The sequence below is a fragment of the Syngnathus typhle genome, linkage group LG14 (genome assembly GCF_033458585.1).
Source record: "Syngnathus typhle isolate RoL2023-S1 ecotype Sweden linkage group LG14, RoL_Styp_1.0, whole genome shotgun sequence".
Taxonomy (NCBI): Eukaryota; Metazoa; Chordata; class Actinopteri; order Syngnathiformes; family Syngnathidae; genus Syngnathus; species Syngnathus typhle.
The window spans coordinates 5050184-5112078 of NC_083751.1; the positions used below are offsets into that span (position 1 = coordinate 5050184).

General features: G+C 44.1%; 6 protein-coding genes across 8 annotated transcripts in view; 1 reads left to right on the forward strand and 5 right to left on the reverse strand.

Moving 5' to 3' along the window:
• rgmd (RGM domain family, member D) overlaps positions 1 to 6700 on the reverse strand; it is an 11268-nt gene extending 4568 nt beyond the window's left edge. The window contains exons 1-3 of the mRNA XM_061296547.1: positions 6517 to 6700; positions 3205 to 3245; positions 1395 to 1543 (exon numbers count right to left, since the gene is read on the reverse strand). Coding sequence (XP_061152531.1) covers positions 1395 to 1543; positions 3205 to 3242 — 187 coding nt within the window. The 5' untranslated portion in view covers positions 3243 to 3245; positions 6517 to 6700. The remainder of the gene's footprint in view (positions 1 to 1394; positions 1544 to 3204; positions 3246 to 6516) is intronic.
• Positions 6701 to 27184: 20484 nt separating this feature from the next.
• On the reverse strand, positions 27185 to 30572 carry hsd11b1la (hydroxysteroid (11-beta) dehydrogenase 1-like a). The gene is made up of 6 exons (XM_061296549.1): positions 30389 to 30572; positions 28373 to 28503; positions 28109 to 28312; positions 27920 to 28013; positions 27681 to 27846; positions 27185 to 27525 (listed from the first exon to the last, which is right to left on the reverse strand). Exons 1-6 carry the CDS (start codon positions 30471 to 30473, stop codon positions 27351 to 27353), a joined length of 855 nt encoding a protein of 284 aa, XP_061152533.1. The 5' UTR covers positions 30474 to 30572; the 3' UTR covers positions 27185 to 27350.
• Positions 30573 to 31322: 750 nt separating this feature from the next.
• On the forward strand, positions 31323 to 32573 carry micos13 (mitochondrial contact site and cristae organizing system subunit 13). Its single transcript, XM_061296552.1, has 4 exons — positions 31323 to 31483; positions 31808 to 31964; positions 32135 to 32192; positions 32335 to 32573. Exons 1-4 carry the CDS (start codon positions 31455 to 31457, stop codon positions 32430 to 32432), a joined length of 342 nt encoding a protein of 113 aa, XP_061152536.1. The 5' UTR covers positions 31323 to 31454; the 3' UTR covers positions 32433 to 32573.
• A 618-nt stretch (positions 32574 to 33191) lies between these two features.
• LOC133166567 (spindlin-1-like) lies at positions 33192 to 36982 on the reverse strand. The gene is made up of 5 exons (XM_061296551.1): positions 36617 to 36982; positions 36020 to 36065; positions 35331 to 35578; positions 35018 to 35251; positions 33192 to 34438 (listed from the first exon to the last, which is right to left on the reverse strand). The coding sequence occupies exons 2-5, from the start codon at positions 36037 to 36039 to the stop codon at positions 34233 to 34235; spliced, it is 708 nt and encodes a 235-aa protein (XP_061152535.1). The 5' UTR covers positions 36040 to 36065; positions 36617 to 36982; the 3' UTR covers positions 33192 to 34232.
• Positions 36983 to 37133: 151 nt separating this feature from the next.
• On the reverse strand, positions 37134 to 38953 carry LOC133166566 (mast cell protease 3-like). Its single transcript, XM_061296550.1, has 5 exons — positions 38794 to 38953; positions 38548 to 38701; positions 38350 to 38479; positions 38000 to 38254; positions 37134 to 37699 (listed from the first exon to the last, which is right to left on the reverse strand). The coding sequence occupies exons 1-5, from the start codon at positions 38885 to 38887 to the stop codon at positions 37499 to 37501; spliced, it is 834 nt and encodes a 277-aa protein (XP_061152534.1). The 5' UTR covers positions 38888 to 38953; the 3' UTR covers positions 37134 to 37498.
• A 4409-nt stretch (positions 38954 to 43362) lies between these two features.
• On the reverse strand, positions 43363 to 60310 carry fgf22 (fibroblast growth factor 22). Of its 3 annotated transcripts, none has more exons than XM_061298308.1 (4): positions 59823 to 60310; positions 59329 to 59750; positions 45409 to 45512; positions 43363 to 44118 (listed from the first exon to the last, which is right to left on the reverse strand). In XM_061298308.1, exons 2-4 carry the CDS (start codon positions 59678 to 59680, stop codon positions 43924 to 43926), a joined length of 651 nt encoding a protein of 216 aa, XP_061154292.1. In that variant the 5' UTR covers positions 59681 to 59750; positions 59823 to 60310; the 3' UTR covers positions 43363 to 43923. The 3 variants fall into 3 exon arrangements, with proteins under 3 accessions (XP_061154292.1, XP_061154291.1, XP_061154290.1); XM_061298307.1 differs by having other exon boundaries at positions 59329 to 59949; positions 60036 to 60309; XM_061298306.1 differs by having other exon boundaries at positions 59329 to 60309.
• Positions 60311 to 61895: the final 1585 nt, after the last annotated feature.

Consider the following 61895-nt stretch of genomic DNA (forward strand, 5'->3'; position numbering starts at 1 on the left):
TGTCATTTCTGCGGTCACAATGTGGCATGGAATAATCACAGAGATGGGAATGATCACCGATTAACCAGTCATTAAAACAAAGTGTCAAAATTGCTGATTAATCACACTTTGAAGCAATGAAGGCAAAATGATGTGCTCCACTTGGCTGCAACCAGCAGACTGTTTATTCAATCTCAGCCTGTTTTTCTTGATTAAGAAAGCAAAGATGATGTTGGGGCTCATCCCCACACCTCAGCTTAGGCAAACCTCTAATCAATATGTCAAAGTATGATATACATATCCTATCCATTTACAACACCACCATACAAATACATATGTACAGTAACAGAAAAAAGCAATTTACCACTAAAAAGAATCATTTGGCCAATTTCTTAAGGAAATTTGGAAGAATGCACGCATCTAAATGATTTGCACAACTTTCCCACAGACTTTCTTTTAATACCATGTTAAACTCTAATACTTGCTGAAGCAAAAATAAAAACATCATTTCTACTTTGACCCATTTCAACCTGTAAGACTTTTTTTTAGGGGGGGGGGGGGGGGGGGTCAAAAAAATTAATATAAACTTTTCAAATTCTCAACAGAAGGCAATGAGTTTTCTTTTTCTAAAAAAACAAAAAAGAAATTTGCATCTTTATCCCAGCGACACACGGCTTTGTGGTTAGGTAGCGGTTTGGTTTCTCGTGTGGTGCCAAATAGCTCCACACTGGACACCGCTTCCCCTCAACGCCCCCCCCCCCCCCCCCCCCCTCTCCTGGCAGCTAATAAAGTTGATAACTCGAGCACAAAACACCGTCCGTGCAACTTGCTTCGACGACCAAGTAAATATAAACATTCAACTGGTGACTTGTGACCAAAAAAAATACACATTTTCTCTTTGAATTCGCCTCCTTTTCTGCCCTCAAAATGTCAACTCCCCCCCCCCCCCTACTGCCGTGAGCGACCCTAAAGCTAGCAGCTAACGACAACAAAAATCCGCTAAATTGGGTTTTAAGTTAAACAACGGCATTAATGATCAGATAAGCACTGTGGGTTGTTAAAAGATGCTGTGCTTTATTTTAGAGGATTTAATGTTGTTTGAAAGGGGGGGGGGGCAAGTTGAGTTCAATCACAGTGCTTGGCTAGCAAAGGGTACTTTGTCCCCACGGTGGGCTCAACAAGTTTTATTACCCCGTCCCCCTTTCGATTGTTTAACGCAACGAATTAAACTAGTTGCACGTCAGCGAAACGTGAGCAAGTTAGAGCACAAGATCGCATGGAAAACATTCCAAAGTTTTTGTTCCACCTCCCGGTGGTCCGACTGAGCGCAGCGCAGCTCCGCACGGGGAGGGGAACAACACGCATTTGTCCGCCGGCTCGCTCGCACGCACGCACGCACGCATGCACCACTTTACCTGGTGGATAGAGCAGCGAAATGACAACCATCGTCAGCGTTACACAGTCCCAAAGCTGCAGCTTAGCCGTGATCTGAGGTCCGCTTCTCCCCATGCCAATCCATTCAGTTAGAATGGAGTTGCTCGGCTGCTTCTCATCGACGCTGCGGCTGCGGGGGGAAATCAGAGCAACATTCGTCTGTCTCCCTCCCCAAGCGCTGTCATTCAAAAGGGGCCCCTGTGTTCGGGGCGGTTCTGCGGGGAGGGGTTTCGAGTGGAGACTGAGGGGCCCGAGATGATGGCTGGCCAATGGAAGACGATGTTTTCTAACTGGCCACTTTATATTTACATGCAGTGGCAATTTAGTTGAGGACGTTTTGCAAAAGTGTTTTGTGGTGTGAGATGATAATTGCTGAATCAATTTGTCGAGCAGAGGTGGGCAGAGAAGCCAAACATTGTACTTTCGAACTCCAGTAAAAGTCCAAATATTTCCTTAAGCGACAGCACTTTTGTTGATATATTTCATACACAAGGCAACTCAATGCATTTTGCTTTACGCTGCAGAGTTTGAAGCATTTTGGGGGGCATCTGTTCTATCTGCCCCACCTCCTGAAGACAACTGTTGGTGTGTTTTCAGGCCAGGAGGCTATCACCTGTTGTTTTCTCACTCATGGTGGTGCTTCTGTGACAGTTGTGGGTGCAAACTAACACATTCTATCGAACTCGGCTTCCATAAAACTTTTTATGGTGTTGGAAGTATGACTTGCTTGTCGGGATTGAAGGACAACTGCCGTTTTTTTTTCTCATGATCAAAATTGATTCGTTATCTTATATAGGATTGTTTTATCTATCCAACATGGGTGCTATCTATTATTGTGGCTCGAGAGAGAAAAAACAGTCAAATGCTCAAGTAGACGATTTTTTCCTCACTGCAGTTTTTTTGAGCACCATTAGTTTTTCCATGACTTTTTCAGCAAGCGACTTGCATGTTACTTTTTCCCTTTTGTGGCCAACTTTCCAACTCTCTCTCTTTCTCTCACTCCTTCACCGACACTTCATCTTTCATTTGCACAGCTGCCATGAGGCCGGACCATCTGCAAAGACACGGCCACTCGAGCCTTCAGCCCTCACCTGGGACGCGCTGTGGGCTATTTGAGCCACGCGAGGCAAGAATCCGAATTACCTTATTAAACGTTAGCGTTATGAAAAGCCCAACAGTTTCATAATTGTTTGTATTTTTTTTCAATTCAAATTGGATTAAAAGTTAATGTGTTGGTTTTGGTGCAGCTGGAACATTTGGGCCTGCTGACTTTATGAGAGAGAGGAGAAGTGAACCCAGACAGTTGCTGGATCACTGCGTCTTCTGTACACATGCCGGCCCCTCCGGCCGCACAATTGTGTGATTCAGGTGGCCTGTCAGCCCTGTGAAAGGTCTTGACGGGCCCATGTTGATGTGGGGCTGATGTATAGAGTGTAGGGGGGGGTGGACGAAGACAGCTCAACCCAAGTGGAACATTTGGATTGTTCTGAGCTACAAGGACCCCTGTCACACAGGACCCAGTGTGCCAAGTTTATTCCCCGGAGAGCTCAGCTTTACTCTGTTTGCTCAGCTAATTTTGGGGCCAGCGCTCTTGATGGGCTGAATTCTGACATTTTAGATCCACCTAAATCACATTGAGTAGCATTGAAATCATTTTTTAAATTTGCCATTTTTAAAAGTAACATTCACTTTTGCCTTATGTGTCACTTTGGATTTTTAGATGAAACTGTTTCTGACTTTTCGGAGCTTGGGTTAATCTCGCGGAGCAGTCTAAAATGCAACCCAACTCACCTGCTACGCTCTTCGTCCTCTTGACCAGCTGACTGCATTTCCTAAAACCATGGTTTGTTTCAGATTAAAAAAGTTGGATATGCAATGTTTCTTTTATTATTCACTTATTATGCATAAGTGTGAGACAAAATCACATACAACATTCAATATAAGGCATATTAGAAGGAAAATTATTCAAGATAATCATCCTTTTAATGTGTGCAAATGTTTCCCTCAGGTCTCGATAGAGCGGCAAAATTAAATTTCCAGAGCAGAACATCCGTAACCTGGAGAGCTACTAATGAATGCGAGACTGATGATCAGTGAAGCAAACAGCTAATTGATCCAGGTGGATGGTAAGGATGACTTCAACACATGAAAGGAAGTCCCGGACTGCCTGTCAGACTTGATGTGAGGAGAAAGACCTCTTTCTTTTGCCATGTTTCCTCATGAGCAGATTGCATTGCGAGACTCGGAAAATAGCAACTCTGAAGAAAACTACTTTTAGTAACAAATTGTAATCACTTCTAGAGACATATAAGCACGGGAGAGAAGTTTCAAAAACTAGTGAGAATGTCGAGTGAAGCGAGAAGGAATAGGGGGATGGGTGGAGGAATGGGTGGGTGGGGTGTAGAAAGGGGGGGGGGGGTTGAAGGATTGGGTTTCCTCTGACTGTGTGTCTGGGCTGCTCCACATGTTCCTCATTACGGTCCTCACACTGTGGGACCAGTTCCGCGCCGGGATGCTTGTTTTTGTTATTAGGCCCAGTGTGCTGCGGTCTGGTGGCCAGACCCCGAAAAGCACCGCCGGCTCGGGACTGTCACAACGTGCAACTGTTAGTTACGTGCAGTATCTCCACCGGTGCCCCTAAATAGTGTTTATACACATAGCGGCTGGTGTGTTTATTTGCTGCACTGTGGATTGGTCAAGCTTTTGCTTGTATACACTTGCAGAGTGATAGTAAGCAATATTGTTAGTATGAAGACAGGACAATACTCAATTCTTGAGCTATCACCAATACCAAGTACCGATACGGACACATACAATTTCCCTAAAAACAATTGACAGATCATTTTAAAGTTACGAGTATACCGATACCTTGAAATAAGGCTGATACCAATACCTGGTATTGGTACTCGCCCATCCCTATTTAAAACTAAATATATAAATCTTTAAAAAAAACAACTACTACATTTCTACACAGTTGAGAGAATGATGACATGCCCCTATAGGTGCTGCTGTTTTTGTTAGCAGCAGTTATAATTTTTTCTTTTTTTATGATGACAACATTTCTGCTCAATTGTACATAACTGACCTGTTTGCTGTACCGTGCGTTTACACGTCCGCTTAAACCTTCAACAATATTGTTTAGCAGGAAATGCAATGTTTACAAAGTGATAAAAATGGAAATTGTCTCAGGAAATTGTTGATCTGTCACGCTTCCGACGCTTTGCTCTATTTCATGCTCATCCAGAGCCGTCAACTCCAAGGCGTGTCACGTCCCTGCCGCCGGGCCGACATCAGAGATCGCAATCGGCGCGCAGCACGCGCGCAGCCTTTGCCGCCTCAGCAATAAGACGACACACTTATTGAATTTCAAACAGGAAGCAAACCAATTGGGCTGTTTTGTTTGTTTCAGAGAACCTCTCTCTGAAATGAAAACAGCTGAGACCAGAAATGAGATAGAAGGTTCAGAAAGTGAGTGTGTGTCAGTCTGGTTCGGGTCTCTCGCCTGTCGAGGAGATCTCTTATCTCGGCAGAGATAAGCGCTACCGCGGTGTGAATGCATACGGGCCGAGGGTGATAGCATCTCCTCTCGAGGATCCCGCTTGCAGGACCCCGAATGATAGCTGACAGCACACTCGAGGGATGGGAGAGGGGGGGGGGTGGGGGGGGTTGAAAGCAGTTTGTTTGCACTCTTAACGTGGGCCTTGTGCAAACAACAATTATCACATGTAAATCTGCTCAAACCCGATACTCTCATTGAATTACTTTTATATTAAAACGTTAGAACCTTTTGCGTGTCTAGCATATAACAACAAGGAGTCGGCAGATAGCACAGAAGCTAACATGTCTGTACTTGGTAAAACAGATTCGCGAGAGTCCTATCAAGCCAACGAGAATTTGAACAAAATTAGGAAGTAGAAATCAATTTGGGGCACTTGACTGTATTTCTTCTGCTTTTCTAGCAATCACATTCAAGTGACTCTTCCTCTCACTCCATTTTCCTTTCCGCAGACAAACTGTTGACACGGCTTCAAGCTCCATGCACGTGAATAGACAGTCAACTGACAAGGTAACCCTAGCTCTGAGGTCATGGGGTCACGTGGCCCTGATGAGGGATGATGGGTCAAATAAATGGCGAGTGGGGACGGGAGGGGATTTTCAGGCCCATTTGAACTTTGACCCCTTTGTGTTTGTGTGCATGTGTTTTGATGGTTACGTTCCCCCTTGATATTGAATCCTTCAATGTCAGTCTAATCCAAAAACTCTCTTTTTAGGCTACCAAATCTACAGAAAACTGTTGAGATAATACAATGGAACCTTCAAAATGAAACCCCATAAAAATAAAAATAAAAAGCGACGCATGAAGTGGGAGATCGCTTCGTGTGCCTGGGAGGTGAGTCTTTCCACACTCGGTTGTTTTTGTCATAGATGTCAACTATTGACATTTTAGACAGAGTGTACTGACCACCCAGGAATGAGAGGCTACGTTGCAATTAGTGTGATTTAAGCAGTGGTTATTTTCTCACTCTTTAGTGTAATGTGCATTTGTTACAATATGAGTAAGGTGAGTAAACCCGATCTGTAGTTAGCGCTCAACACTTGGTATTATTTCTGCCCCGGCCCACCCAGATAACAAGCCCGCACCACAAATAGATGGGCAGACAATAACTCATTGCAGCATACACGTATATTTAGCTGCTTTAATCTCGAAAACTTTTCGCCCGAGAAGGCATTCGGGGAATGTTACCTCGAGCTTGAATTGGTTTTAGGATGTTAAATGCGGAGGAACGTGGCAAGCGTGCGTGGCATTACCTGCCAGCTTGACTCAGTGGGATGCACTCAGACATGTTAGAGGGTGAATGAACCAAGGAAAACTAGGAAATGTATTTTATTACTTTTATTGGAAGAAAAAAACTCAATGTACAGCTCATGTGTGGAAAATTCACTACAGATAAAACATATAGTTTGCTACTCTCTTAAAGGATAGTTTGTTGTTTCCCGTTTTTACATGGGATTTCTTTTTATTGAAAAAGGCCATTCAAAGCTCATCAGCGACTAATCGGTATAGCATTCTCAGATGTAACGCGGAGAAAGAAGACAACTTACCTTCAGAGTCGTATGCGAGTTGAAGCGCCGCTTCCCTTGAATTGGCAGACACCGTTGGCACCTCGTTCCCCGACAACCTCAGTTGGCCGACTAAGTAGTGGGACGGCGACGGGGACAGATAGCCATTGGAATCAAAGCACATGACAGCAGCTGTCTGTTTCAAGAATCGGCACTTTGATTAGAGTAGGGATGCTAGTGAGCGATGAGGGCTAATTCCAACATATCTGGGTTGGGCGCTTTGTTTGCACCCAATGGAAAAAAGATTGAAGCACATTAATCAGATCAGCACATGCTTGCAAACAACAGAGCGTGTGCATGTGCGTTTGTGTGCGCACACACGGCTACATTTGTGCTTCTTGGATTTATAAATGATTGGAAGGCTTGAAAGCATATGTCACTTTTGGAAAGCGTCCTTGTATTCTCTACGAATTCCATCGGACAAACGGAGGAGCGCAATGCATGGCCGGCTCCAGTATAAGCCGAGCATGTGTGCAACGTGAATGAGAGGTCTGTCTGCTGATCCGCAGCCAACCTCCAAGCCCCGCCTCCATTTGTATCTTGGCTTTTATAGCATTTTTTATATATTTGTACCCTTTGGAAACAAACCCAAACATAGCCCCAAACACACAAAAGCTATAAAAAGTGGAAGTGCCAAAGTCAGTGGCCAGAATCCAAATTGTCCCTATGACCAAACTTATTTTACTTGTACAGACAATATGACAGGTATTAAAACAAATATTAGAACATAACATTATTTTTATTTGATAGCACACTTGGCAAAATACTGGCCTAGTTTTCTAAACTTTAGTCTGTTTGAATGTACTTGTATTCCCCGAGAGAAAGTACAGTTTGTACGTCCTCATGTTTGGACGGTCAAAACACAACTCGGAGATGTGAACGCGATTAACTTTGCGACTCGGCGCGCTCGCCGCTTGATACGAGACCGCGTTCCCGGTGATTTATGAATGCAGAGAAGTCAGCCGCGAGGCCTCGGGGGCAAAGCGAGAAGGGGGTCGAGCAAAACAACACTGCTTGATTCAAGTCTGAAAAACGTCGTGCAGGATATCCAAACTTGACTGCAGCGTCGGATCTTTTCAGACCCCATGCTTCTTCCAACAGCGATAAATTCAACTTGTAAACTAGCAAATTCCATTCTGAGCGGGGGGAAAGAAGGAGACATTGTATCATTTCATTTTATGTCGGAATTCATCTTGCCGTATACATAATGTGGCCAGGAAAAATGAACAGATGCGAGCGTCAAACAAAAAGAGATACTTTATTCCTTGAACGCGTTGTAAAAGTGCAAAAGGGGGGAAAAATAATAATAAAACAGCGCCTGCCGATGATTTATGCAGCATTGTTCTTTCCACGCCACTCCAAAAGCGAGTTGGGTCCAAACATTTTCGGCAAGCAGCTGTTCACGCGGACAGCTGCAGGGGCCATTCGTCGCAGGCGAGAGGCAATTAAAACAAATCAAGCCAATGTTGTGTTTCAGTTGATCCATCGCTATTCCTACGTGTAATCCCCTCTCCCATGCCTCGCCTGTCTTTCGCCAACGCACAAACACGTGGAGGAATTTGAAAAGGCACGCGCACACGTCGCATCAACAAGCGGGCGCTGAGATTCGTTTCTTCGCCGGCGATAAAAGGCCCAAATTGCAACGACACGACACAGTCGGATTTGGGGGGCATTACCGAGGCCAGAGCTGAGAGGAGCCATGTAATCTCCATGATTTACTGGGCCGTGGATTTTTTCCATATCTTCCTCTCGGCGGTATGCAGCCACACAAAAGTCTGGCTGGCGTCGCGGCGGCAAGGTTAAATCGAGCGGCGGCCGCCACCGCGCGTGCACCGGCGCATTCTTGTGCGTCGGTGCTCACACGACACAGGCACACACTCGGACAACAGTTGTTGCCTCCTCTCACGGCACAAAGCAGGTGCCAAGCAGGTTTTGGGTAGTGGGTGGGTGGCCTCGGCTACAATGTGGAGTGCAGGTTTTCTTTCGTGCACGATGATGAAAATAGAGCGGGGGGGGGGGGGGGATGTGTCGGGCACGTTCTGGCTTCAAATCTCGGATTAGGTTTTTTTCAACCGGTCCTGACAGCAAATTAATTTTGAGGATGATTTGGTCTTTGTATCGGGAGTCACTTGATTAGATTGCGGGATGACAAGTGTTGCACCAATCTCTATAAAAGGCAAGGTATTTTTCTCTATTAAAGCCTCTAGCCTTGATGAGTCGGATCAGATATCAGGGATCTATTGTCCAATGATTGCGCCACCTTTAATGGGAAAAAAACGGAAACTGTAGAATTGTCCTCTCAAATAATGGCGCCAACCTGGCTTTTAGAACCAGCTGCAGTAAAAGACAGCAATGGCGCCGCCGCTTTTTTTTTTTTTTTTTTAACTTAAAAATCACATGCACCTCTGAGCGAGCATCCATGGCGTAATCAGTGTGATGAGATGACTCATTGTGAGAAGATTATTCCCTACTGAGGACTGGCCAAGTTGCTGTCATGGTTTGAATGCAAGAATTAACATTAATCCATAGCAAATTTGAAAGATATTGCGTGTAATAGCAGACAGTCTTCCTATTACTCTTCAGAGACGTACAAAAAAAAAAAAAAGTTGCGCCAGCTCATCTAATAGCTGAAAGTAATTGCGGATCATTTTTTATTTTCCATCATTTGGAGTAAAATGGGGTGCAGTTATTCTACATTCCAGTTTTGTAGGAGTGCAGTGTGAGTTTCAGAGTTTCTGATACTGTGTGTATGGAATGAAATGACTTACAAAAAATTGGTAGGGTTTTAAATTCAACTTTGAGCAATCACGTATGGCATCTACCAATATAATCAAAATAGCGGAAAAGACTTTCCACACAGCAAAGTTGTTAAACATCGCTGGTCCGAGGCTAGCTTGACTTCAACTTTGTCTCCTTTTTCTTTGTCAGTGCTCTTTATGTAGAATAGAGACTTGCAAGGGTCTTCTACATTTCCATTCCCACTGATAACTCTCAAAGCTCCCCCCCCCCCTCCATCTACTATGTTTAAATATAAAGGTCATACTGCATCGGAATTTCTCCACACATTTCTGTCTGCTTTTTAGCATAATGTAATTTAGTTTTATTAAAATTCATTCGAAAGTCTTATCGTCAATGTATTCTCAGTCTTCGCACCCATAAAATACTCCCAAGCTTCATTTCCTCCAACCTTCACTTCCTCCACCCCCCCTCATTTTCCACCTAATCCCGACAGCAGTATTTTAGAATAATCGCATTCAGCTAGGAGCGCTTTGGTAATTGTTCGGACCCTCATATCGTGGAAAGCTGGGGCAGGGGCCGGCGGCATCAAAGCCTGAGTGATCATTCCTCAGCCTTCCTTTACTGATGGGGGACAGAGAAGAAGGGGGGAGAAGAAACACAAATACAGATGGACAAACAAAGCGGGGGGGAAGTCAAAACTGAAGCAGATGTGGCGATAGGGCTCAATGGACAGAAAGACGGACAGCAACAGAGGAACCGGCTCTTGAGTAAACACCAACTGGTGGCACCGTTTGGGATGACAAGGGAACCGGGGACCACCTTTAAGCATGATGTGGAGGTGATATCATAGATAATTAAGGAGGGGGGGCGGGGCTAATAAGTCCCCGCTTGGTTCAAGGGGGCAGGAAACCCAGGCACAAGCAACTTGAGAAGCCGAGGCCTCATTGTGCAGCTGTGCACCCGATTTTTCCTCTTCCCAACTCTCCAGCGGCAAAAGTATTTTTCCATGGCCACTCCTCTTCTATACATTCTAGCATGTTAATTCTTTGTAGCATTCACACCATACACCGATTCATCTTTAGGCAAGTCTTACAAAGCTGGCTATGTCTTCTGTATTCAGGGGCGCCACTAGGAGGTGGCCAGGGGGGGCCACAGCCACCCTTGTAAATGACACTTATTCATTCATTACATAATGACACAAATTCTTGTGGAACTCAAATGTTAACTGTTATTAGTCTGTGCTCATTAGATTATTAGTAACGTTTAATGTAACACAATAAAGTATCACTAAAGATATTTTTACCAGTTGCTTTCCCAAGACACATTTAAGGAAGCACAGCAGGCTCCCCGATTCATGTCATGTGTTTTTCACTCAAGATGTTATAAAATGGGCAGTGCTGACCTAGAAAGCATGCAGTCATCTGAGCAGATGTTGTCCAGAGAATCCATATTAGTCAAAAATGCCAGTGAAACAATGAGGTGAGGCTTTATAAAAGGCAGAATGATGTCTCCTCGCAACACTGAGTCTCATAGCTACAAAGTATTTATGAAGGGGTCTGAAATTCAAGGACGCAATGTACTTGTAACGCTATCGGCAGCTTTGCGAGGACCAAAAGTGCAGGTGCCCGTAAGTTTAAATTGCTTTTTGAGGGTTAGGACTTGGCTTTAGGGCTGCTGGTGGAATTAGGATATAGTTATAGTTCTCGTTCTCTCCTTTGCCTCCACGGAGTCGAGTTTTTTGTCAGCCTGGTAATTTGATTCTAAAAAGTAAAACTTTCTTAAGGGCTTTATTATGATTATTATTATTATTGCGTTTATCACGACCCCATTCACTACGTTAATGGACACATTTTGGCATTAAACATTTGAAGGAAGCCTCGAGGGAAATTCATGTCCGTGCAAGTGTTGCAAACATCTTTTGGGGCTTGTTTGAAGTGGTCAGGTAGCAAACTCCGCTCCTTGAAAATATTCTGCTCTCAGCGTGAATTCATATTTACAGACACCTCAATTATAAACCACCATTACCCCAAAAGTTAGGAGAGGAGCTCAGGAATTCTATAGTGCAATGACCGCTGAGCATCGCACCCCACAGGGAGACGGAGAGGGTAAACGATGCAAGGGGGGTGAGGCGGGGGGGGAGTCTCAGTGCATTTGCAAACAAAACCAGAAGGTGGAGAAAGAGCGGATAATATGTGGCACCACTCTGAGAGCCGAGCCCTCGGCCACGGCACCTTTGTTGCCAGATCACAACCAGATGTGCCAAGTGTGTCCAAACAGGAATGACTGTTGGAAGGCAATTTTCAGCAATTTGTCAGATTTGGGAGTCAACCTCGCCCTCCCTCCCCCCCTCCACCTATGCACCGCCTCCATTTTCTTGTGAAAGACAAACACTTGTGTTCAGCACGATCATCTCAAAACACAAACGATTCTCTTTGCCTCCAGCGCAGTCAAGTGATGAGTGATAGTACAGTAAAAAAAATAAAAGTACAAAGGCAGATGGCAAGATGAGGCTTGCAGTATCGACAAATAACCACCCGCCTAGCGTTCATGCGTCAGCATTACTAGAATGAATTACTGATCCAAATGCGGAGGGTGCGTTTATTTGCTTTGGGTATTTGCCGTCTTTGCTCATGCTGGACAAGAGAAAACAAAATCTAACAAAGACGTGGATTAAAGTTGAATATCCATCTCGAGACAGCCCATAAAGTCAACATTTCTAAAGGTTACGAAACTATTTAGATTTTTCCACTTCTCACTCAAGCAAACCAGGCAAGCTCTGATTTGATATAGCACAGTAAAGAGTCACATGACACTCTCGGATGGTAATAAGAAAAACATGCAGAGGTGCTCGCTAGTCTCCAACACAGCGTCTTCACTGTTGTGTCTGTAGGAGGGTTTGTGTGACTGTCAGTCATGTGTCATGTTACTCCAAAAGAAATGCCTCTTAGAATTGATTGCCTCATTGCTCTGGAATTTGGGGTCAATTATTGTCATTGTTGATCTTGCAGGGGAAGTGTTTACGATATATTCTGCAGTTTTTTTTTTTTTATGTAAGCCAGAGAAAAAATACTGGAGTGTTCCAGTGTGGAAAAAAAAATAAAAGGGATGAGTCAAGCTTCTAACAGTATTTACTCCGGCGCTCAAATGACATAAAAATCAGACCGAGCAATGTTAATTATACAATAAATACTGTGTACAGAAAAACCGAGTAAAAGTTTTGCTTCCAAAAAAACTTTCCAAATGTAAAAGTTTTCAAACATCAAGAGGCCCCGTTTTTATTTTCCCCGTTTGAGCTCGCGTGCGTTACATGTAGGTGTGATATTTGCTTTTGTGTGCATGTTAAGACCATTGTGCAAAGAAGAGGGGGGGAAAAAGAAAAAAAAAAAAAAATCTGTCTCGCTTTGCTTGTGAGTGACAGGCCCTCTTTGTGCTCACGTGTGCACACCAGATGTGTGTAGAAATGTGGAAAACGCCTCTCGTGTGACTTTTGTGTACAGTTTGTATTTGGAAGGTGATATGCAAGTATGTTTGGGTGTGGCCAAGCTATGTATTTCATCATATGTTTGTATGTGCCGCTTACATTCTTGTGGTTCCTCCGTTGGTACGATTATGTTGGCACGCGCCGCTTGTAGTCGGACGCTACGTGGGCGACAATGTGTACAGGCTGGTACCAGTTGCTGTGCACCACCTGTGTCCAAGCCCTCCCCCCCGGGGGCTTGTTGTGGCTCCATATAGTCCCCTCACGGCCTCACAGGGATTGAAGCTGTCGATGTCAGGGATATTCGGGGACAGGCAGATGGAACGGAAATTCACAAGAGAGTTATTAAAGTGGCTCCTATATACACTAGGTCGCGCTCTCTGTCGGGTTCTCGTGTTTGTTTTATATTTGGCTTATTGACGGATGCCAATCCGCTCTGAAATATGTTGACGGCTAGCCAACCTGGCATGCTAACCCTGCACTGTGGAAAAAAAAACTTCTCTGGATTCTCATTCACTGGAATTGATCGATTTGAAAGTGAAGCAACGGATAGTTGAACACTAATGGTGGAGCAACACATATGGACAGAATACTCACAAGCATATATTCACTATCCTCTGTGAATAACAACCAATATTTTTGCGACTCACTGAGAGATTGTCGCCGTGCATGGAACAAATTAAAGACATTTCAATTCATTTCAATGAGGAAAATGACTTACTAGCATGGTCATAGAACAAACAAGCTTATAGCTCACTGTATTTAAATACAATTTAGACAATAAAAACAGTAGACATTGTTTTCTTTTTGTTGCTCTTTGTCAAAAAAAATGCTTTGTAATTATGAAATTATTCTGACCCATCCTGGGATCCTGAGCACATTTGACTTTTTATTGTTTGAAGAGCGACCTTCAAACATGATCAAGCCCTTTAACATAAGAGAAGAAGCGACACATGAGCAAATGCCGCAGCTGCTTTTCAGAATGTCAACGTGCCTCCCAAACGTTTGCTGCCTCTCCAAGAGAACAATCTGCTTCTGCTCTTTGTTGACTGTGACGATTGCTGTCTCGGGTTTGGCAAACAGATAAGAAGCGATTTCACTTAAGTCAATCTGGGACATTGTTTCCCCCACCACCATCATTTATCGTGGCAGATAAAAGCCCAATTTTAAATCAAAAGTCATTTTGCTATCACGCACTTCTCTGCCAATCGACCATCATTTGTCGTTTTTTTTTTTTTTTCACTTGACCGAAGTGTATGTGTTAGTAATTTGCCAATGCGTTTGCCGGGGTTATTGGTGTCATATCCCACAATGCAGCGCGGAATTCCTTTAACATGTGGTGAGTCAGGAAAGGGGCGGTTGACCTCTGGCTTCCCACGAGCCCCTCGGGAGCAGCTTTGCTCTCTTGCTCCAGAAATTCGGAATCGCCGCGCAAACTGCTGCCGGTTGTGACTGGAATTGTAATCACCTTATTCTACAAACTGAAAGGGCACTCTTCCATTTGCTTTTTCCCTCCAAACCCCCACTTCTTCTTCTTCCTCCAATTTCTTCTTTCTGTCTCTTTTCTTCCTTTCGTGTCCGTTTCAGTCATCCCGCTCGTCGATGCAAACTCAGCACATGCGATCCATTACGCAAGGTAGACTGGAAGAAGCAGGCAGCATTTGTTTTGACTGGATTTGCATTGCCGCTCTTTCACAATTAGCGCCTGTATTTAATTTAAAAGGCACACTGTCAAATTTGGAGAATTGTCTGCGATGATGCCTCTCATGCAGAACATCAAAATTGACAAAAATGTAGGCTTTTACAATCGGCTTTAAAAGTAAAACTTATTGGAGCGTACCAGTTGAGGCAATCTAATTAAACCCTCTTCCAGCCTTGTAAAAATAAAAACGGCCGTTGTTCTTGAACTTATCCAAACCAGTTTGAATCCAGAGCAAATGTAGCCTCATTGTAGTTTAAAAAAAACAAATATTTCAATAAATTTTTTTCTAGATAAGCACCTCACTACAGGTGCTTCAACCGAAGCTAGCGGATGATCCCTAATTGGTGAATGGGCGTATATCAGAGAGAACTTATGAAAGGATTCAAAGGTCTCCAAGATGTCAACGAGGCCTTGGGGGCGTACGGAGGCTCTGGGTCAGGGTCACCACAGGCATGTATCCCAATGTCTTTATTGCGCCAGTGAAAGGCGGCCGTGTGTTTTGGGCAGTGGGAACGTCCCGGCGTTAACTCCGCTGGTGGTGGTTGGGGTGTCGGTGGGGACGGACGGAGCAAGTGGGGTGCAGAGATGGGAAGTAGACAGCTGCACAGGGGTGAATAGGAGAGCCCTTTGTGTCCTGCCAACAAAAATCTGTGACCAATTACTGTATCTGTCTCTCTAGGGGGAATTCTTAAATGCTTTAGGTGGGTGGACAGAGAGGATGCCGTTGTGGGAAAGAAGGAAGGGAAAAGAGAAAGAGATAGTGTGCGGATTGCTGAGTGGTCCGGGAGTGAGGTGTTGTTTGTGTCGGAGCAAATTTTCTAAAACCGCCCTTGGTGGATGCACGTCGTCAGCAGTGCAAGATTTTTCTTTAAATGATATTTGCATTTCATGTGTTTCTATTTTGAGCACAGGAAAATGACAATTTGTCCCTCAATTGCTTAGTTGGACTTTCCTGAGCGTGCTTCCTATTTGTGTGGTTAGATTTCCAGCTATGTGAAAAGTGCGTCTGACTGAGCGAATGGGGGGGGGTCATCGGGAAAAGGGAAGTGGGGCTCACGAACGGGTTGCGAGCCATGTGTTTGACATTAAAGGCCTAATTACACTTTTAAAAGCTGCGTGTTTACCACTGAGAACAATCTTGGTAGGTGTATTTTACTGTCTCTGAAATTTTTCATCCTTGACAAGCACAATTGACATTATCATAATTACGAAAATGGTTACCGCTTAATCGCTATTTCACCATTAAAAGTGTCTGCAACGGAAGTCGCTCATGGTCAACTGCTCCTCTCGGTGCATTCATCAGAAAAGCCGATGTCGGAGGCAGGACACTTGTCCTCTCAAACATTAAAACAGGGAGTTTGCAATAAATGGTCATGTCAATATTCTATTTTGATTGTCAAGAAACCACCAGGCCCGTTGAAAAACAACCAATCCGAGACACAAAGTGTGACTGACAATCATTTTGTGGCGTCCTTGGCTCTTAATATTTAAAAATATGCACAGAGCCCGTTTTGCGATATTACGCAATGCCACATAAATGCAAACACTTTAATTTGCATGTGGAGAAAATGACCATAAAAATAGAATATTTTGATCTCTGGATGTGTCAATGCATTGCCACTGCTGCTGACCCCGCAGCCAACGCTCTTCCAATCCCTCTTAGTTGCCAATAGCGACAATTCCGTCGTCAAAGCAAAAATCCCAAAGTAAAGTAAAAGAGGAAATGTCACAATGAATAAAAAATTCCCCCACCTCAAACTTTTTTTGTAAACAACTCTGAAGCGAGCTTACAGTCAAGGCGGGACTCCACTGGCACAAACGACCACCTAATTTGGCCAAAAAACTGACTTTACACCCGATGCGTGTAAGAAACCGCTTGCTTCACTGGGCTACAGTATGTGGTCAAGTTCTGTTGTCATCACGTCAGGCCACATTAGCATGTGGCTTTTTTTTTTTTAATGTCTTTTTGCAATTACCCATGTCATGTGGTTTCTGGAGTGCATGTAAATGTTCAAGAGGAGGAGGAATTCTGAAAACCTCGATTCATCTTGACCACACACTCAAGTCCCCAAATGGCTAACATTTAAACGAGCATTCACCTTTCCCTGGAATTAAATATTTTGTATTTGGGTTAAGACAATAGCCCAACGTCTCAACCTCAGTGTGGGTCGGAGTCATTGTTAAAGTCGAAAGGATTTTCACAATAGCACTTTGGGGGTTAGCACATTCTCTCTGGCACAGTGAGGGATCTGCAAACGGGTTCTTTTCTACCAAACCGCGGGGGTGAATGCGGAAATGGAAGCTACCTGTTGCATGAAACATTGAAGCATTACGCACGCTTCTGCTCTACCACCCTCAGGGTAAGGAAAGCACAAACTGCTGAAAAGAGACTTGGCGTCGGAACCAAGCACATCTGGTAAACGTTGCGGGGACCTCTTGGGCTTGAATTGCCTTCTTAAAAAATATCGACAAAAAAAGATTAGCATGAAAAGGAGCCAAAGTGAAGCTATTCAGAATGGATTCAGAACCACACTGGAAGTGAACGGTGACACAGAACAGGCAAAAAGTGCAAAGGTAAAGGAACAACATTTGGTTTGTCCGCTTGTTCTCGCAAAAAGTTATATAACCAGCTGCAAACAGGTGATGTATATGTAAGGTAGAAACTGTGAGCAGTGGCCTGGTTCTTGTTGATGTTGGCCGCAGTCCTCGGGAAAGGTCTGCGCAAGCAACGTGACCATGTGCAGTCCAAATACTCTTCAGTTTTTTTTTTTTTTTCAAAGCTAAACAAGCTTTCATTCTTGCTCTTCTTTTAGACATTTGCGATATCGACACTCGGGAGTACATACGACAAAGAAGTACGATTTCTAAAGGTCTTTGAATGGAAGACAAACAAACTTTCCTCTGCACTCGCCTTGGAGCACTTGGACCTTTTTTTGGCAGGGTTCAGTGTTGACTCACCAGCCGTACACCTTGCCAGCTATTCATACCTTCCTCCCACTCTCATTTTTATTTCTTCAGCAAATCGGTCTTTGAGCCAACTAACCATGGCCGGTCCACTCAACTGGTAAAAGAAACAAAAACGACAGGGATGAGATATTCAGGGTTAACAGTCTGCTCTTTGTTTTGATGGTGAAACAAAGACTTTTGCTTGGATCCAGGTTGGCAAGGATCGTGTCTGTTCGGGAAAGCTTTGATACGAGATCCCAGTTTATACGGAGTGACGTAAACCGAACAGTCAGATCTTTGAAGAGCAAGACTCTTCCTGGAAAGGAGAGATTGACATGTCTCGACAAAGTTGCAGCTCCATCTGTTCCTTTCACACCGCCGTTGATGCTCACTTGCTAAAGATCCGATGTCACTTGATATCATTAAACTTTACCATTTGTCTTTGGATGTCTCCACCATATTGTGTTTTGGAAGTAATCTGCTGACACATGGCAAACTGCAATCTTCTCTCCCTGTCTGTAACATGGCTAACAGGACTCAAAGCGGGTGTTAACAAATAATATTGCTGAGTCGGCTTGATTTCCCTGCCATTATCTGTACTTTGCGCTAACTTCAAGTACAGGCAGTCCTCGACTTTGGAATGTTTGTAGCTACAAAAAAAAGCACTGGCCGAGCTAGCTTACTTGCTATACTTTGGTACTTCTGGACTACGTTGTTTTTATATGCACTGATATCTCTCGAAGTAAAAACGCAAAGTCCATTGTGGATGGAGTGCGTTTTGAAATGAGTGATGAAGATGATTGCATCAGGAGGATCAGAGAGGAAGAAAGACTGGCTTCCCTCCACATTGCTGCTGTTTGGAATGCAATCTGCCCGCCATCTGCAGGCCTCCCCGGCCGGCTCTGTTTGATATTCAAACAAACACCTGTCAAAAGACCGTGTCTCATCCCTCGCGGGAGTTGGAAATTGGCAAAAAATGGGAATTTCTTTCCCTCGGCAACAAAAGAAGCGAATGTGAGTTTTTTTATTTCAACCACCTGTGTAAGAGTTAAATATAGACTTTATTGGAAGACTCAAAGGACTAATTCTACTTTCCACTGAAACGTTTGAGAATAATGAGCTATTGAGAGTGTTCTCTGTTCAATCCCATTTTTTTTTTTTTAGCTGGTGCTGCTGACGTGTACGTGCATTCACGTTATAAAGTTGCCACGGAGATTTGGAGGATGTTATTCGCCTTGATAAAAAGGTCGATCCCTGTCCCCCTCCTTTCCATGTGCTCTGTTCTCCTCACCTCCCTCCTCTTCCTCTCACACTGAGATGAAGGCTCCACTCTGGGATGGTGGGGCGCTGTTTGGCAGACATCCAGGCCTCACATCTGCCTGGCTGCTGTTGCTCTCGTTCCCCCCCCCCCCCCTCCTTTGGTTGTCGCACCATTGCATGGTCGGTCTGGAGTTCTGGAGATGTGCTTTCACGAGCAGTCATGATGAGATGTCCAGCGTGAGAGACAAATGGCACACGGAGATCTCAGAAGACATTGAGAAACGGTTTTATCTCACATCATTTAAAACAGCCGTCTGTCCCTGCCAATGTTCCTACGTGATGGAAAGTCCACAAGAAGCTTTCGGTGGAGCCAGCTGGCTTGCTGAGAAAATCCGAAGCAGTTAGGGAGAGGATTAAGTTCAGTGTTAGAGATTGGTTTCGGGATGCGTTCGGGGATGGAGACAAAAAGGCAAATTGGAGTTTGTATGAAGAAAACACGCCAAGGCAAGAACGTAGTCCATTCCAAGCACCTGGTTTTCCCATGATAGTGCTTGTGGCCCAGACGGACATCTGTGAAAGACATCTATATAAGTTCAGGTCTCCCCCCTCTGTCTGTTCACTTGAAAGCTTTTCACAGCATATTTCTTCCATCTGCTGTCACAGAGAAGGTCTCGTGATCCTTCAGAGACCCAAGTTATTCCTCAACGTTTGTCTCTTGCACATTATAAAACAAAAATTGCTTATTTATTACTCTGTGAAAAACATTTTCATGTACAGTTTTATCTCATCGCAGATCTGCTGCCAAGGTCAGGACAGGAGACACATTTTAGTTGAGCGAATTGTTGCAAGGTGGAGATTGGAGCTCATAACAAAGCATGACCCAGATCTGGAACGGACCTGTTACGCTAACATTAGCATGTTTTTCTTTTATTGCTAGAGGTCTAGATTGGACCTCATTTTCACGAAAAGCTCAATTTTTGCTCGAGTGACCTTTAAAGCCGCTCAAACAATGGTATTGTTAGATCAGCTCACGTTGGTACACACAATTAGATAAGTGACTCGAGCTCGGCCATTGTATCGTCATGACCTCTCTTGTTACGGCTTTCCGCAACCACAAAGTTTTATGGAAAAGATGGTGGCAGACAGTTGGAACGAAAGGTAACGGGAAGTCGAAAGTGACAATTAGGGACAACTAATCAGCAAGTGTTTAGCCAAGCGCATCTCCCCACACTGGTGCCAGCGCTTGCACTGCGCTTGAACCTGCGCCGAATGCCAACGGCAGATAATTATAAACCCACGGGGCAGGCCTCCTCTATGCACTGAGAGGTTTGGAGCCTCAGCCGAGCCTGAACTCTTGACCTTCTTCACACACCAAGCGTCTGTTGTGGGCTTCGGGAGGTGCAAGATGGGTCACAGCAAGTGAGAGAAAGGGGGGAAGGCAAGGGGGTGGCGGAGGGCCACAAGGGCAAAGGGGGGGCCGGCAGAAAGGGGGGGGGGGGGGGTGGAAGACACTGGAGGGTCAGGTTTTTTCCGGCCAATCAGTGGAAAGGGGAACCACTTGACAAATCTTTACAGAGAGAAATCCTTTTTGTCATGCCCTTAGCGGTTATCTCTTCACTCTCTATCAGCATTCAATAGGCGGGGAAATATAGTCTGTTCAGCTCCTTTGGTATACAATGACCAGCCTTTGTTTGAGCCTGATCAGTTTTGAAAGTTCTCCCAACTTATCATCACATTGGCAAACATTAGCTAGCATTAATTATTCAGAGGCCTTAGTAGCTTTAAAGTCACTTTCTGACTTATAATAATAGGCTTATTCATATATATTGCATTCTACCTTTTGTGGTCTCACTGTATCACAGATTTTCATTATTAGGGCTGTAACTAAGGATTATTTCAATTATTGATTAATCTGTCGTAAAATGTTCTGGAAAAATTGTCAATTACTATTTCGATCTCCATCCTTTGTGCCGGAAATGTCAGCGGGGGACCACCTCAACTCACCTTGGCCTCTTGCGCTCACCCTAGCGTTGCCTCTCGCTTTGCCAAATTGCCCATGATTGAATGTAATTGGGACCAGATAACGCTCGCTCAGCACGCTTTGATCACTTGTGACCTGGCTGCTACTCTGCTCTGACACACCGCTGATCATTTATTGGGTGGCTTGCGTTCAGACGACCGCCCGAGACAAATCGACAAAAGCCAACAGAAGCGCCGCGGGGGATATTACGACTTTTTGTGATTGATAGATTTTGCGCAATCAGCCTTGTTGCGACAATATCTCAATACTGCAGTTATCGTTTTAGTTTAATCCTCACAATGTTGTTTGCTGTTTATTCATCTCACGAATGATTAATTTGAGGGACTACAACAAGATGGCCACCAACTTTTTGAGATCAGGAGATTTGTAAATCTCGTGCAAATTAGTGTTGCCGCTCTCCCTTTCTCCTCCTCTTTGAAAGTTGTCTTGCGGGGCCAATGGCTCCCAGATGGAGAATATTACACGTAATCGCTTCCATTCACCGGCCTTTACTCTCGCTGCGAGGTGACGTGCTCCCTCCATCGCTCTGACATCTCCTCACAATGGACAATTACTGTGCACTCATCAATCACTCCTCGCAAAGAACTTTGACAACTTAAATCTGGAAGAAATCTTCTCGGTTGATAACCGGGATCTCTTTTACGTACGTATCCTAGGTACTGTATCTTCCCTTCTTATTGCCTTTTTCTGGAATTTTTTTTTTTTGCAAATGTCAGAAGTGGTTTTCATAAAATGATGACTTTTCGAATACGTACTGGATGGTGTGCTTTTGAACCGCCGTTTGATACAAATACCGAGGCGACGCTTTTGGCTGAGCTTTAAAGGTCTGTATGTCTCAGAAAACATGTGGAATTGTTAATAAATCAGACTGCAAAACTGGACACATCCACCTGTCCACCTATCATCAGATTTTCTCAAGTCCGAAGAATCTTTTATGCATTTCCACCCAACAAAGCAGATGTGGCAGCCACAGTATGGACAGTGTCAATGTCCATTGAGCTGAAGTACCAAAAGTTCTTTACATTCCATTTGATTATTCCATGACTGTATCTTTGTTTTATAAAGTATCAGATTATAGTAGAGTGATGTGTTTCTTATTTTCATAACACATAATAACTTTTGTTTAGGGAGACTGGAACAGATTCATGGTGAGTAATAAGATTAATAGTGAGTGTTGGAAGTTTAGGGGTCTCTCTTATGCTTCTGATTGTACCTTGGAAGTTACCAAAAAATTTGCAATTTGACCCCCATCCACATATAAGAAAAAGACTGCTTTAAGATTCAGTGTGAAAGGGGCCGAAATCGTCCTTTATCATGATGTTAATTATCCCACCCCTATCCTCCCACCCTTCTGATCCTTCTCATCCATCTCTTTCTCTGTCCCACTCTTCCGTCCATCCCTCATTCTATGACACGGACATTAAAGGACGTTTTTCCACGGCTGACCCGCCATTCACCCCTGTGTCCTGCATCGTCCCAACCCACAGTCGGGGGTGGGAGGGAGGGAGTTAGGGGGGGGGTGAGTTACAGTCACAGCTCCAAACTTGGTGCACAGCAGTCCAAAAATCCACAGCTTGATTCAGATCCGCCCGGGTCCGCTGTGTCCTGCCAGGCATCACAGAGGTCCCACTGTAGTAGAAGGAATCTTGAAGAAAATAGGAAATTGTTTCACAAGAGACTTTTCCTTTGGAGTCCAAAGAAGGCCGCTACCTTCATCCGAATTTTCTCATGACCCTCTTTTGACACGGCCCCGTCATTGACCTTGAGTTGGCTGAGCTGAGAACTTATTGTCTGAATGTGGATCAGATTATATAGACAAGCGAGGCTTTGCTGCCCGCTCGCTCCGCAAGGGGAGCACCTGTTTCGGAATAAATCTTCAGATAAACTGCACATAGTGTGTAACTTGATCAAGTGTCAAGCATTACAGAAATTGGATTCCTCCTTTACTCTTGTTTGAATTCTCCATCTCGTGACCCTGAGGTATAAGTTCTCATTTTGTGGCTCCTCTTATCTTAAGTCAATCCCAGAGCTGTGGATTTAAAGCAAAGACCGCAGTCACATGTCTCTGCAGTCACCTTCATCTGTGAAACGCCGCAGATCGTTTTGACCCCGAGGTCTCAAGGTTGAGGTTGGAGGACCGGCCCAATCGGGCTTTACTGGTGGAACTGTGAACCGTGTCAGGTCATGTCAGCTCCCCTCGCTTGAATGGAAATAAAGCCGGTCTGGCTCGGTGCCATAGCACCGCTAGCGTTGCGGCTCTTTTGTTGAAGTCAAGAGAGGGCATCCCAAGCCATATGAAAAATCCAAATGTTTCCTAACATTAAGACTATTTGCAGGCTTTTCTTTACATTCATGTTTCATCAAAACTAGATTTACAACAGTAATTTCGTGCCGAGTATGACTGTTGAGCTATTTCAAGCCCTAACGCTAAGCTATGCTAAAACAACAAACAGTCAACCTATCTCGCAAATGGTAGCAGTTATCCATTGTTTTCCTTCTATCACATTCTAGCCATGCTGGATTGATGCATCCCTTAGAATAACCCAGTTTAATGTGGCGGCGACTCATCGGCGAGCAAAGAAAGACGAGAGTCTAGATCTGTTCCCGAGAGGACATAAATTGCAGATTGGGATGGCAATCGAGTGGCGGCAGAAGCTCCCTTAAAACGTCCAGCGCGCTTTGTTTCTCTCCCAGTTTAACCCTCTCACCTCATCTCATCGGCCGCCCTTTTATTCGGGCGGCTGATTTATTGGCGGGAGAAAAACAAGCATAGCCGAGCCGTCGGTCTCGTAAGTGACGAATGACTCGAGCTGCTATCTTCATCCCGGTGGGACAATCCAGTAGCTGGGAGGGCATGGGAATACGGAACATTGCTACTCAGAAGAATGATGCCATTTATAATATATTTTTTATCAACATATATAAGCATGAATGATTACGGCATATGATAAGGATCTTCTCTCGTTTTCTCACTGGGGTCCTCCTCCAACACACACACTTTTTTGCCAGCCCTGCCCCTTGTTGCCCTGATGCTACACAGCCCCTCTTATTCCCAAATGAAATTCTTTGCAAAGTCATTTTATATCACCCTTTGACTGTTCGTTGAACTGTAAAAGCACCCCATTGGAAAGCAAATAAAAGGATAGGAGAGGGGCGCGGAGGGAGGGGGATGGGGTAAGGAGGAGAATTATAATTCTTTGCAGGCCCTTAGTATTAACCCAAACACCAGAGCTGTCAGCAGTTCAGAGAGGGAGGCGCGAGGGCCAAACATTCAGTGTTAATTGGCACTTTGTAAGCTCTGAGCCGTCCTTTTGTGAGCGAAGTGGAAGAGAGTGAGCGAGGGGGGGGTGGTCGAGGAGCGAGAGAGTAAGAGAGCAAGTGAGAGAGTTCCTGCGGGTTTGTTGGGCCTTGTTGAGGGTGTTTACGGTTCACTTCTTATCCTTTGTTAATTGGACTCCCCCCCACCCCCACCCCCACCCCCAAATGAAACAAAAAAAGGAAAAAGAAGAATTCAGCCTCCCACCCATGTTTGGGGTGACTCTGCCTACCAGCACCATTGCAAAGCAAAAACATAAAGAGGGATCACGTTGCTGAATAGAACTCGGGATGGCAGTCGGGATGACGGTGGCGGAGTTGCCACGAGGCTGCCATCTCCGGCCTCTTTCCGCCCCCCCCCCCCCCTCCCGACCCCAACCGATGTAAATAATAATAGCGGCACTGGTGAAAAGACACAGGTGTCAACCATTGTGCCGCTCTGAATGGACCTCGGGGAAAGAGGTCAGGGGCCACCTCGGCCACCTCTTCACACCCACACTTTTTCTTCTTCACACTGACGCTCCCTTTCACAGGTTTCCGACATGCCCCCCCCCCAATTCCCGCCTATCCCTCTTGCTCACTCTCGCCCTTTGTTATCATAGCTCAATGTTTTGTGAAAACTTTTCAGAGGTCACAAGCTCGTTATTCGGGAAGATTAACATTCTTTTCCAAATTAATCACCGCGCACAATGGTGTAGACCAATGGCCGGATTGGGCTTGAAGAACCGATGAATTGATATTAGACTTTAATCATTCATACGCTTGGTTAGGTTTAAAATCGATGACAGTGCCTATTAGTCGCATTAGCGCCGAATGATTTTTAAATGTATTTTGTCCAGAAGCTTTTTTTTGTTCAACTCACATCTCAAGCAAGCACTATATTGCATGAATGTCGTCTTCCACTGAAATAAAATCATGATGGTTGACCCCTGCATGGAGGATTATATGGACCCGGTGTCCTTCGCGCTCAAAGAAGCAGCACAAGAAATAATCATAAATTGAAGCTGCCACGTGATTGGTGGAGTTGCGCCGTATCATGACCGAGGATGGGAGATGATATTTATGGCCTGAAACGGGACATTTGTGCTGCACCAGCAAACGTTTGCCGGCTGAAATATAAAATTAAAAAATCAGAGACTGTCCATCTCCTTCTACAATTGGGCTGCTCTAAAGTTCAAATGTAAATACATTGTTTATCTCATCTTCCAAGGAAATCTCCCCTAGAATAACATCATAAAAACATTTGCCTGTCTCTAGTGTCGACTTGCGACTGTTTTTTTTCTTCTTCTTTTTTTGCCGAGTCAGCTAGGCTCAACTTCCCCGCGACCCTGAACAAGCCAAGCGCCATGGAAACTTGTAGTAATATACGATGTTACATTTTGGAAGTACCTTGCCCAACACTGACAGTAACAAGGCCAGCTTCAGCGACGCCTGTGGGGAGCGATCATAAAAAAAAGATTTTGACCCTCACGTAGGACAGAAATCCATGCAGCAAGTCAAGTTCTATTTACAGCGGAGAGTAAATATGAGCAGCCTACACGCCAATCCCAACATATTTCCGTGTCCCGCCCCGATCAATCCGCAAAGAGAACGAGATGGAGATGCTGGGGAAGGGGCGAGAGGATTTATTACCTTGCATTAGGGACACTAATCTGTTGCAGGTGTTTCTGGCTGTTCTCCGAGGCCATGTCTGCTCTCTTAACCCCCGCCCCCTCCTCATATTTGCGACAGAGAAGGGGATTTTTTTTTCTTTCCCCCCAGCATCTAAAGAGGGATTATGCCATCTCCACAATCCTCTCAAATCATCAAGCGTGTCAAGATAAGGACAAAGAGAACATGCATTTGATAACTCCTTCACATCAGTCATATCTTGGGGAATATTGCGGTAGAAAAGCGCAGGGCTTTTGTTGCAGGATAAAAATGTACAAGATATCTACACATGCCCTTCTCTGTTTTTTCGGCAATGACAACTCACTGTCGGGCATACAGTACAACTAGACTATCTGATAGATGGGGGTCTCTCTCCATCAGCAGGGTACAACCTCGAGGATGGAGGACAATAAAGCAAAGACCACCAGGACGGATTGAGCCAACAGCTTCACAGGATGCCCGTGGTGCCTTTGGAAGGAATGAACAAAGACACAAAAGGAAACCCGGCGAGAAAGCCTCGCTCGGCTGGAAGTCTGCAATCACTACCGTGGCCAGCTTGGAATGACAAAATAAAGCAGAGCAGAGATTTGATTTGAACCATCCAGGGATGGAGAAGCGGGAAATTGTGGAGGGCAGAACTCATACAATTAGGAAGGTTTTATAATAATTCAAATGAGGACAATTCAGGTCAAACACATTTGTTTTTATTTATTGTATCAACATTTTGTGTGTCCGTGTGTGTGAGTGTGTGTGTGTGACCGAGAATGCCTGAAATTGAGGAAAATTCAAATCTGCTGATAGTAGTGGAACCCTTCACTACCTTGGTTACTACTGCCCTCATGTGGATGTGCATGGTACTACACAGCCCGGTTCTTTACTACTACTCCGATTTTTAAATATAAATTAATCAAACGTATTTTATTTCCTTTTAACCTGCACACATTTTTAGCGGGTTTTCTGGTTATTACAGGAATACTGTATACTGCTCTAACTTTCCTATCGTGTTTATCTGAGTTTGAATAATTTATACGTGCTCTGTGGTTGCCTGGCGACCAGTTTAGGGTGTACCCCGACTCACACTTTTTGTTGTTGTTTGTTTCTTCAGTATTTACTGTATTTGATTTTGTAATTTTCTTTCGCTTTCAAAAGGACAAGATCAGTTTGTTTTATCAGCGCTTCAATTCAGTGTGAAAAGCAACATGAAATATTTTTGGAATATTTCTTAGGCAATAATCACAATTCTAAATCTTACTGAACTAAATCTGGACAGGATACAACGTTTATCCGAGTGGGCCACACACGTAACATGCATGACTCTGTCAAAGTTGCAGCTAATTACGAGATGAAAAGCAGGTATAATCCAATGAACATCTTCAAACGCGTCTATCGTTTTTTTTTGTAGTTACTAACAAGAAGCACCTTCTTCTCCTTCACAACCTCTTTCCCCAACCTCTTTCCCTCAGGCAGCATGCCCCCGATTCGGCTTTTTTGTCTCGGTTTGAAGAACAAACTCCTACCATTTTGATGTGAGCTGAATGTGGAACAAGAGAAGCCAGCTCGTTTTTATTTTTGTACAGTAGCACGGAATGTTGAATACATGACATTAAAACAGTAAAGCATAAGAATGCATCTTAAAATATCACTGGAAGTAATGGCAGATGTAAATATTTGTTCATGACTTTTAGTTAGTTGAAGGACATCTGTATCAGGTAGTCCCTGGCCCCGGGAAAGAAATCTCTAAAAAGAGTCACGATGTAGGTGAACCAAGGGTAGAAAAGCTCCCGCTGTCTGGTGGCTCCTGTCTTGATGATGTTCAACGCCGCTTCACTGGCTGGGTAGGCGGATACGTGACTGACGTCCCTTGGACACAAAGAATCACTGCCATCAAACACAGATGCTTCTTTTTTCAGTGCTTACAATTTCTTTTGAAAAACCAAGCAGGTTTAACCTGAACTGCAAACACGGTTGGATGAGCTCCAGAGTTGCGCAATAATGCACTCGCTCTGTAGACTTACTTGACTTTCTCCATGGCTGAGTCTGTGTCAATGAGGCCCAGCGTGCAGGTGGAGATCGATACGTTGCTGCTCTTCATGGCCAGCTCGTGAACAAGAGTCCCAAAGAAACCGTTCAAGGCGAACTTGGTTGACACGTAAGGAGCCACAAAGGGAATTGTAATTTTACCTGTTGGGGGTGTCAACAATTACCTCGATAAAACGATTCCAAGTCAAAAGGAGTCAGAGTGTTGTGAACCAACCTAAAAGCGACGAAACAACGATGAGTGAGCCTTTGCTTTGCTCGAGGGAGGGGAGAGCTTTCCAGGCCATCTGAGCGTAACTGAAGAAGTTGACCTTTTGGAGAGACACGGAATTATACATAGCGATGTCGCAATTTGCTATATTCGCATCTTCGAAGTGAAATCATAGCTTTCTTTCGGATAGTTTACCTTCATCAGCCACCTGAGGTGCTCCACATCCCCCTCCCACGTGCTGAAGGGGCTTGAGCCAATGTGGTTGAGAACCAGGTGGTCCAGACCTCCGAGACGGTCCAGAGCAAAATCGACCACTCTCACCGGGTCAGTGTCACTGCTCATGTCCGCTGATATGTACAGGGCCTTCTGCGCTCCCATGCTCAGACACTTTTCCGCCACCTAGTAGCCACACCACAACGGTTGACCAATGCGAAACTCGTCGTCAACCCTTTTACTAACCTGCTGTAGGACGTTTTCCCTCCTTGCGGTAATGACGATCTGGGCGCCGAAACTGGCGTAGTGATAGGCCATTTGTTCGCCAATACCAGTGCTCGCCCCGGTCACCAAGACCCTGGCACCTCGGAGAGATTCTCAAATAATAGCAAAAACAAAAAAGAACATTTCAAGAAGTATGATCATCAGTGCAGTACACACTTAGGAATTACATCTTTATAATAAGATCCGCTTTTATTATTATTTTTCTTACCAAGAGAACCGAGAAGCTGTTTCTATATTTGCTGCTGTTTTGGTTAGCAACAGAGTATGAGCAAGTATGTTTTTAACCCAAAATTAAAACAAATCTACAAAGAACTAAAAGAGGTCCACGACCAAATGAAGTTTTTTTTCTTCTTTTGCAGTATGACGTTGAAAAAGCCATGACAGTTAAGCACTTGTAGATGACTATGATGTAACATTTTGGCCACTGATGGACTAATGTTGGATATGGATACCAAAGGGAAACACTGATAACAAGATTCATGTGGAATTGACGACGTTATCATAACATGTCAACAGCAAGTGCTGCGTGAGTGTTCGCCACTCCATTTATCGTAGTAATCTCAAAGTGACAAAGCAAACTAATTCAAGTTGAGCTTTAGTTGTAGGTTAAAGTTCGATGCGAGATGAGATATTTGACCCCAAGGACAGGTGAGTCCAAGCAAAGTGCAAGGATACTGCTTTGTTCTCTACTGCTGCCATTTTAAAAATGAATTTAGTGCCAGTCCCTTCTCTAGAAAAACACTTTGATCAAACACCCTATTTTCTTGTTCACATTTACTAATTAAATGACCTTTAGTCGAATTCGCACAGTGACTAGTTAGATTTGTCTTGCTATATTTTCATGTGGTCTGGAACTAGCACTAAATCTAATTTTGTGGGACCTTCCATGCTCCCGATGAAAAATCCTACAGTTTCATTTCAATGCTCGCAAAGCCACTTTTTAGAAAAATCCTGTTTGGTCGGAGTCACAAGCATGTCGAATAATGTGCGATTACACGCTAAATTTGTACCTCTCGTCACAAATCCTTCCGCAGGGGGAAATGTTAAAGTTGTGCCGACGTCACACACAGAGGAACTTGTTTGCCAAACAGAGTGTACAATTTTGATGCGGCTTCCCTTTACCCAGAATTCACAAGAAATTGATGTACAATAATTGGTGCTGGAGGGGGTGGAACCACCATATTACATTAGTATGCAGTACTTTATTTAAATGTACACTATATAAAATAATATAGTTAAATAATAATTGTCATTTCTCGTGAATGGGCTTCTTTGATTCTTAATTGGTGCCAGTGATTGGTGAATTGTGACTTTGTCCCTCCCACATATATTATTGCCTAATTATATTTCACATTTTTTTTCCTGTTGTGACAGGTAATTATCAAATTTAGTACCGAACAAAACAATGTGTCGACAAGCAACTTGGCAGCTGTACTGAGGTGAGTGAGTCACGGAAAATCTGTCTGTTGGTAATTATGGTATTTTAGAACGTGTTCAAAATGTTACTGTTTACTTGTGTACAGTGACTTCCAGAACATGTCTAATGTGATGTGTAAAAATGCAACTTGTGTAATATACAACATTATTATTTTTTTTTTTTAATTCATAACGCCGTATGGAATTACTGTAATACTTTTTTTTTTTTACCATTAACGATCACATTTATTTGCATTAACACAAGAGAGAGCATTGCATTACTGTTTACGACATCCACTATTGCACCCAATTTCTAGCATTGTCTTGTAACATTGACGTTAGAACCACAAAAAGTTGCAAATACAGTACTACTTTAAGATGTTTTTTTTTCCATAAATAGCACCAAATCAAAATCCCACTGTAAGTAGAAAATGTAGAGTTTTATATCTAAAACTATACTGTATACATAATGACATTGTATCAATCACATCAACGTTTTATTTCAGTAAAAACATTGTTTTATTACTATGTTTTTAAGTGTGCAGAAGAGACGTAACTTACCTGCATTGAACGTGGGCGCGTTCCACTTGATGGCGATCAGAGCCACAGTAACACTTGCCAGAAGGACTTTGGTCAACGTTTTCATGTTGTAAAATATAATTTAAATAAGTCAATAAGTATAAACACCCAGCTGACTAAATTGTCGTGCATGGGAAGTGAATGGAATATCTGGGGCAGATTTTATAGGAGCCCTCCCTTCTTGGCATGTGCAAAAAGGGGTGTGTTGTGTGCAGATAAGAATTGAACCTTATTTTCAACTTTGCCCTTATTTTTAAAATACGTTAAGGAATTCAACTTGAATATGCCGTAGTTATCAAACTTGAAATGACTCTGTTTTTGTCTTTGTTGTCTCTTTTGTCAATGTTATGATATAACACATGTATGCGCATGTCAGCACTTGTTTGTTCACGTCAGTGGAGGTGGGACCGAGTGGTATATATATATTTTTTTACGTTGCCATTGGTGGATACAACTAATCGAACACTGAAATCAATCGATTTGTATTTTATTGTATTTGTTTTGCACGTCTAGTGGGAGAGTTGTGCTGGGATACAGAGCGGAAATCGAACAGGCGAACGAATGTCAGGGAGGGCTACGCCCACTGACGTATATAATAATGCCCACACAAATCGCGTTCTCTTTTGACATTTTAATCGTGTAACGAATCACTTGTGTATTATTCTCAAAATATGCAACGTCCTTTAGTGCATATTGTGAGAAGAAACAAAAAAAATCGTTTGCCTTTTCATTAATTATTAAACGAACGTATGTGTTCTATAGTTTGTTTCATTATATTAAAAGAAAAGAAGAGTGTAAATTAAAAAAATACTGATATCAAAATAATATTATTTTTATATCAGTATTTTTTTAACATGTGTTTACAAACGACAACGGAAAAGTGACAGCTTTACGACACCCACCGTAAACTGCTGTGTTGTATCAGAAACTTTATTGACACCGATTTTTGGACAAACAACAGTGTGTCCTTCAGTCCAGGTTGTTTTTGATGCCCTTCTGAAACCAAGAATCGGAGTCGGTTTGAAAGGAAAGCGTTCTTTTGTGGACCATGGCGGCGAAGATTTTCCCTCTCATCAAGTAAGTGTTCCTCTTCTTGTGCGCAGAGGTTTGGTACCGTAGTAGAAGTCGGCTCAACCGAGACAAGCTAACAGCTAGCTAGTGTAAACAGGCGAAGCCATGGCTGTCTTCCTGTAGTTAGCTGTCCATTTTAATATCCCGATACTACTAAACACACAAATTATTGCTTTATTCTGGCTATGGTTTGTTTCGTACTCTTCTTCAACGTCCTACATCAGGGAGCAAATCTATCGTTAGCAATAACAAGTAAGAAACATTGACTTAGTGCTCCATAACTATTAGCATAATTAAATATGACGTTTGTGTTCCATCTCAATTTTCCAGACTGGCCACGAAGGTGACTATCGCAGGAGGGGCTCTTTACGTCGCCTATGATTCCGGGCTCCTGGGCACCAGCGAGCAGGGCTCCGAAGCTTTGGGGCGGGCCCGATCGGCCATACCACCCGCTTTGGAGGAGTGGATGAAGTATTTTGGCTTGCAGGTACATTTAGTTTTACAAGTTCGGTACCTACAGCAGTGACGTAGTGACTTTTTATCCACCCATAAGAAAGGCAACCAAATTAAAACCCTGAGAATCCAGATGGACATATAAACTTGAATATCATTAGATTTAATTTGAATGGAGTATAATCTGTCTGACTGTCTCTTCAGGCTCAACTTCCAGCAGTACCCAAAGTTGAATTCTCTCCGGTCCAAGCTTGGAATTCTGGTGAGCAAAAATACATACATAAATGTGACACAATGCCTCAAAGGTTGGACTTTTACAGTCTGACTTTTGACTCTTTAGTTTCTTGTTGAGTCCAATATACATGTACATATGTTAAATGCTAATCTATGTTTGTCTATCGCAGGGGTGAGAACGTCCATTTCAGCTCTGTCGGAGGCGCCAAGAAAAGCAAGCGAATATTCCACTCGGGGCTTGCAATATGTTAAAGACCTAACCAAGTGAACAGTAACACATCCAAGCGTCTTTATCACTAAGTTTGCACGTGACGGACTTGTTCTAAAGAGTTGCAGCCTGTTGAGCAGGGGTGGGGAAGATTCTACCATGCACACAGTCATGCAATTCTAAATAAGATAATTTATTTAGTCCACTTACACTCAGAGCATAATCATGAATATTTGTTCAATTGTCATATTTTCCATTTGCAGGACTAAAATGGCAGCTGATAGGACAAATGTTCCCCACCTCTGTTCAATAGAAGTAACATCAAGTTGTTCAATTTAAGAGACGTAGGTTGTGGTATTGTACATAATGCTAGAATATAAATTTTTTCAAATAAACAACTAATTGCTCAATTTCTGTCCCCTTCACAATTTTTTTACTTTATGCCTAATATTTCATCTGCCAGCAGGTCCAAGGCTAAACCTTGCCCAACTTGTCAGCTGGGGTAGGCTACAGTTGCAAAATATAGCCTGTTAATTATGGATATTTTTATGTCTTTGAAAGTCATGTCTAATATTGTGCCTGTTACATAACTACGCTTTACATGATGGATACAATTCCCAAGGTAAGTTTCGTAAGGCGAGTCTCACATTATTATCAAAACAGGTTTTGCAACCGCTCCCTATTGCACAATTATCTATATTTGTGTGTGCTTGAAAAGAATCAGACCTATCCAAAATCCTAAAATGAGTTTCCAGGCATCACTGCACTCCCATCAGATGGGTGAACAGTACACTGAGAAATTACACAACTAGAACCCGATTTGGTGTGAGCTACCTGTTTATTGTTTGGCTGAAATAGTCACAACAATTGCACACAAATTGTACACATTAAATACTGAAAGTGCTGCAAGAAGCTTGATTTTTTTTTTTTTTTTCTTCTTTAACCATCATGCCTGTAAATGAAGACCATGATCGGGCAGGCGGGGACTAACCTAAACATGTAAATGTACAATAAAGTGCTCCCCACAATATCAACAGAGATTATAGGTTGTATTTAAAAATGTCCATACTGCATCTTTTTTTTTTTTTTTTTATACTGCAAACACAACAAGCACCAGGACCCACTTTGACTGCAAGCTTATTTGCAGGTTGCCTATCAAGAAGACACCTGAATGCAACACAATTTGAAGCCTTCACACATGATCTCCTAAGACGCAGGTAGGGGACCTTTTTATCCACACATCATTTTTGAAAACTAGTGTACAGAATCATAAGTATTTGACGTATTAGTTTTTAGTATTGGTTCCCTAACCTGTGATTGCTCTGAGATATGTATGCTGTTTCAAAAAAAAAAAAGTGAGCCTGAAGGCACTTGATGCTTCTTATGGGGTGCAGTGTCATTTGGGAAGCAAGCAAAATCATCCTTCTGAGCGGTACAAAGAATGCGCCGTGGTTGAAGGAGCAAATAGATACCCTGCGAAAACAAAACGCTTTATTACATAGCCAAGTAGCCACTAAACATTAAATATCTTTTGTTGTAATAAGCACTTGTGCGATATTCCACTCGTCCCGACTTTGAAGAATAATTCCACAATGTATTTATCTCCCTGTTTGTCCACTTAATGCCAATGTGGAAGTGGGCTGTATTCCAACGCGGCGTCAGCAAACCAAAAAATTGCCTATTAGACTCGGAATTGCGGTGACGACGAGTAGAGCGAACGCTACAGTTGTGCTGTGCAAACGTACAAAGGAATAAATGGCGTAAATGAACTGAAAAGCTTTGACTACTCTGCCATGGCTTTAAATAAGAAATGGCTGAGCGAGGGGAGGAGGGCGTCACTTTCTTTCGCGGTCTCTCCTCTTAGGTGGTTTTAACCAGGTCATAGACGTGGATGTGAAAGTCATCGTCATATTTAATGTAGTAGACGGAAGGCTTGGCGGGGACTTGGTAGATGACCAGGCCGGTCCTCTTCACACCTTTGTCAGTCACGTACTCCACCTGTTTGCCCACCAGACTCTCAGTCTCTTCCCCGGGCTTCCTGTCGGCGGGCAACAGGTGCTTGTTTTCTGAACAAAGTAGAAGGGAAGATAAGTTTCGGTCCAAGTGCGAAGGCATGTTTAAGTACGTGTCACTCTTTTCTGTACTCATGGTCAAGACAAGCCGTTCACTGTTAGGCCGATACAAAAAAAAAAAAAAGCAAGAGAGCTGGAGGTATTATTTTTGTCCACTAGAGGTCACAATGCTCATATCTAGAGTGAAGGCACACGATTTGGATGTGCACTTCTTTCATGCACTCGCTTTTTGCAATGTGAATCTGAGCCAGTGTAAAAAAATATTCAGGATGCATTTTACCTAAAAACATGCAATGTCAAATTTAATATGCACAAACAAAATCATGAAATGAAGCCGCAAAAAAAGGAACCAAAATATTGCAAGGGAAGACTACTGTTAGATAAGAGTCACTTTCAAATTACTCTTGATTACTGCCACCAAAACAAATAACAGAATGACAACAGATAATTCAGAGTTCCAAAAGAAGTGTAGAAATGTAGACGTGCAAACAGTGCATGAGACTTGGAATGGTATGGAATGCATGTCAGATGGTGGGTGCACCGTGACATACTTTCCGATAGAAAGTTACATACCCGCTTCGGGCAGAATCCTAAGGTCCCCGTCGGCGTAGTCGTCCCATAGTTGGTACATATAAAGAACCGGGTCCTTTTCATAGGTGATGTAATACCAATTAGTCATGATCGGTGCTCTGGAGAGCACCATCCCTCGCCACTCGTTCTTCTCGCCATCCTCCTTTTCAAAAAGATGCTCCACGGCTTTGCCCACCAACTCTTCGGCCCCCGGGGGTATCTTGATCCGGTTGTTTACTGTAGACAACGATGCACATTTTCATTATGATATATGTGCTTGAATAAAGAAGTCAGGCATGTTCAGGGCCAGACGTACCGACACTTTCGGAGAGGACCTGCAGGTTGGACACACGCTCGTCCTTGAACAGCTCGATGCCGTAGACGCAATCAAAGCCGTCGTACTTGACCATGAAGAGCGATGGATTGACGCTGAGTCTGTCCAGCACGGTGCCCTTCCATTTGCTCTGGTTGCCCTTCTCACGCCAGTTGTGCTGAATGCGAACACCTAGGATACAGTTGGGGTCGGGGCTTCCGACGTCGCTCAGCTCACCGCTGCTCCGCTTCCTGCCAAGTAGAAAGTTTATGATTGCACTTGGTGGGTGGGCTCTGACATATGCCATTTAGCGTACAAATGTATTGAATTATTTTTAAATAAGCAAAAAGGTTTTTGGGTGGACAAGTATCTCGCTAGATTCCCACCTCCACATTCAAAACCAAAACAAGAGCAACTGCTGCTAAGATGACCTTGACACTCGTGCAGCAACTCCAAGATGCGTCTTGACGAAAGTTGTATTTGTTCAAATACTACTGAGTAGAGAGAATTTCTTCATCTCTTTTCCTGCATTGCTACCAATTGCGGAAAGTAAGGAAGGAATTTATTTAGCCACCCTCGGGGTAATGTGTAGCAATATATTAAAAGAAACTTTTGATTGATTGCTGCACCATAATTTATTTTATGTATTCAATATCACCATTGGAGGAAAAACTGCTGCAGTGTGACCATACCTGCCTCTTTTCTTTGACATGCCTCCACAAATTCGATGGTTACAGTCTAAAGGGAAAAAACAACGTTATATTAGTTACAGTCGGAATATAACATATGTGGAACATTTCCTGAACCATTACCCCCACACACACCCTTTCCCCCCCCCAAAAAAACATTCTGAGGCAAGTTGCGCCAACGACTGACGTCATCCTAATGCGCGCAGATCGACAGCTCCCCCCAGCCAATAGCATCGCGTCCCGAGGCACGACTTCCTGTGTATTTACGTCGCCTAAACTGCGTCGCCCGCAATGGAAGTGATTATGTGCATGTATGTGGGTGTGTGTGTGTATTTGTGCGGGTGTACGGGCCACATCGTCTGGCATGGCTAACTAGCTGTTAGCTCACGGCTAAATAACAGTTTGAAACTAACAAGCCCTTGCTCGATAAGCCAGTTGTGTCGAACGACAGCTACTGTTGGAAAAAATGACACTCGTACAAACGGGGAAAAAGTACGTTTCAAATGTAACAGGACGAAGGCTACCTAAGGTGCCGACACACCTGTGCTGGCAAATATCCAACGTATAAGGTCATAGTTTGAGTCTGTCGTGCCATATTACCAGTTTCCCTCGCTTGTCCGAGCGGCCACCTCAATGCAGACGTTCCAGGCAGGCAAGGGAGGGGGGGTGATTGGAAGCTACATCCGCCTTTCAGAAGTTGCACAGACTGCCTGGACGCCAATGAGCCTTACGTCTGCCTTCACCTGCACGCAGATTTCATATCTGTTCGGTACTTCTGCTAAAGAAAATGTTCCCCCCACACGGAACCAGACTCGAGGAAATCTCGCGAAAGCTGCGTGAAATTCGGGAGATGGAAGAAAAAGACTTCGTTTCCCAGCATGCCGTTTGGTCGCGAACAGCTGGAGAAGACGTTGACATGCGCGCAATGAACGCTGGGAAATGTAGGTCGGAAAGTTCCACTCCAGTTGACAGTGTTGGCAGGTACGATATTTTGCATTTTGATCAGAGAAAAATTGATTAATGTGATTTATTCGTGGGTGGCTCTCCCGTAAGTGACAACGCACATTACGTATCTACAAATGAAATATTTACCGAATAAAATAATTCACGTGTGCACTTATTGATCATGTTCCATTCCAACATTTAATAACCGGGATTAAAAACTTAAGTCAATACATATTTAATATTGTTTTATCCGCGAAATACATTCTTAAAAAGATTCCTCTGAAATCACCGGTTGTTGCTTCTTTGTTACAATGCAAAGCAAAAAGGTAGGGAAAATTGGTAATATTTTGTAATTTAGAATTTTGTTAAGTCTCGACGTCCTTGTGGAAGTTGCAAAAAGTCAAACCGTAAAATGGCCAGTTGGAAGCATGCTTAATGAATACCACCCAGCAAAATCAATCACACAGATGATCGCTATGATCATTCATTGACAAGCTCAGAACCAACACATTAGTCGTCTAACTGTATTCGATGATGTCACTGCTTGATGTGCAATTGTCGAAGATGATGTCGACGTTCATTTGGCGAAGTGCTGTTCAAAACATTGGCTATCCAGTCGGTAAAGGACGAGACGCGCGTGTAGACGTCGGGGGTCCGAGGGTTCCCGCATCGTCGTCCGGAAAACGACACCACGCCCGCGGCCTCGCCGTCGCAGATCAGCGGACCACCCGAATCACCCTGAGCATGTCACAAAAACAAAGGAGTTGATGTATTAAAAAAAAAAATAATAATAAAAAAGGCCATTTCATTAATTACACTGTAGGCGTATCTTTATAGCATATGGGGAGCTTATTTTAAGGGCCTTGATTACATTTTTAGAAATAATAGATTCACAATTAAAAACATAGAGAGCAATGGAGGTAAGCAAATCCTGTGATTTTTCAAACTAACTTTTGCTTTACGTAGGCGTCAAAAGAAGGATTACGGAGGATATGGTAGTGGTTCACTGGTAGTGGTTCACTGCTGTTGAGAGCTTACCGAACAGAACCCTTGAAAGACGCGGGACCCAATGCCGCACACCATGGTCCTGGCGATGGGGACGGCCCCCCATCGTCTTCGACAGGCGCGCTGCGGCAGGACGGTGACGTTGACCTCCTGGAGAGTGTTGGGCAAGGTGTTGTTATCGCCGATGTCCCCCCAGCCGGCCGTGATGCACCTGTTGCGTCGTTCCAGGCGATCTTTTTTGGGAACAATCAGCTGCACCGCCTCCGTTAGTGTGGCACTGGCGTTGAGCTGAGAGCCATCAAATGGGAAATATAATTATTTTTCTTTGACTTTTTGAAGCAAAAAAAGATTCTGAAGTTATTTCAACACATCTCTGTTCTCACCTGCAGGAGCATGATGTCATTTGCATGGCCGTCGTAGTCAGGATGCGGGATGTCTCTGATGGAGGTGAACACCTGCTTGGTGGACTCCTGACCGCTCAGGGAGTCGACCCCCAGCACCACCGTGAGTGTCCTGCAAAAACAAACATTCATGCAGATTTGATATCAAATCAAGGTTACCTCATTTTAGTAACTTCTTACCGGCGTATCCTGCAATGTGCTGCGGTGAGGACAAAGTCTTCTCTGACCAGCGAGCCTCCACAGATGTGCTGGCCCTGAAATTGCAGCGAGGCCATGTACGGACGCGAGTGCGGCGGAGCGTCTCTGCCTCCGACAATGTGAGTACCATCAGCTCCTGAAAAAAAAAAAATCCGTAAAGCACTCCTTTTATCATTTATTTTCTAAAAGAGCTTTCAAAGCTTGCTTCAAAAAGACAAAGTCGCTCACCATTTAGAATGAAGAAGAGCAGCAGTATGATGGCCATGGTACTTACTGGAATGCGCATCTTGCCTCTCAGTCTCGTTCCTATTATTGTGCGCATTCAAACTGGGTTGCGGTCTAATTGTTGCTTCAGTGTATTGGCCAACATGCTGGTGGAGGTTTTGAAAAGTCAAAAGAATTGCAAACTGCCAGGTTGCACCATTTCTGTTGCTCTCGTACTAATATTAAACATTGCGCAGCTTTCGAGGGCTGAACAATGAATCCAAATGAAATTGACATCGTAATGTAGTAGAACTTTGTAGTTGTAGTGAACAAACTGCAAGTGTTTAGTAAGTTTACAATTGTAGTGTCGAAATCAAATATCTGTTCATTCATATCTAACCTATAAATCAAAATATTTAAGTAGAATCTGAATTTTTTTATTTGAATACAGGAAGATTAATTCCTTGCTTGTGTTTGTTTAAAATACTATTCAGCCGAACTGATCGTAAATAAATATTTTTAATTTCCAAGATTACCTTAATTATGAGTTTTATTGCTAAACATTGGTGCAACAATCTCGAAATTGTACAACTTCTGTGGTATTGTTTGTAAACTGTAGTAAGTTTCCCTTTCAACATATTTCCTCTTGCAGGGCACTGAGGTCAATTCTGGCCCAGCAGCAAACGGTTTGTTGCAAAACATACCTCATGTAACATTAGTTAGCCACAATTTGGCTCACGGGTAGTTGAAGTTTTGGTTCGTCTTTGCCTTTATACACTATAATGCATTTGAATTAGAAACATTGGGTTCTGATTGAAGCCCTGACTCTCATCTAACTCTCAATTACCTCCTCACATTTTCTGTTTTGGGCCGTGAGTGATGGTCATAATTTTGATAGAGTGTTAAGTACTTATGATGCCCAGCAGAGGGCGACAGAGTGACTGAAACGTTCTTTTCAAGAGACATTCTCATATCACGCCGTTAGAGGACGCTGTTTTGCCACAAATTGTGTAAGCTTGTTTCTAGCTTGAAAGTTTGAAAGAATGAATTTGAGATTGTTTTGGGGTGAAATATGAGTTTCTCAGCGTATCTTGCAATATTTGAGCTTCTTATCTGTTCTCCTTTAATATACAGCAGTATCTTAAAATAAGACTGGTTTGCAAATTCTTGTCAATACTTCTTAATATTTTATGTACTCAGGTTGCTGTTTTGTCATGTATTAGCATAGTAATTATAAGCATCTAATCAACTCTCCAAAAAAAAAAAAAGAATCACCTCAATACAAAATAATATGTTGAATTTCCGCACTGTGTAATAGACATGCCTTTAGACATGGTGAAGCAGCATGTGGCTCATCATCCAATCCGCTGCTATAATTTTAGTTTGACAAGCGATGGGTTTTAGTGTCCAATCTGTCTCCCTTGAAGTTCAAACGAGGCCAATCATTTTTACTTTACCGTACGTCTTGCTCTCTAATAGTATTTCCTGTTCCAAAGCCTCCCCTTTTCGTCTCATCTCTTTCCGACTCACACAGCGGTCCTCACCTCGCCCCCCTAGTGTCTGGCGAGGCTGCAAGCATCCCCGGAATGCTCCGACGCGGGGTGTCGTTGACCCGCGCCACGCGCATTCCTTTGGCATACCATGGCAGCGCTTCAGGGGGAAAAAAGTGGCACACTCGCCAAGTTCGTCCGTCTAAGGCCTTCAGACGCCGTGGCTAATCCGCTCGGCGATAGCGAACCGTCCCATCGCGGGTTCAGACAGGATTGCGGCAGTCGGTGAAATTTCCTCTGCAGGTGTTTGGCTGTGATAAATCCATTTGTTCGGGCTTTATGAAAGTGCGCTTTCAAGTCTGATTCTTGTGTCTCTTTGTGTGTTTGCTTGTTGAAACGAGTGTGAAATGACAGTCGGACTGCCAGGCTTAACTTGAGATCTTTTGAGATCAAAATCATACCAGGATACTGGAATATGTCCAACCTCCCCACAGCGGTTCAATTTTCAGTTAGATTTGCTATTTGCCCGTCTGTCCATCTGTCCCTCCAACCATCCATATAATAGTATAACAAAAATAACAATGAAATATTAATACTGGACCTATAATGTGTACAACTTAATTGTTATAAAAACAAAACATTTTACAGAGAAGTAAAAATAAACAACTGAGATAATGTGGTTGTATAAGTGTGCACACCCTCCTATACCAGAGTTCACTTATTCAAACTCGTCTCGTCCATGCCAGGGATGCCGACCACCTCCCATTTCCATAAAAGCGTTACTACTTGTTACTCTTGCTAGTGCGGACACACATGTACTGTGTATGTAAGGCAATCTCGCGTACACGCCGGCCCATCAAGCCGCTCTTTGGTCGGCCCTTTCAGCGCTATAAGTCGGGCTGTTTTTGTAACAAAACAAGGCCTAATCCTAAATTCAGCGAGTCGTGAATGTGCCTCAACAAATGGCAGACAAATGAGAAGGATTAGCCGGGGCCCGTGAAAGAGTGAAAGGTTTGCCATTGATCTACGGTGGTCCTTTTCTCTTTCAGGGCCACTCGGTCTGAAAACCCCACCGGGTAAGAGCATACAGGGCCACTCCAGAGCCCCCTAGGCCACCGAGAGACACACAACAGTCACAATTAGTCTCAGGAGCTGTAATGGCAATTCAATAAGCGCTTTGGGTAAAAAAAAAAAAAAAAAATAGTGCCTCGCCCGTCCGTCTTGCCCTCTCCCCCCCGTTTTCGTCTACATACATAAGATTGGTATTATCGGCGCTGTTTGAGGGGCTGTGTTTTTTTTTTTTTTCTTTCTCCCCCCCTTTCTTTCCCACCCACCACAGTTCTTTTCAGCCGCTGGGAGAAAAAAAATGACCACACAGGGTTTCAAAGGTTCCAGAGGCAACGGGTTGTTGTCACTTGAAGCAGCGTGACTTGTGGCCTCTGCGGACTGCATCCTCTCTCTAGTCCGACTTTGGAACTCATTTGGGAGCTTTCAAACTGCCCCGTTGTTTTTAATGAGATGAAATGTGCTGCACTTTGCAGATGTTTCCACCGAGCTCCCTTGACATTTTGGCCTGTGTCAGTCCAGACGTTGGTGTTTTTCACATCGTCTTCCCGATGTCCTTTCCATCCTTTTTCGCTGCTCCTTCTGGGACCTTCCATGTTGATTTTGCCGACCCTCCTCATTGCTCTCCGCTTTTGATCAGGATCCGTCCTTCTCGAAGCAATGATTATAATGACAGCCCACCCTTTTAGCATCGGATGGCACTTTGACACTGATGAGTAGGCCAGTCCAGTCCAGCGTGACTCTGTTTTAGTATTCAGTGCCAGTATGTCACATAAGAGGATGCACCTGCTCATTCACTTGCCTTGCAAACATTTACAGTCCAACGCCTTCAATCTTGGCAAATGAAATGTCTGAGCAGCCCAGGAGCCGCCGGCACACCTCATTGCAGCCAACTCTTGACTTCTTAATTGGCGCTACTCTTATTATTATTATTATTATTTGTACCACAAACAACCTGGCACAATTATCAAGGAAATAGCAGATTGTTGGCTTGCCTTTAGCACAAAGTTGAGCTAATTCATTTGAGCCAAAACAGTTTGGATTTGGGAGTTTGAAGTTCCTCGCTTGTTACAACACTGTGATGTGAAGTCATCATTCCCATTGAAATGAATACAAGTGACTCTTTGCTGAGACAAGGCAGCTGTAATATTAGTCATTCTATGCGGAGGATAAAGAATATGTGACTTTTTTGAATGCTATTATATTATGGCTGATCCATTTGTGTTCAATTCTTTGCTTAAAGGGCTACAGCACTGCAAAATAGATGCTAATTAGCACCAGCATTTAGCTAGTGGGGCCTTTTTTAGCCATTTTTTTTTTTATACACAAGGTGTATTTCTCTTATGGTTCATATGACAATATACTTGATGAATTGTTCACTATTTGGCAAACTGCTGCCCATTTTTTAATGTATTCCACTGAGTGATGTAAAAGTATTATGATATCAACGGGACATATAGTTTTGCAACCAGTTTCGGAGGGGGGGGGGGCGTATTATGGTCAACGTTGGAAGTAGTGCTGTCTCTACCGTAGTTATCCATCCAATGCAAATGACGTGAGGGCATTTTGCAAAGAGGAACAGCTGAATACAAGCATAGCAGCGGACCCCCCATGCTGCTATCTGGCTGCTGCCGCCGGGTTGAAGTACAGTGCGATGATGCGACGCCCTCCTGACCAGACGTGTCCCCCGCCGGAGTGGTCTAACATAAAGACGCGCTGAAAGCTTGGCCTTTATTCACCCTCCCAACGGCCGCCATTCATCGCCGACTCTCCTTTCTGCTTGCTGAAAAGACAGAGTGGCCTCCTGTGCCACTGGAGCGCTCGCCTGCGTCTAAATGACCTTGATGTCCCCCCGCGCCGATCATAAGCGCCGCCCCGCTGGGATTCTTGTCATGATTATGATGATGACGACGAGGAGGAGGGATTACGGCCAAGGCCTCCGATGGAGATGTTACAAACACTTAACTGTCAGTGAATAGGCACAAAGGCCATTGTCACCTAGATAAACCATTGTACAACGAGACTGTTCAAAGCCATCTTGAATATATTAAATGTTTTATTAGCCTTGTTGAGAAAAATGTTAGCAAGAACCATTTATTTAGTGTACAAAATGCATGAACGGAACTGTAGCTGCTACGTCACATCAAGTGCACCTACAGCCTCTATGTAATGTGGAAACGGGTTAGTTGACTTGAGATTACCAAGTGAAGGGTGCACGCATTAGAGACACAGTGATAATGCTTGAGGGGTGCATGCACACAACATACGACTCATCGAAAACCGGCTAGTAGTCCACCTATGTCGAGACGCCTTGGGTTTGTGGTCTCTTAAGTAGTCCAGTATCCAAGGCAGCTCTGAGCAGTCTTTGTGATCTTTGCTGTCTGACGTACTTTGTGGATTGACTTTTTTCAGTTCAACAGACCCAGTTGACTCAAACACTTACACGCCTGAGGAAAGTACCACTCTACTGTCAAAGTCTTTTTCAACATGGGGAAAATAACTTAAAAGCACAAGCTAGCTCTACAAATAAACATTACAGATCTGATCAAATGTACATATATGTGACACGTCCGCTTTGTCGTATCCGATGTCAGGCGAGCTAGGAGGGCAGCATGGGGAGGAAGTGAGTGGACGGGTGTCTTCGCCTAGCCTTGTGGCCTCGCCGCGGCTTCCCCCGCCCGTTCAGCGAGACGAACATCTGCCTGCCACCGTGCTTCCAGCGTAGCGAGGCGTAGGTGTTGTAGCCGTTCTCCTCGATACGCTCTTTGAACTTGCAGCTTGGGTTGTACTTGACCTGGAAAGGACGAGAAAGGTCGTGAGCACCGCTGTAGAGCAGATAACCATGGACAACTCCTCTTGTAGCTTGATGCTAACGTCTATTTAGCAAATTAGTAGCAAGCTTGACAACATTGTAGATTTTTCAATCATACCACACAAATCTCAGTTTGCCATGACTTGCCACTGGTGTTCCGCAAGGCTCCATACTAGGTCCACAGATTGTTTTTTTCTTCTTCGTTCTAAAGCTCACAATAAATTTCTTGCCATTACAGTAAAGAACTTGTAGCATTCCGCCCAGCTCGATACTTATAGTAGGAAAGCTTGGTGAGATTGTTTTGTATTCGGGTGGATTTTAAGTGTTGACCCGACGTGATGGTGTGTCAGTTTTGCGTGAAGATGAACAGATGTGTGAAGGCAATGCAAGCAAAGCATAGCCGCGCTTTCATGGGTACTTAGCGCTGTTTATCAGATAATCCAACACACAGATAATACTACCTTCCCCTCTATTTGGGGTACTCTGTTGATAACGCGCGGATGCCACTAATGCGGCGGTATGTTATTGAGGCTTCACTTTGTAGCAGGTCGAAGGTGATCCTTATCACTCACTCGCTGACTGATTGCGTGTCTGTTTTTTTGCGGAGGTAGACCGCACACCTCAGGTCTGATCTTAAACAAAGAGGCGGGAATACATTTAAAAGCTTGATGTACAGCACACAGACCACACTCACAAAAAAAAAAAAAGAAAATAGAGGGATGGCACGCAAAGACTTTTAAAGGAACCAGGTGGCTCTTTGTCATTGCTCGGCTTTCTTGTGTCTGCCGTGTAGTTTGACAGTAAAACAAGCCGCAGGTGTTACAGTCGTGATGGACAGGAACACTTTGACCTCATGGTGAAGCTAACAAGGGAGCTGCTGGTCCAAATTGTGACCTCCGCTCAAATATGCTTCTTTTTTTTCACAATGCAAAATAGTCAGTCCAGGCTGAGTCCAAATTTGTTTACGACTTAAGAAAAGCTTTCCAAACAACATTGTACTTTATTGAGTCTGTGACCTTTTAAGACCTTTGAACGGTGGATTTAAAGCTTAAGTTTCATTTTAAGGCGCTCATTTTGGATATAAAAACAAAACTTTTTTTAAGGCTACTTTGATCAAATGTAAGACCTCTCTTGATTGGGACCGCTAACAGCTCTTTCACTAGATTGTAAATTCCTAACCAGTTCAGTGAATCCATGACCTAGTTGAGACAGTTCAGACAAATCTTCCGAGATTGACCTCCTCCTCCAACGGTTGGCTGGTTGTAAACTCACCGATCCGAAGAGCGTGCCCTTCTTGGACATGGCTAAGTACAGCCCGGTGCTGACAGACTTGATGGCAACAACTCCCACACTGACAGATCGGATTTCCATCAGACCTGGAAAATAAAAGAGTGAACCAGTTAGCTTTTTTTTGTGTGTGTGTGTGTGTGTGTGATCCTCATCAAAAGCCGCCCCAATCAATGGGATGCCAGATGCTCTGTGGCCAATACAAGAGAGAAAGCACACAGACACAAAGCATTCATACAACACACGTTGAATTAGATCATATTGCGGAACTTGTGGAATTGTTTGGGGAAGGGGGCTGATGCCCACAGTTGTTTACAGATGGACAAAAAAAAACGCTGCGTCTGCTTTAGCCTCATGAGTGCTCCTGCTAACGCTGAGAATAAGCTGGCAAGTTTGCAGGCTAATTGTTTCCTCTGGGCACCGGCTTGCAAACGAGTCCCATGTGGCTCACGCTTGATCTGGCTTTTGTCTGCATGCAAAAAAAATAAAATAGAAAAATTAAGCCGTGTGACCATTGTCACAAATGTTGAGGGTTTCGGGGCTTTATTCGGAATGAGAACGAAGTACTTCAGGAAAAGATGACTCTTTTGATTATATTTTCTCACGGCTTTATTTGCAAAAGCATTCGGATGTGGCGGTTCACCCACCATCATAGCTTCCACACGTAAGAAAGGAAGAAACAAATAACAAGCAAGATGAAATTATGTTGGACCGACACTGGAAAAAAAACTTTTGCGTCATAAAAGTCAGCCCCCCCCTCCAAAAAAAGTGGCACTGTTGATAATAATAATAATATTTTTTTCAGATTTGGCAGAGTAAAATTCTGATAATTGTTTAATTGGCTGATTACTAATTAAATTATATATTTTAAATATATATTTTCCTCCCTTAAAAAATAATGATATGAATAACAGTCAGAAAAAAAATCCATCAATTCTTGCTGCTTTTTTAAAAAAAAAAAAAATACAAAATGAAATCGGCTGATAATCATTCAGGCCCTAGTTACGATGTTTGTGTTATGATGACCTAACTAAAACTCAGTATTATAAGTCTGGAAACAATGTTAGGCAGAAAAAATAATATTACAAGACTCTGCTTCTCCCATCATGATGTCCCATTTTGAGCGTGTCATGTCTGCCGGGTGAGATCATCCCGCAGACACCACCGAGTACAAAGAGTCCAAAGCAAAAAGTCAAAGTAAACAAACACATGGAGTTCCTGTTGAGTGTCTTTGGTCTCGACTAGCTCCAGCTGCATAGGACCAGGGAATGCCCCATTAGTCCGTCCAGGTAGGCATCCAGCTGCACCCCCATCATTCCATCATTCCTCCGCTTCCTCTGATCCTCTCACTTAACACTTTGATGGCAGGATTCCTCTTTTTTTTTCCCTTTTACGAGCCGTGTTTACAAACACCGGGTGTGCTCTGGTGGCACCTGGAGCGCGCGAGCGAGCGAGCGACTCGTAAGCAATTAGCCGAGGCCCGACCGGCCGATTGGAGCGCTGCAAGGATTTACGGGGGATTAGTCCAGGCCAATGAAAAGCACTGGTGCCTGAAAATGCTTCCAGCAGTAATTGCCGCTTGGACGTCCCACACACAGGAGAGAATCATGTTTGTCATAATATATATTTTGTATAATTTCACCCTCCCCCCCCAAAAAAAAGATTTGGTAGATAATTGTGAAATAATGCTACCATAGTAGCTCACAAGTTAAAAGTTATCTGAATGCTAACGACTTCACTCATCCCTAATTGCTGCTAGCTTTAATAGATTCATATCAGTGGCAGGAAACAAACGCTAGCAACCGAGGCCTTGCAGCCGAGTCCAAACTTGGCTAATTCAATTCATTTTTTATCGTCGTCGTTTTTTTCTGGACAGCCTACAGATGACAAAATGATTCCAAATCAGTCTATTATATGTGTTTTATTTGTCTTTGTGGTCCCTATTCTTCTATTAATCCTTTTTTTAAGTGTGGTATGAGGGTAATTATAACTCTAAGAACATGTTTAGTAGCTAATTGAAGTGTATGAGTAAGAGAGAAGTGTCCTCGAGGTTGCGATTTACGGCTTATGGCATTTTTCTTCCCAAGAGTCCACAAGCTAGCGGTACAAACGCAAGTCTTTTAAATGATATCAAAAGGAAGAAACACTGGAGTCCAATTAGCTGTTTGCTCTTTAGTGGCATTGGAGAGTGAAGGGCCCTTCTTCAGTGTGTTCTGCTATGCAAGTATCAACTGATGGCCCCATTGAGCTCATGAAAAAAAGTGCTTTTGGCTTCCCACTTGCAATTGGGGAGATCTCTTAACCTTTGACATGTTTTGGCTGGGACTGTCAATAAGCTCAAGCTGCCATTACAAGCAAATCCCGCGCTATACATGTCCAGTCAACTGTGGACTCGCCATTTCTTTCCCCTTTCTATGGGGATTTTTAAGTCTTTTTTTTTTTTTAATTTAATACTCTTTCTTTTCCTTCCATCCCCCATTTTTTTGGACGTTAGCCCATCGTCAGATCATTTAAGCCTTTTCTGACCTTGGAAAGGAAGGGGGGAAAAAAAGGCAGAAAGCAAAACGAAAGAAACTCTCATGGGGTTCTTTTCCTTTTGTCCAGCTCATGCTGGGCGGGGGGGGGTCAGAGGTGGGGGGGGTGCACGGTGAAGGTGCTGCTTTTAAGATGGGCTGGTGGGTAAAAAGGGGGGGGGGGTCTTTGTTACTCACCTGAGAGGTAAAAACAAGATCTTATTAAGCTAGGTTTTGAATAGAGCGCACAAAGTGTGGAAGAATGGCAGAAAATAGCCACACACATTTTTCCTCCTACTTTTCTTTTTGTTCCCTCGCCGGCTCTTTAATTTCTCGGGTTGCCCCCTTGAGCAGCCCTCTATGGCTCAGTGCTCGACCAGAGCCGAGCCTGGGAATCTCGTAGTTCCCGCTGTGCGCCTGTGCTTGATTGACACACCTTTTCAATTATTTCACAGTTTGCTTGCTTTTTAAACGGAGAGGGCCCTGTTGGGTTTTTTTTCTTCCCCCTTTCCCTTCTGCCCTCCTTTACAAAATAGCAGCTTTTCATGTCTGGTCCGGGCCGCCGGGCCTAATGGCTGTGACCAGCACCTTTGATCAGCCGTGACCCCCTCTGAGGTTCTGGTAGTGGGTGAAACGGGCCGCCTGTGTGTATCGACGCACACAAAGGCGGTATGGCTCCGTATTGCTTTAAACACCTTGAGAGATCGCTATGGGAACATGCGCCGAGAACTGTTGATTGGTGGACTCTCGTGAATTTGTTCGAACAAGTTTTGTCATAATTGTTATGTAAGTTAGTTTGCTTTGATGATGCTATCAAAATGCACAAGAATCATTTCTTTTGCTCCATCTCTTCATATTGATTGCTAGCTGACAAGTCGAATGCTCTGGAAGTCTAATATGTCCACTGCGTGGCATGCGATAGTTGGGCGGCTGCTGATGTCATCGGTCAGCCACGTGAAATCCGATCTTGGCGATAAACTGTCCTTTTACAGGAAACTTGCGTGCTGAGGCTAAATAGTCACTTTTCAAGCGGCACACTTGTCCAAATGGGAATCCAGGCTCTTGTTTCATATTACTTGAAAACCTTATTCATTTGTATTCATCCATTTTAGAAACCCATATAAACATACACATATAAAAAAAAAAAAAGATATTATTTGTCTTTTGTAATAAAATGCAAAGTCTGGAGGAAACAAGCCGTTATCAAATCAAGATTGAACACCTGATAGGATGAAATACCGCCGCAATGGTTCCTTTCTAATGAGGTGAACTGCGCCACAACCATGCTCTCACTGTGAGTGTGTGTCGTGCAATACAACGAGTGTGTGCGCCCGCGTAACCGACTCTTTGTTACACAGCAGCTGCCAGTCTAGACTTCCTTCCCTCCCTCTCTCCATCCCTCACTTCATACTGTACCTGTCTCCCATCTGCCAGCCTGCACATTCACATCCTTCTTTCTCTTCACCCCTTCAACTTCCTCCCTCCCTCCCTAAAACACGCTTCACACCTATTGACTCCAAAAAGGCGTCGGTATGATTTATTAATTCCCTAGCAACAGTTGTGAGACAAACCATATAGACAAGAGATCTTGCATACTTCTGCCCCGAGAACCTGAAACCAACGTTGCTCGTTTAGAGAAACTAATTGACCCACTGGTGAAAGGAGACTTGCAATGCATATAGACGGATCATTTTTTTATTTTATTTTATCATTATTATTTTTTTTCCTCATCAATCCAATTGCTAGAAGTTTTTTTTTTTGCACGTCGGGCCAAATCAATCCTTGTGGTAGACCAACTGCTGTTCCCCGCCTCTGCTTCAAACGGAGCTCAAACTGTCTGGAAGTAACCGGATTCGGAAATCCTGGACAGTTAGGGGTCCATCAGCTATGTGCTCACGCTCGCTTTAATCAAATCAAATTCGCAGAGGAAACGAGAAGCAGGATTATTTGTCCACCTCGTTTTTGCTTCTTGGGCACTTGAGCTTTTGCAGACGCAAACACGCTGTCACCAAGGAAATCACACGGTACACACTGCGTGCGGTCATTCCGACAATGTCATTTTTTCCCTTGAAGATGTGCAGTACAAAAAAAATATTTTTGCAATTTTTTTTTTTTTTTTGCAAGGCCCCTGGAAATGATTTCGTGTCAATTAGACGCAGCGGTGGCAGGTGCTGATGTTCTCTCTTTCGGGTCTGTGAACGCGACACACGGTTGGGATCTGCTGAAAGCCGACTCCCGTCCCCTTGTTGGCCGTAGCGCCGTCCGAAAGAGGTGACATTCTCCCACACATACAATCCACAAGCCCCGTCCTCCTCTTTCAGGACTCTTCAGAGCCCCGTGTTACCCCGCCCCCTCGACTCTCCCCCGAATCTTTTTCAAACGGGGTTGCTCGGGAGAAAGACTCCAGGGATTAGCCCCGGCCAGGTTCTTTCAAAGGCCATTAGAGCAAATTACAGGTATCCTGTTACCAGAGTGCTGGGACAGGCCAGGTGAGGGGCGCAGAGGCCACGTAGGAGAGCAAGGGGTCAGCTCGGGACAAAAAGACCAGGCCACCCTGGGCCCCACTCCATCGGAGGCTCTGCCCGGCTTCGCAAACTGCTCGGCCCGCATCCATGAATGGCTCACTTGATGGGACCGCCGAGACATTGTCTCACCACTGTAACTTTAGCCTTTTTTTTTTTTCTTATAGTAGCCCCCCAACATACACACACACCTCCCTCTGCCCAAGCCTTTTTTTTTTCTTGTCCTCTGATAGATGTGGGCATGAAAAACTAAAGAAAATCTACTGTAAAAAACACTAGAATGACACTTAGTGGACACCCGCTCAACAATCTGAATTGAATCATTCAGAAAAAAATTGTCAGTGATCTTAATCTAATACCCCAACCATTCAAAATAAATATTTTTTTATAATTATTTTTGTGAAACCTAAATGCTTTAATTCCTCAATTGATCCACCAAAGCGAGTAATAAACATTTTCGTAACATGAGTAACTTTGTGTGAACTAAATAACAAACGGGGGGAAAAATTGGATTGATGGCGAAAAAAAATCCCACCAACATTTTCAGGTAGTTCTACCATCTGTATTACGAGTAGCTGAGGTCAAATGCAAGTGCACAAACAACCTTACCATATGTCAACGCTCTGATTGGAGTTACATTGAACCATCCGTGATCCGGACTTCGATGTAAGCCGTAATGGCAACCACACGTGTGCTGTCAATGTATCATTAAGAGACTGATGTTGTTGATAAAAATGCTCGAGATGGCCACGGGGAGTTCCGTATCCTGTCATTTTCTTTAGCATCTCACACACACACACATGCATCGGCCACACACACACACCCTATCCCAACCGGTGGATGACAATCTAGTGGAGGAGCTGCGGAAGTGTTTCATTAGCCAATTACCGCTGTAGATAAGGCCTGCGTTCCCACAGTCCACAGGGCCGTGGGTCAAATGTGACCAATTACCCCCCCGCCAACCCCCTTGCTAGTCCCCTCACAGAACAGATTATTGCGTCTGATTTACCCCCAGTCAGACAGACTGACCCAGTACTCCGCAATCCACATCTGGAGAGGTCTGAGTAGGTTGGAAGTGTGTGTGTGTGGGGGGGGGGGGTCTCTGTATGTGATTGCACTGAAATAACGAAGACAACCTTTAGAGCACGGGTGGTCAATCTTTGGCCTCTGGGCCATATATGGCCTGCGAGCATTTGATTCAGTGCAGGACACAAATCTAAAAACAGCAATGGGACTTTGCACCTTTACGTTGTCTTTGGGAAATTGAATCGATCAGAACAGGACCTGCTTTGTTTGTCTTTGGAGATGTTTCGTTTCTCATCTGAAGAAGCTTCATCGGGTTTTGCAGAGGCATGCCCGGATCTCAAATGGGATCATTTTTGGGGAAATGCAAAGCGATAGTTGTTAATTATCTTGAAATGTGTTCTGTGCTCCCTCCTATGAGCTCCAGTTAGGAGACCAACAGAAGCATTTTGGACCAACTGGAGCTTGAGCGAGGAGCGTCTGACTCCGAAAGAAATTGCATTATAGTAATCCAGCCAAGATGTAATGTAGGCATAGATTGCTTTACTTTAGCCAGCTGCCAAAGATTAAAAACAAAAATAGAAGAAGCTGGATTTAACAATATCCGCAATTTGCCGCTCTAATTTAAAAATCACCGTCCAATTTCAAACCCAACTTGGTTCACACTGGCCCGTTTAAATAAACATGAACAAACGCACCTGCGAAATTTGGTGAATTTTGGAACGTAAAGCAAAATGGTCCCCCGCGGGATCGTATAAAAACTCAAATGCCCCTTGATGTAAAGGTTGAAAGTCTGTGCTGGTATTTACCCCCCTCATCAAGCAGTAATGAGTGCACACGTCCTGTCCGTGCTGCTGTAGACCCCCCCTCACCCTCACAAGATGTGATTGTGCTTAACGGCACATCAATCAGTACTTTTAAGGAACCCATGGGAAGCCCTTCTGATGATCAAACTCTAATTTTACAAGCATATTTAGGGGATGGGGGGGCAACCTTAGGGAGAAGCTGGCTGCCATGATTGATAGCGGGGGTGAAAAAGGTTAACGAAGGCCAACAGCGTGCGCCTGTGTGGTACCAATCTTCCCAACCAAAGAGGCTTTTTCTTTAATCAGGGAGGGGTGGGGGGGAGCAAAGTGCCTCCAAATCATGCATCACATCCACAACAAGCCAGCGGCCGCCTATCAAAGGCTTCGCGGACAGTTACGAGCAGATCTGCCCGCTGAGAGCTTTGTGACTCACGCGGCTTCTGCAGTTTCCTGCACTTTGCTGCCCTGGGAATAGCGGCCGGCACGGTGGAATCCACATTAGTCTGAGGTCAGCCCCCCCCCCCCCCTACATGCCGCTAAATTGCAGAAAGCTGGCATGCCGCTGCTGCATCTGCGGCTGCTTTTCGTTGGCAGTCCAGCACAGACTCTGAAAGACGCGGGAAGGTAATCAGACAAAAACAAAAGGGCTTGTTTACGCTTTCCGAGTCCTGGCGTTCATCGGATTCTCCCGCAATCTTCATCCCGGAGTAAATTACAGTCACTTTACCGTATGTCAGCAGCCCCTTTTTCTAAGCCGCCTGCACTTTTCCATCTTTGTTCTGCAGCGCTGGTCTATATAAATGGCGCTGACACAAAAAGGCGGGAAGGCACCTCCGCATAACAAAGTCCCACAATGCTGGACCCCTTCTATTCACGGGGGAAAATAAATATTTATGTTTGTATTCAATGTCAGCACAAGAATGATTTTTCCCCCTTCCTGCCCCTTTACATCACTGCCACCTTCAAGTGTGTTGCACAGGGGAGTTCCAATGAGTGAGCACAGCACCTGACACGGAATACACTCCGTGGCCTTTGCCTGGCCCTCATTTACATTATTCAAATGAGATAGGCACACAGGGAGGTGACAGAGGTCAGGACTCTGTCACAACTGTCACCTGCTCCACTGGCCAGACAGCCTTGACCCCCCCCCCCCCCACTCCCCCATCCCACCTGCTACGGCAGGAGAGGACAGGTAATGTAGACGACAGGAGATGGGTCCAAAAGTACCGACCAAAACAAGATTACAATTCCATTTTACTTCATTTTACATTTTAATTTAAAAACAAGGGTTGGGGTTCATAAGTCTTCATTTTGTGGATTTTTTTTACATTAGCCGAGGTGCCTAAAGAAGGGTCTGGCCCGTGTGTGTGCGTGTATGTGTGTGCGTGCATGTGTGTGTGTGTCTCGAGTGAAGTTGGTGTCACCTTACAAAAAACGAGCTGCAGAATCGGCAACATGACTCTGCAAGTCATTAGAACAAAGATGGCTGACTGTCCCAGCGCAACACTTAGTGCTACACAAGCGTGTCTCCTAATGAGGAGCATGTCCCTTCCAAAATGAGAAAAACACCCGCTCACAACTACACACACACACGGATAGAGGGTTACAGTCTGGTTCAAATTAGTCATTTGGGAAAGAAAGCACACATCTTTTTTCAGTTTAGGGTGCACTTCATGCTCCCGCAGTGACACGAGTCTAAACACTGGCCACATGCATTCCAAGTGCACACACCTTCAAAGAGAGTTGGCAAAAAGTGGAGATAAAAAACAGGTCGCATGTTCGATCGTGCGCATCACATTTGCATTCGATATTTTGATGACTCACTCGATCCGCCTCACGCTCGAACACAGACGGCTGGAGGTTCAGTGAATGGTAGATTTGATGCTAGTACAGAAAATCCCGCACAATTGTGGGTGTGTGTTGGGGGGGTCACACAAATCTGGTAGCGCAGCTGCAGGCTCTTGCATAAAAACCGCCAATCGTAAAAACGGAACTACCTTTCGCAATTAGCTGCATGTTCAAATTTTGCTGCTTTGTATTTGTGGTTAGCGTCTTTAGCTAGGTGGCCCAAAACAATATCCTTTACGGTGATGACGTTGCTTTGATTCACCTGAGGTGTGAATGGTTTCACCCATTTCACACCGATTGCACTTTATGCCCAGTAAAGTCTATATTTTTATAGCCTGATTGCCTGACAGCCAGTCAATATTTGTCCTGCATGTTGTGCCAGCTCTCTATTTATGTTTATACGTTTAAAGTCTATTGGGACTTTATGGAACTCCCTTGTGCACCTGTGATAATAATGGGAAAAAAACAGCAACAAGAACATCACACATAAGAACGCCTTACCAACTCTTATTGCTTCCTGTGTGGACCAAATCAAACAAGACACTGGGTTAAGAGGGTATGTCTGTCTTTAGGGCAACAGGTGCCTAAAATTCCTCTCCAGTGTCGAGCTAGCTCATATATGTAAAGCTATTCAGTCAAGTAGTTAGCCATAGCTACATATCCAAAAAATCTGGAATAATCTTGAATAATCCAGACTATCATTGAAGTTTGTTTGTGAGGAAGCTTCACAAAGTAACTCACAATGAGATGTACAAAAGTTAAACTTATTATGTTGCTCTGTGTGATTAATACTAGCTTGTTAATGCTAGCTTGTTACAAAAAGCGTCTAATCCCCAATCAATAGGGGAGGAAGTTTCTTAGTTTTCTCAGAAAGAATATCCAAAGATGTCTTTCTTTCATGTGATTTCTAAGATTTCTAAACTCTGAGAATATGAGTGTTGTTTTAATCAAGCGCTTCAAAGTCTCAAGTGTCTTGATGGCAGCGCCTGTGAAGTTGCGTTGCTTTTGTGTCACCTTGACACCCACAGGATGTAACGATGAAGGAATTGGGTGCCGGAGCCAAAGTCAGACACTATAAACCCAACGATGAACCCAGTAAATCCGTAAATCCAGCAGAGGAGCCAGAGCCAGACTAGTTGTTAGCTACTAATTGCTCCATTCATGATATGGCGCCCTAGCGGCAGAAAGCAGGGATGCTCAGCTAAGAACAGCTTGCAAAGGGTCAATAATCATCTGCCTCTCACAAGCAAAGGTCACAGTCCAATCGGACTGAATGGCGATATGATTGATTTATCGCTTTCCCCACCATTTTAGAATATCAACTCTCATTGGGGACACCCCCGGAGAAAAGCTTACATTGTGCCTAACGAGCCACTGGAAAAGCTCCAGCACTCCCCTTAGCTTTTCATTTCCACCTCAATGCCGAGCAGAGTACGCACGCCCCTGCCCTCATTAACATGCATATTATACTGATGCAAAATACCAAAGTCCGTTGATCCGGTCACGGGTTCCCGTCTGACCAAATTACTTCCAAATCCCCGAGTTTATGTCACAAATTAAATGATACGTAGTCGTAGGAATATGCTAACGTTTCTCTACCTCCGGAGTCTCAGACATTGTGAGGGAGAGACTGTCGAACAAGTTGGAGGTTCCCGCATACAGGATGTTATGAAATGGTTAGTTCGGAATTTTCGCCAAGTAATGGCTGGAGAAACTGAGTGTGACTAACCAAAATCCGTGTACACAAGTCATTAAAAAATTACCATAATATGTTCCATTTTATGACTGACAGGATCATCTCAGTGCCATCGGTCATGTCATGGTTTGTGCACCTGGCATGGGATGGATTCCCGCTAAATGTCCTCTTCTCATCCGACTTGTGATTGGTTCGTGAGGCTCTGGGCAAAAGTGTTTAGTGAACGTCTAAAACAAGTTTGACTCATTTCCACAACATATTTCATCAGGGTGGAAGATTCCCCTACCACTTCACTTGCTCCCCCACCTGTTCTCATACTCTGGGCGCCATCCAACTCAAACGTGAACTCATAAAACCCGAGAGATGCTGCTTGCGGAAAGAAAGTTAGTAAACACAACACGAGTCGCTCGGACTGAGCTGGTACGGCAAACTGCTCATGAGTTTTAATCAATTCTTAACATATAGCATACCGTGAAATAATCCTGTACACGGAGCTACTTTTCCTCTTTACGATTTGTCATTCGAAAGCCGTTGCTAGGCAGGGCTTTGCAGCTGTCTCATTAACAGTCTCTGACCCGGGACAGGATATGATGCCGACCTGCCTCTTGTAAACACTGGCTGCGTGTTTTCCCCTCTCAACCATGTTGTACTTCAACATACGCACGTGTCCAAAAGAAAAACACATCAAGGAAGGAGTTATTTTTAGCAACTTTAGCGATCACATGATACTTTGTTTCCTTAGCTGGTGTGGCTGTTTTGGTATATTTCGCGCTATCGTTGACTCTTGAGGTCGCGGTGGATGTGTGGCTAGCACATTCACCTCACGGTTCGGGGGTTCGAAAACCAGGCTACGATCTTTCTGTGTGGAATTTGCATGTTCTGCCCGTTGCTTGTGTAGCTAACATAGCTAACAAGATGGTCCGGCAATAGCAAAATCAGAAAAGTAGGTCACCGTGGCGAGACTCAGCTATCCATTTTTTGGGCTTAATTTTGTTTAGATGCAATATCAACGATTAAATGATAATAATAAATAATAATTGATAATTAATAATTATTTAGAAATACCAGATAAGTTAGCTCACATCTCGCATTGATAACCGTCAAAATGCGGAAACCCAAAGCTTTGCTGTTTGTGTGCATTTGTGTACGTTTGCGCATGTGCAGCAACGTCTTTCTCCGAGCACTTTGAAGAGGTAAGCGATATGCTGACAGACCGCCCTCGTTCTGACGAGGCTTTCAGAAAAAAAAAAAAAAAGCATCAATCTGAAGTTGAAGGCTCTTTCATCACAATCTGTAACTCTAGAACACCCACTGTTGGTTTTGTGTTGTTATTTTCAATCTCTTCTGTCCAACTCATTTTACTCCCTCATCAAATGCCACTTTTCCTCCCTGTGGCCTCTTCCCTCAGCTGTTCCATGCCACTGTTCCGTTGGGATTGATACAATATTTTCCAGCCCTCAATTAGCACATCGCTTGTTGACTAATTCAAAATGTTTTTACGCCTGAGAAGGTGCTGGAAAAACTGAGTGGCGTGGAGGTGAGGCCGACAGGAACCCGTACCCGGCGCTAGAGGACGGGTCGACTTTTAAAGCAGCTGTTGCGGAAGCGGAGGATCCGAGTTCGTTTGGTATCCGATTCACCGCTGCGGTCATTAAATATGTACGAAGTACCACTCCAATTTTCAGCCGCGCTACCGTATCAGTATCAAGAAATCGTGTGGGTCAATAGGCTTTAAGCCTGATTGAAAGCCTCGGCGCCCATTTGTAGCTAAATAAGCAGCTTTGTGTGGTATTACGAGATGCGACCGCATGTTCGAGTTAAGCTTTTGACAAGACCGCCGGGCCTTTGGCGCAAGGCTCCAATCAAAGGAAATGAGAGGATGAGTGAACGGGGATGTGACATAAAGCGAATATTAATATATTGATGAACATTTATATATTTACAAAGACAGCTGATGGCTGGCGTTAATCTGCATATTTGTCAAATACGCACTGGGGGAATGGGAGGCAACGATATTTGAAAGATTGTGCTTTTTAATAAATACTTGCAGGGCTGCACCTGCAGATTTGTGTAGTTAGTTTGAAAAATATCAATTTTTTAGAGGGGTGGGGGCTTCAGTTTCATTATCCCCTATTTTTCACAGTCAATATATTTAACTGCTTATTAGCATTTTCTGAAGAATTTAGGGGGGATTTCCAAAGCATTTGAATAGTCGTAATAATATGTAAAAAAAAAAAAAGGTCAAGTAACAGTACGCATTGTTATATTTAATAAAGAGTAGTGATTTAAAAATGGATGTCCATGAATAAGCTTGCCGGTGATTTTAACTTCTCTGTAAGGAAAGAATAATTCCGCTCCTTAAATGGCATCATTTAAGTGTCGTGCAGCAAATGCGTGACATTACAATAACTAAATAAATGAACTTTTTCCTCAAATACTACAATGATGCCGATAAGGTATCTGCTCTGCATGCTCGACGGCTGCAACGGAAATAGTTTCTTGTCGTACCTGGCAGCAATAAACGCCTGAGTGAGTGCAGACAGCTTCCCAATGTAAGTCACCTCATCTTGACTTTCAAACAAGTTTGTGTAGGTGCGAAAAGACATTTCCAAGTGCCTCATTTGGACAGGTGAGCAAATGTCACTCACAACTTGGAACAGTGGCAACAAGCCTGCCAGTGACTTGAACGCAACAGCTGCTCCTTCCCCTCCACCTCGGTAGCCGTGTGGAAAAACTCTGACTCACCCGGTCGTGTTCAAAAAGCGCCATTAACAAATACATAAATATGACAGTCCCAGCATTGCAGCGGGCCCCGCCTGTCACTCTGAGAGTGACGGACATGGAGCAAGGGCAGCTCATGAGTCAGCTCCTCTGACCTGGTCAAATGTCTGAAAGACATCCATTGAAGGACACAATGAGGTGCGGCCGCTGCACTTCTCAGGTGTCCTGCCAACCGCATGCGTAGCAAGTTTTATCTACGCTAAAAAGTCTTAGCGAGGTTTTGATAAGAGGACCAAAAACATAGAACATAAGCTAATAATATTTACGACAACTAGCATAATTCGAAAAGCCCCAAAATTGAGAATGAAATCTATGCGGATGCACGCAAAGCCAGATTCGGGCCACTTTCCTCAGCATCAAAATAGTGCCTGTTTCCATGGATACCAGCCGCTCGCAATAGATGCGCTTTCATCACAGTTTTGATAAGTTCCTCCCCGGTGACCCTTTTTGTTTTTCCATTCTAATGTCTTTCCTCAAAGAAAATAAATGCAGCGCCGGGTGTCCCCATGAGGATCTTAAATCCACACCGGAGTCTGCTTGTCTTCCCTAGCAACCTGCGTCCTCTTTACTCTAAACACAACACAAGAAGCTGAGTAATGATTTTGATGCGGGAGATCCCTCCGAGCAGCAATAAAAGAGATAAGAAAGTCCGACAATAAAAATCAAACGTCACTAGATACACGGCGCCCTCGAAGAACGCTGCGTCAGCGACTTACTGTCAGCGTAGTTTTTCCGCCGCGTGCCGTCCACCTTGCCCGTCTTGTCAATGCACAGGAAGAACTTGTTGGCCGAGTAAAGCCGCCGTAGCCGCACGTCGCCCTCCAGGTGATTGTAACTTCTCGTATGCCTCTCCAACGTCCACGAGCAGTTAGCGCCACCCGCCAGAACCCTAAGGGGCTCGCGTCCCAGCCCGGGAGTGCAGGCCCCCGAGGCGGCGGCCGTGGTGGCCAGCAGCAAGGCCAGGCAGAAGGAGGCCGCGCCGGGTTGCGGGGGAGGCCGTCGCCTGGCCGTGGCATCGGAGGGTTCAGGCGGATGGAGGTGAGCGACGGATGGCGTCCATCTGCACATGGTGGGTCACACTCCCCCGGTGCAAGCTGTAGGCATGCTGATGGCTGGGAGACGTCCCAGTGCGAGAGTCCTGAGGAGAGAGGGCAGCCGCTCACAGGGGACCCCCCCCCCCCTTAGATGTGGATCAAAAAAAGCTTCCTACTGCAACAAGCTTGTCAAAGTTCCTCCGACGGTTGTCATCTTGTTCCTTTCACATCTCTTCATTTGATGAAAGTTCCTCTCGCTCCGCTCTCCTTCTCGCCGTGAAGGTTGCCTTCCCGCTGAAAGTCCTGAAGGATGATGCTTGTGTGTTTGTGTTTATAGATACATGTATATCTGTGTATGTGTGTCTGCGTGCGTGTGTGTATGTGTGCACCTTGCGATGGTCTGCCCTTTCCAGCTGGGCGGGAACAAGGTGCCTGTCTGAGCTGCTGACCCGTGGCTGGGAAGATGTTGAATGAGGGTTGATGACTGACTGTGTGTGAGTGTGTCTTTGCGTTGCCAAGAGAGGGAGGGAGCGAGCCCGTCTGTATGTGTCAGAGTGAGCGGCAGCCGGCGAGTGTGTCAGCTCACTCGCTCGCGCGGGGCAGTGAAGCAGTAAGCCCGTCGACGGCCTGACGCTGTTTCTCTGCTCAGTGGGAGCGCCGGCTGACTCGCCGTGCATTTTATTTGATCCTGGGCAGGGCTAGCGGGATCCGAGGAAGGACGAGGTGGGGTTCTGTAAGGAGAGCGCAGAGGAGGCGGGATCTGCAAACTCATTCATAACCATTTCTTGCAAATGAGAAAAGTTTCAATCTGTCTTGTGGTGAGGAGAAAAAAAACTTTGGGTTTGAGAGAATGTACATTTTGGCTTTGGGTCTATATGCGAGCGGGTTCATCCTTAGAAACTGAGCTTTCTGGACAGACATTCAAAATGTCTGATGCTGTATTGGTAGAGGAAGGACTTTAATTCAGCCCCAAAAAAACTTTATTTCCAATAGAAAATTTAACTCAACGTGGCGAGACGTTGGCATTGAGTCCTGATTTCTTTATTGTCACACCTCGCATGTTACTGAAAAGTGGGGGGAAACAAACTTGCAGTTTCCCTTAGAACATTCAAAGACTTGAACAAAAAAAATGAAATATTTGCCAAGAGCACAACACACAATTCCAAAATGTGACTAAGTGCGCTTGTGGAAATGTGGCTTTAATAGCCTCAATGCCGCTAGCCTTTAGTTTGTCAAGTGAGGTGAAAACAAGCAATTAACCCCTTGGTGGGGATGCAAAGTTGAAAGATGCTCACGTGAGGTTTCTCAGTTAGTGCTGCTAATTAGCTCCTTCTAAAGGTCTCCTTTGAGCAGCACCCTGAGGCCAAAGTCCACCAGTACTGCTGGAAGTGGGTTGCAGGGCCGCACTTCTCGGAAGAAAAATGGTTGACAGTCACTTCACACTCCTTTGCATGTTAACCCTCCCACACACTCCTTTACAACAACACACATCTCACCCCCCTCAGACGTGTTGTCTGCCTAGCCCCCATTTAAGACGTCATAAAAATAAAACGATGAGAAAATGACGGGTCTGCCAAAAGCTCCTTGAGGTTACTAACCCTTACAGCCTCTGTGCCATGTGTGAGAGAATTAGAGGAACTGAAAATTGTATATCAAAAGTCAACGATCGTAATGCTCAGTTCATTCCTTGTAGCAAATTGCTGACTCATCAGAAACTCGTGGCTTATGCTCCCAATGGAACCCCGTTGTCGGTCATAAGATCTCCGAAGCCATTAGCCGCCTTTTGTTTCTTACTTTGGTTTAATCGAGAGACACAGAGTCATTAAGCTCAAATCGATGGCAAAAAAAGGTGAAATGTGATCACGTCTTCACCGCGAACCGCTTGAAGTTGCGTGCGGAAAAGTCAGACAGGAAAAAAGTTCGCAATCAAGAATCTTATTCATACTTTTACTTGTTAGTCACAATGATTATATGTTTATGTTTATTGTTAATTTATGAAGAACTTTATTAACTTATGTTTATTGCAGTACTGATGTTGGTATCGGTGCCGATACCAGCATTATTTCATTATATCTTTATAAAATGACCAAATGTGATCGTTTTTGATGCAACTGCCCTTTTTGACCTTTTGGAGAGAAAAAAATATTGTCATCAAATCATTTTTGCTGGGATGCACACAAATACACACACAATCTAAAAACGACGCTCAAAAACACGAGTGGACAAAGTTGAATCAGGTCTTATGCCAA

What these genes read in the sequence shown, in the direction of transcription:
- hsd11b1la (XM_061296549.1), bottom strand. Translation starts at nt 30,473, where the DNA reads ATGAAAACGTTGACCAAAGTCCTTCTGGCAAGTGTTACTGTGGCTCTG. An exon ending in CGTTGTTTCGTCGCTTTTAG is followed by an intron (nt 27,847 to 27,919) that starts GTTGGTTCACAA and finishes CACCCCCAACAG; the next exon opens with GTAAAATTACAATTCCCTTT. An exon ending in TCAGCCATGGAGAAAGTCAA is followed by an intron (nt 27,526 to 27,680) that starts GTAAGTCTACAG and finishes TTTGTGTCCAAG; the next exon opens with GGACGTCAGTCACGTATCCG.
- micos13 (XM_061296552.1), top strand. Translation starts at nt 31,455, where the DNA reads ATGGCGGCGAAGATTTTCCCTCTCATCAA. An exon ending in AAGATTTTCCCTCTCATCAA is followed by an intron (nt 31,484 to 31,807) that starts GTAAGTGTTCCT and finishes TCAATTTTCCAG; the next exon opens with ACTGGCCACGAAGGTGACTA. An exon ending in TGAAGTATTTTGGCTTGCAG is followed by an intron (nt 31,965 to 32,134) that starts GTACATTTAGTT and finishes CTGTCTCTTCAG; the next exon opens with GCTCAACTTCCAGCAGTACC.
- LOC133166567 (XM_061296551.1), bottom strand. Translation starts at nt 36,039, where the DNA reads ATGTCAAAGAAAAGAGGCAG. An exon ending in ATGTCAAAGAAAAGAGGCAG is followed by an intron (nt 35,579 to 36,019) that starts GTATGGTCACAC and finishes TCTACTTGGCAG; the next exon opens with GAAGCGGAGCAGCGGTGAGC. An exon ending in TAGGATTCTGCCCGAAGCGG is followed by an intron (nt 34,439 to 35,017) that starts GTATGTAACTTT and finishes TACTTTGTTCAG; the next exon opens with AAAACAAGCACCTGTTGCCC.
- LOC133166566 (XM_061296550.1), bottom strand. Translation starts at nt 38,887, where the DNA reads ATGCGCACAATAATAGGAACGAGACTGAGAGGCAAGATGCGCATTCCA. An exon ending in GCACATTGCAGGATACGCCG is followed by an intron (nt 38,480 to 38,547) that starts GTAAGAAGTTAC and finishes TTGTTTTTGCAG; the next exon opens with GACACTCACGGTGGTGCTGG. An exon ending in TCTTTCAAGGGTTCTGTTCG is followed by an intron (nt 37,700 to 37,999) that starts GTAAGCTCTCAA and finishes TGACATGCTCAG; the next exon opens with GGTGATTCGGGTGGTCCGCT.
- fgf22 (XM_061298308.1), bottom strand. Translation starts at nt 59,680, where the DNA reads ATGTGCAGATGGACGCCATCCGTCGCTCACCTCCATCCGCCTGAACCC. An exon ending in GCGGAAAAACTACGCTGACA is followed by an intron (nt 45,513 to 59,328) that starts GTAAGTCGCTGA and finishes TTTATTTTCCAG; the next exon opens with GTCTGATGGAAATCCGATCT. An exon ending in AGGGCACGCTCTTCGGATCG is followed by an intron (nt 44,119 to 45,408) that starts GTGAGTTTACAA and finishes CGTCCTTTCCAG; the next exon opens with GTCAAGTACAACCCAAGCTG.